Source organism: Rutidosis leptorrhynchoides, chromosome 5 (assembly GCF_046630445.1).
Source record: "Rutidosis leptorrhynchoides isolate AG116_Rl617_1_P2 chromosome 5, CSIRO_AGI_Rlap_v1, whole genome shotgun sequence".
Classification (NCBI taxonomy): Eukaryota; Viridiplantae; Streptophyta; class Magnoliopsida; order Asterales; family Asteraceae; genus Rutidosis; species Rutidosis leptorrhynchoides.
In genome coordinates, this window is record NC_092337.1 from 133,912,909 (window position 1) to 133,984,997 (window position 72,089).

The window sequence follows — 72,089 nt, forward strand, 5'->3', positions numbered from 1 at the left end:
AAAAACAAACACAAGATTCGTATCAGTTTAAGGTTTGCGTATTGCCAACATAACATCCGGATTATCTCACAAGATAATGATTTTTGGTTTGCATAACGGAATTAGAAACCAGTTTCTTATTCTCCGCCTGAATCAATTTGTCATTCGAATAAATGGCGGATGCAAGTCTGTAGTACTATGATTTGACTAAGGGTTTGTGGATATCAACCACCGTAACGAATCTGACAATTTTTTCAATATTCACATTATGGTTACTTCGCCGGTTATTCATGTTTGATTACTTAATGAATCTGACAATTTTTTCAATATTCACATTATGGTTACTTCGCCGGTTATTCATGTTTGATTACTTTATTATAATAGATTTCTAACAAAATTGTTTCCCTTTGAATATATGGCGTAGATCAAAGCTTTTTGTTGGTTGAGCATTTGTATGGTGCCTTACTCAAAGCTTTTTGTTACTCGACTTAAGCACACTTAACGGGTACTCCTTGCACTTTAACGAGTTGTAGATTTTCATTAAAAATACAATTTCCCTTAAAACTACATAATTAAGTACCGTGTTCATTTGTTTGATCTGTTATCAGGGTGTCATTCGTACTTTGTGGGTTGATGAGTTGGATTGTTGCTTTTTGGTTTCCGTTCGGCTGGTTGCTGGAAATGGTTGGTTGGTTACCGTAATTTTGTGATCTTATTTTTCCGGCTAAGTTGGTTTAAGTCTTGAATCTCATTAGAGATATGTGGTTTGCGTAGTAGGATATTGGCGTGGGGTGGTTCTAAACTTTGGTGTTTAGTAAGATTTGTTGTTTGTGTGCAAGTATATGTAAAGACAGTCATAAAGTAATATTTGAAACACTTGTCTCTCTTCGCATCTTTGTGCAGGTGTGAACTGCTTGATTATATTGATGGCACACTAAAGAGGTGGGAGTTAACCGAGGAGGATGCTACCTGCTCAGACACCTTCGACTCTCATGTTGATTTGGTATGGTTTTTCTTTTCCATTTTTAACCATATTGAGAGTGTAATATAGATATTTTATGTCGAAATATTGGATATTTGTGAAAGCGTTCACAGTGGTGTTTAGTTATTATACACTTAAAAGTTAATCATCTATTTTGTATTTGCAAATCACTGATAGTTGTGTCTTCAATACTTCAACTTCTGGTGAACTGCTTCTAAACTATATACTTTATGTTGGAATGTTTTGGAGTGTACAGGTGAATGATGCAGGAGGGAATACTCTTGTATCATGCTCTTCAAGATACCACCATCAAGATCTGTTCTTAGTCTAAGATTGAGCATTTTAATAAATTCATTACTATTTTAAAAAAATTTGAACTGAATGTAATATCGCATTGTACTATCAGGTTTTATGCATATGCTATCGAAAATTTTCTTTGTGTTAGTCTATGATTGTAGCGCAATATTATTGCTTCTGGTGGGCTTGGTGCTTGGATGTTAAACTGGATCTTGAAGCTGCACTTTCTCCTCTCACCAAGTCTAGCGAGGCAACTGAAGACAATCATCTAAATGGATCAAATGGGTCAGGGTTAGGGTCAGTAGATAATAAAGTCTTTTTTTTTTTTTTTTTTTTTTTTTTTTTTGTGTGACAATGTTGGGACTAAAAGTATAGTCTAAATAATAAGAGGTTGTTTTGATGACTATCTGGGCATTTGGCCCATTTGGGTTTATTAGTGTCAAAATGGGTGATTGTTAGCGTCAACATGCATTCTATCGAGTTATGTAAGTTTGCAAGTTTTGTGTTTTATAAATGAATGTTTATTGTTTTGGTTAAGAATGAGACTTATTTGACCCGTTTGGGTTATAAAGGGTATGTTTAGTGAGTGGGTTTTTTTCTTACCGGAATTTAATTAATTAATTTGCTATTATTTTTTAATCAGTTATTTGTATGTAAATGTACAAAAAAAAGTTTGAACGGATAGATTTTTTTTTTTTTTGTTTTGTATTATTATAGGTGTGACTAAATTTTATTGGGATTTCGGACATTGTGATCGTGTTTGTAAGTATTGTTCTACAACGTTTGGGTTTGATGAGCGGGTTATATATTCCCATATTAACACCAAAATTGTTATTCTTGGGATGATGCATATGCAACGTTTGTACTTTGTAGTTATAATTGTTTTGATATTATGGTGTGGATGCATGACTAAATTTGGAATATGGAAATAAAGAAAAAAGATTCAATCTTTACAAGAAATTTAGGCCAATGGGGCGACTGTTTTTTTTCATGATTATGTTTCACTGTGTTTGATATTTTAATATGAATGCATTACAAATTTAGATCAAATAATGCAAGATCATGTGATATATGTAAACGGAAAGAGTTCTATATGTAAATGATGTCAACGGAATGCTACACTAAAGTGGCCTTTGTATGATGCCCCAAGTGTGGTGGACATATTTAAATTTAATAATGTTAATGATGTTGGAAATTTAGTGTAATTGAAGAATTTAATCTACACTTGTAAATGGGTTAGGAGGTGCGGAGTGTACACCCATTAAGTGATAGATTACTCGGACCCAAAAGTGATTTTCCATTATCACAAATTTGAGTGATTACGGAAGTATTATTCATGCATCCACTTTTGTTGTTAAAAAGTTAGTGAAACATCTCCATCGTGGAGTTAGTGAAACATCTCCATCGTGGAGTAGGTGAAACATCTCCATCGTGAAATGATACTTGTTTTTGAGTGCCTATAAATATGGACTATTATTCATGAGAATAAACACACACAAACACCTTAATACTCTTATGCAGAAGAGTTCTTGTTTACTGCCAATAACAAGAACTAATCTCTGTCTTATCCCAAAGTGATATTCGTGTAACCCAGGCAACAAGGGTCGAATAATTACTTTCGAAAAGTGATACCACGATTCAGTGATTTATCCGGCTATCGATTATTTTTACCCTACACGAAAATTTTAATAAAACCTCCAACAATCGAAAGTAATTATCTGTTATAATCGATGGCGGCTACGATGAAACACATGACGACGAATTTCTCCAAACTTGATAAGTTTGAGGGAACTGATTTTAGGAGATGGCAAAAGAAGATGCACTTCTTTCTGAGCAGCATGAGTGTGGTGTACGTACTCAGCACACCAATTCCTGAAGATCATGGTGATGATGCCACTGTTGAACAAATTCGGAAAAGGTGCAAGTGGGAGAAAGATGACTACATCGCTAGAGGTTTAATCCTCAATGGTATGGCTGATTCCCTTTTTGATATTTACCAAAATGTTGAATCTGCTAAAGAACTATGGGACTGTTTAGAAACCAAGTATATGTCTGAGGATGCTTCTAGTAAAAAGTTCCTTGTGAGGAATTTTAATAATTACAAGATTGTCGATTCTAGACCGGTCTTAGAACAATACAATGAGCTCATTCGTATACTTGGTCAATTCACACAACATAAAATGAATATGGATGAGTCTATTAAAGTTTCAAGCATAATTGATAAACTACCTCCATCTTGGAAAGAATTTAAACATTCTTTGAAACATAAGAAGGAGGAGAACTCTTGTTGAGTTAGGTAGTCATCTGCGTATTGAGGAATCCCTCAGGTTGCAGGATAATGACAAACCAAAGAGCAACGAAGTTGCTGGAACGTCTGTTGTCAATATGGTGGAACATAAAAAGTTCACTGGTAATAATGACAAAAAGGGCAAACGTAAACATCAAGGTTATAACGAGGCTAATCCGAATAAGAAGTCTAAATTGACTTGTTGGAAGTGTGGTAAAACTGGACACATGAAAAGGGATTGCAAGGTTATTTTTGGTAATAATAATGCCAAAGGATCTAGCACAAGCGGTTCGGGAAATGGTTTAAACAACCACAACTCAAAAGGTCATAATATATTTAATAATTCAAATAAGAATTATTATGTTTTATATATATCTGAGGCTTATTTTGTGCAGGATGATGATGTCGCGTGGTGGGTTGACTCGGGAGCTACCATCCACGTATGCAAGGATAGATTTTGGTTCAAGACTTACGAGTCCGTGACTGATGGATCAATTCTTCATATGGGAAATGAGTCAACAGCCTCTGCTCATGGACGTGGAAGTGTGGATTTGTGTTTTAGTTCTGGAAAAACTGTTTGTTTGTTTGATGTTTTGCATGTACCACAAATAAGGAAAAATTTGGTTTCAAGTAGTGTGTTAAATTGTTGTGGTTATAAACAAGTGATTGAATCTGATAAGTTTGTTTTGTCAAAACATGGTATGTTTGTTGGTTTTGGTTATTTATGCAATAGAATGTTTAGACTTAACATTAATCACTTGAATGTTAATTTTGCTTTTATATCTACTTTTAGCATAAATAATTCTACACTTTGGCATGCTAGACTAGGACATGTACACTTTAAAAGAATGAAAGATATGTCTAAAGATGGATTAATACCGGCCTTTGACATGAACAATGAAAAGTGTAAAACGTGTATGTTAACAAAGATCACTAAGAAACCATTTCAAAATGTACATCGTGATACTGAAATTTTGGAATTAATACATAGTGATTTATGTGATTTGCATGCAACTCCTACTTTAGGGAACAAGAAATATTTTGTGACTTCTATTGATGATGCTTCTAGGTTATGCTATGTTTATTTGTTACATACTAAGGATGAAACATTAGATAAATTTAAAATATTTAAAACTGAAGTAGAATTACAACAAAAGGCATTGATTAAAAGACTTAGAACGGATAGGGGAGGTGAATACATTAACCAATTGTATTTCCAATCCGTTGGTATTATCCATGAGACCACAGCTCCTTATACTCCACAACAAAATGGTATATCTGAGAGGAATAATAGGGTCCTCAAAGAGATGGTTAATTCCATGTTATCCTATTCGGGTTTAAGTGAGGGATTTTGGGGAGAAGCTATATTAACAGCTTGTTATTTGCTTAATAGAGTTCCTAACAAAAGGAACAAGATTACACCTTATGAACTTTGGAATAAAAGAAAACCTAACTTGAACTATCTTCGGGTATGGGGTTGTAGGGCTGTTGTAAGACTGCCTGATCCCAAGAAGAAAAGTTTGGGTGAAAGAGGTATAGATTGCATATTTATTGGATATGTTGAACATTCCAAGGCGTATAGGTTCTATGTTATAGAGCCTAATGAGTTTGTCTCAATTAATTCTGTGATTGAATCAAGGGATGCAATCTTTGATGAAAATCGATTTTCATCTATACCTAGATCAAAGGATATGATTCCAAGTAACAATGGAATCAATAAGGATTGTAATGATGAAGTCTCTGAAAAGGCTGTTGATCAGTCACTTGAGATTCGAAAAAGCAAAAGAAAAGGAAAACCTAAATCATTTGGACCTGATTTTCAGTTATACTTAATTGAAGGTTCTATGGATGATGTTTCTACCCAATATTCGTATTGTTTCAATGTTGATGATGATCCTAAAACATATGATGAAGCAATGAGGTCTCAGGATGTTGCATTCTGGAAAGAGGCAATTAATGATGAGATGGATTCCATCATGGGCAATAACACTTGGGTGTTAGCTGATCTACCTCAAAGTTGCAAACCTTTGGGTTGCAAATGGATCTTCAAAAAGATGATGAAGGTGGATGAAACTATTGAAAAGTTCAAGGCAAGGTTAGTCATTCAAGGCTTAGATAAAAGTCTGGAATTGACTATTTTGATACTTATGCTCCTGTGGTACGTATCACTACCATTAGACTGCTGATTGCTTTGGCTACAATTCACAATCTGGTTATTCACCAGATGGATATGAAGACAGCATTCTTGAATGGTGATTTGGATGAGGAGGTTTATATGAACCAACCTCAGGGCTTTGTTATGCCAGGAAATGAAGGCAAGGTGTGTAAACTTGTGAAGTCCTTATATGGTTTGAAACAAGCACCTAAGCAATGGCATCAGAAGTTTGATGAAGTGGTTTTATCTAGTGGTTTTAAATTAAACCAAGCAGATAAATGTGTATGTAACGACCCGTCAAAATCGCTATTGACGCGGCACGTTAATCATTGATTCCACAGTGAGGTTTTGACCTCTATATGATACGTTTTGATAAAATATTGCATTCATTAAAATAAGTGACTTTCTAAACATAGAAAGTTATAAACATGTGGGCGAGTGCTTAGGTATAAGCAAAACCCCGAAATACATAAGTCTTTAATTTACAGGTTGACATCACAGTCCAGTTATTTATTACACAACGCAGTTTTATTTTGAATGCAATAAACTTTGTACAAAGCATGAGAGACTCCATGCAGGCAACAAGCACATCACAGCGGAAGCATTCTAAGGACCTGAGAATAAAACATGCTAAAAAGTCAACACGAATGTTGGTGAGTTATAGGTTTAATTGCTCGAGTCATAAACATATATAAAGATAGACCACAAGATTTCATCAAAAGTTTATCAATAGATTCTACGTAACAGAGCACCCTGGTAACTAAACTTAACGCTATAGTGATAATTACCCCATTCGTTTTAATACACGCAAACCAACGTGTCTTAAACTCAAATAACATACGTCCGTTAAAAGGCTAGCGCTCTAGCTCGGACGGGGATGTCAAGCCCTATGGATCCATATACAATTATTCGCGCCCACCAGTCCATATCCTATGTACTGGCAGCTACTAGTTACCAAAGCTAAGGGATTTTCGGTTTAACTCAGTGTAGAATTTAGTATGTACTTGTGTCTTATCGCGTTTAAAATAAATTGCATATATTCTCAGCCCAAAAATATTTAAAGTATTTAAAAAGGGAGACTATAAACTCACAGTTCAATATTGAGACTCAATATTGTAGGCAAATTGCGTAGACGTAATGATGGTAGATGACTGTATGGTTGGCCTTGGATTCAAGAACAATACCCCGGACAATACCCAATATTTCCTTAGCTTAAAGCGGTTTGAAACCCGAATTAAAACACACTCGAATATACTTTATTATTATTAAACTTAAAATTAAAATTATAATTATAATTATAAATTTAAATTTAAATTGAAGAAGAATAAGAAAGAGTTGAAAAAAAATCGTCGAGCAAACTGGTGTATTTATAATACTTTTCCATTTACTGTAGCTCATGCGATCGCATGAGTTTTCAGTGTTTTTTGCCATGCGATCGCATGGCCGCCTTTTCTGTTTTTGTTCGCTAGTTCGTCGACATCAAATAGTGTTTTACTGTAGCAAATCACTGTAGCAAACTCGTTTTCACTGTAGCACTGTAGCAAAATACGGTTTCACTGTAGCAAATAGTGTTTTACTGTAGCAAAGTAATTTTTACTGTAGAAAAGTCGTTTTTACTTGTACATATATATACATACATATAATTGTTCATGAATCGTCGAGAGTAGTCAAAGGTAATTGTATATATGTAACAGTTCTAAAATTTTGAGACTCAATCTAACAGACTTTGTTTAACGTGTTAAAATAATAAATCGTATAGAGAATTGGTTTAAATAAGTCAAAAATTTTCGGATCATCACAGTACCTCCCCGTTAAAGAAAATTTCGTCCCGAAATTTTGAGTAGTACCTGTTTCATGAGCGATATCAGTGAACAAATGTGGATACTTTTGCTTCATTTGATCTTCACGTTCCCAAGTAAACTCGGGTCCTCGTCTTGCGTTCCAACGAACTCTAACTATCGGTATTTTGCTTTGTTTTAATTGTTTGACCTCACGGTCCATGATTTCGACAGGTTCTTCGACAAAATGGAGTTTATCATTAATTCGTAATTCGTCAAGAGGAATTACGACATCCTCTTCAGCTAAACATTTCTTCAAATTTGACACGTGAAATGTGTCGTGAACACTACTAAGTTCTTGCGGTAGCTTTAATCGATAAGCAACTGCTCCAATTCTTTCGGTGATTTCAAAGGGTCCTACGTACCTAGGACTTAGCTTTCCTCGTTTACCGAATCGTACAACGCCTTTCCAGGGTGACACTTTCAACATGACTTTGTCGCCCACTTGAAATTCTAGTGGTTTTCTTCTTACATCAGCATAACTCTTTTGGCGACTCATGGCCGTTTTCAATCGCTGTTGTATTTGAATGATCTTTTCGGTGGTTTCATGAATAATTTCTGGTCCAGTAAGTTGTCTTTCTCCTACTTCACTCCAACAGATAGGAGATCTGCACTTTCTACCGTAAAGTGCTTCAAATGGCGCTGCGTTGATGCTCGTATGATAGCTGTTATTGAATGAAAATTCTGCCAACGGTAAGTGTCGATCCCAACTGGTTCCAAAGTCAATCACGCATGCCCGTAACATGTCTTCCAATGTTTGTATTGTTCTTTCACTTTGACCATCTGTCTGTGGGTGATAAGCGGTGCTCATATCTAATCGAGTTCCCAATGCTTTTTGTAATGATTGCCAAAAACGTGATGTGAATCGGGTGTCGCGATCAGATATGATAGAGATGGGTACACCATGCCTGGAAACTACTTCCTTCAAATATAGGCGTGCTAATTTCTCCATACTGTCTGTCTCCTTTATTGGTAGAAAGTGAGCTGATTTAGTTAGACGATCAACTATCACCCAAATAGTATCATGACTACTTGCAGTCCTTGGCAATTTCGTAATGAAATCCATGGTTATTCTTTCCCATTTCCACTGCGGAATTTCCGGTTGTTGCAGTAATCCTGACGGCTTTTGGTGCTCAGCTTTGACCTTTGCACACGTCAAACATTTGCTTACATAAGTAGCAATTTCTGTCTTCATATTAGGCCACCAATAAAACTTCTTGAGATCGTGGTACATTTTCCCATTTCCTGGGTGAATTGAGTACCTCGTTTTGTGTGCTTCATCCAGTACTAGTTGTCTTAGGTTACCATGTTTTGGTACCCATATCCTACCAGTAAAATACAGGGTTCCATCGGCTTTTACTTCAAGTTGTTTTTCTAACCCTTTGCTCATTTCGCCTTTTTCGTTTTCTTCTTTTAAAGCTTCTAACTGTGCTGCTTGAATTTGCTTTGTGAGATCAGTACGAATTGTAATATTCAAAGCTCGAACCCTAAGAGGTTTTACTCTTTCTTTTCGACTTAAGGCATCAGCTACAACATTAGCCTTTCCGGGGTGGTAACGGATTTCACAATCGTAATCGTTTAACAACTCTACCCAGCGACGTTGCCTCATATTGAGTTGTTTTTGATCAAAAATATGCTGAAGACTCTTATGGTCAGTGTACAATGTACACTTGGTGCCATATAGATAGTGTCTCCATATTTTGAGTGCAAAAACTACTGCTCCAAGTTCTAAATCATGCGTCGTATAGTTCTTTTCATGAATTTTTAGTTGTCGTGAGGCATATGCGATGACTTTTGTGCGTTGCATTAATACACATCCTAAACCTTGGCGTGAAGCATCACAATACATCACGAAATCATCATTTCCTTCCGGTAATGACAAAATGGGTGCAGACGTTAACTTCTTCTTTAATAACTGGAATGAGGATTCCTGTTCTGTGGACCAATCATACTTCTTTCCCTTTTGAGTCAATGCAGTTAAGGGTTTGGCGATTCTAGAGAAATCTTGAATGAATCTTCGGTAGTAACCAGCAAGACCTAAGAATTGGCGAATTTGTGTTGGAGTCTTCGGGGTTTCCCATTTACTAATGGCTTCGATCTTGGCGGGGTCAACTTTAATTCCATGTTTACTGACAACATGGCCCAAAAATTGTACTTCTTGTAACCAGAAATCACACTTCGAAAATTTTGCGTACAATTCTTCTTTCTTGAGTATCTCCAGTACCAGTCTTAAGTGTTGCTCATGTTCTTCCTTGTTCTTCGAGTAAATCAATATGTCGTCGATAAAAACAATGACAAATTTGTCTAAATACGGTCTACAGATGCGATTCATTAGATCCATGAATACTGCTGGAGCATTAGTTAATCCAAAAGGCATGACTAGAAACTCATAGTGACCGTAACGGGTTCTGAACGCGGTTTTAGGAACATCTTCTTCCTTCACTCTCAGTTGATGATATCCGGAGCGTAGATCAATCTTAGAATAAACACTTGATCCTTGCAATTGATCAAACAAATCATCAATCCTCGGTAATGGGTACCGATTCTTGATCGTTAATTTGTTTAATTCTCTGTAATCTATGCACATTCTCATAGATCCATCCTTCTTCTTGACGAACAGAATAGGAGCACCCCAAGGTGAAAAACTAGGACGAATAAATCCACGGTCCGATAATTCTTGCAACTGGTCTTGTAATTCTTGCATTTCTGAAGGTGCAAGTCTATATGGAGATCGGGCTACAGGTGCAGCTCCTGGTATGAGATCAATCTGGAATTCTACACATCTATGTGGAGGTAGCCCCGGTAATTCTTCTGGAAATACTCTGGGATATTCTCTTACAACCGGCATGTCATTAATGCTTCTTTCTTCAGTATCGATCTTCTTTATGTGTGCCAGAATAGCATAACAACCTTTTCTTATAAGTTTCTGGGCCCTCATACAGCTGATAAAGTTCAGCTTTGAGTTGCTCTTCTCCCCATAAATCATTAATGACGTTTCATCCTTACGAGGGATGCGGATTGCTTTCTCAGCGCAAACAACTTCCGCTCTTGTTTTGGACATCCAGTCCATGCCAACGATTACGTCAAAACTTCCTAATTCTACGGGTATCAAATCGATTTTGAAGGTTTCACCAGCGAGATTCATTTCGCAACCATGGCAAATTTTATCGGCTTTTATCAGTTTACCATTAGCTAATTCAATAGTATATTTATCGTCTAGAGGTAATGATGCACATTTTAGTTTAAAACTAAAGTCTTTACACATATAACTTCTATCAGCACCCGTATCAAACATAATAGAAGCTAGTTGATTATTAACGGTAAACGTACCCGTGACAAGATTAGGATCCTCACGTGCTTTACTGGCACTAACATTAAATGCCCTCCCTCGTGCGGGTTCTTTGTTCTTCTCCTTATCAGGGCATTGATTTATAAAGTGACCAGACTTCCCGCATCCATAACATTTCTTGACATCGGTCAATTTTGTCTTTACTTCAGAAACGGTGGCATAACAATCTTTCGCCACGTGTCCTTTCTTGTTGCACTTATCACAGACCACTTGGCAATAGCCTGCATGATGTGTGTAACACCTTTTGCAGAACGGATGAGGTCCCTTATAGTTAGGACTTGCAGTTGCCCCATCTTGTTTACCTTTAAAAGTTTCTTGTTTCTTCAGGTGAGTACTTTTGCCCTTATAGTCTTCCCATTTCTTCTTTCCTTCAGTTGTCTTGACTTCGGTAATTGGTGCCTTAATCGAACTCTCTGTGATCTGGTCCATGAGTTGGTGTGCCATTGTCATGGCTTCCTGCATCGTATTCGGTTTGGACGATGTAACATTTCCTTTGATATTGATCGATAAACCGTCAATATACATTTCTATCTTTCGTTTCTCGTTTGGCCCCAATTCGGGACACAACAAGGCTAGTTCCATGAAACGCTTTTCATAGTTATTGAGATTCGCGCCGATAACCTTCAGATTACGTAACTCAGATTCCATTTTTCTGATCTCGTTTCGAGGACAGTACTCCTCGATTAGCATCTTTTTCAGTTCTTCCCAAGAGATATCATATGCCGTATCTATTCCTTCTGCTTTAGCATAATTGTTCCACCAAGTAAGTGAACCGTCTTGCAACGTACACGAAGCATACTTTGACTTGTCTCCGTTCGCACAATTACTGATTTTGAAAACGGACTCCATCTTTTCAAACCATCGGGTTAGACCGACTGGTCCCTCGGTTCCACTAAACGTCTGTGGTTTGCATCCTTGAAAAGTTTTGTATGAGCATCCGTTTCGTGAATTTGTGTTTACGGCTGCTGCTTTAGCTGCTGCTTCGGCTGCTGCTTTTGCTGCTTCGGTTGCTGCAATTCTTTCATTCACACGTTTCTCGACTAGTTGCTCAAACTCAGCATCCGACATTTGAGACATGTTTCTTCAATAAACACAACAGATATAATTTAATCATATAGAATATTATAGGTAAAATGAGTTGTCAATAGTTAATCGTAGCATATTAATAATATGAACCGATTATTATAAAAGCCTTTTCTTCTTATTAGCATTTTATAATTATTTCTAGGGTATTACCTACCCGTTAAGTTCATACATAATAGCTAGTACAAGGAATTAACTACTAAAATCCTAATAATATTCCACTATGAAAATTATAGCGAGTTACTACATTATTATGTAATAATAATAATAAGAAGTAGTAATAATACAAATAATCATTCCATGCATTTATTATTAATAAACCAAAATAATACAATACCATACAATACTGATATTTTACATATGCTTATTTTACATAACAAGATAGAGTAGCACACATAAGCAATAAAATAGCGCATGGAAGATTTATGGTTGCGAGGTCGTTCATTCAGAACTATCAGAAACTTCTTCCCATTTGGTTCTCTCTGCCAATTGTTTGTGTGCACATGGTCCGACAGACATTCTAGCAGTGTATTTTATTTTTAGTTGGGGTTTTGAGGTACCCGTTGCCTCAGTGGGTTTAATACAATAAGGGTGGTTACGGATCGAATGGTCCTGTTCTTTTTTAATAATTAAGGACATTTTATTATTGTGGTTGTTTTTATTATCTATAGCAAGTTGGAATTTCTCCTTAGTGATCTCTTTTATTTCATTAGCGAAATCCTCCTCCTTACTGATCTCGTCTGATGACGAACTGTCTGAGTCATGTGTAGGAGAATATGATGACGAACTGCAAGAATATGTACCGGTGGTCATGAACCGAAATCTGCCAGGCGTAATCGGCACAACCCGCCCGTCGGCGGTATATCTGGACCAATGTCCATATTTGTTTAGAAATGGACGATCCTCGTTTACTCCAGGGATCATGGATCCATGCCAACGATACTGTGGCTCCGAAAAACTAAAGCTGGGTGGAGCTGGAACCTCCTCTGGGTTTACCGGGAGTTGAGATTCCCCGGCTAACACAATTTCTTCTTTAATAGGTATTGGAACGCCCTTTTCAGTTGTGGATAGAATAGATTCAGTGTCCGATTCCGAGTCGTACAAAATGATAGGATTAGAAGAAGTCATCTATCACATAATTGAAACAGCAATTACGTTAGCATATAAATATATTACATATAATGTTTTTGACCAAATGATAAGCAAAAATCAGTAAAAACAAATATGGTCATAGTCCAGACTCAGTAATGCATCCTAACAATTACCAGTTAAACACACTAATGTAATTTCTGGTTCCCTATGACCTCAAGCTCGGATACCAACTGTAACGACCCGTCAAAATCGCTATTGACGCGGCACGTTAATCATTGATTCCACAGTGAGGTTTTGACCTCTATATGATACGTTTTGATAAAATATTGCATTCATTAAAATAAGTGACTTTCTAAACATAGAAAGTTATAAACATGTGGGCGAGTGCTTAGGTATAAGCAAAACCCCGAAATACATAAGTCTTTAATTTACAGGTTGACATCACAGTCCAGTTATTTATTACACAACGCAGTTTTATTTTGAATGCAATAAACTTTGTACAAAGCATGAGAGACTCCATGCAGGCAACAAGCACATCACAGCGGAAGCATTCTAAGGACCTGAGAATAAAACATGCTAAAAAGTCAACACGAATGTTGGTGAGTTATAGGTTTAATTGCTCGAGTCATAAACATATATAAAGATAGACCACAAGATTTCATCAAAAGTTTATCAATAGATTCTACGTAACAGAGCACCCTGGTAACTAAACTTAACGCTATAGTGATAATTACCCCATTCGTTTTAATACACGCAAACCAACGTGTCTTAAACTCAAATAACATACGTCCGTTAAAAGGCTAGCGCTCTAGCTCGGACGGGGATGTCAAGCCCTATGGATCCATATACAATTATTCGCGCCCACCAGTCCATATCCTATGTACTGGCAGCTACTAGTTACCAAAGCTAAGGGATTTTCGGTTTAACTCAGTGTAGAATTTAGTATGTACTTGTGTCTTATCGCGTTTAAAATAAATTGCATATATTCTCAGCCCAAAAATATTTAAAGTATTTAAAAAGGGAGACTATAAACTCACAGTTCAATATTGAGACTCAATATTGTAGGCAAATTGCGTAGACGTAATGATGGTAGATGACTGTATGGTTGGCCTTGGATTCAAGAACAATACCCCGGACAATACCCAATATTTCCTTAGCTTAAAGCGGTTTGAAACCCGAATTAAAACACACTCGAATATACTTTATTATTATTAAACTTAAAATTAAAATTATAATTATAATTATAAATTTAAATTTAAATTGAAGAAGAATAAGAAAGAGTTGAAAAAAAATCGTCGAGCAAACTGGTGTATTTATAATACTTTTCCATTTACTGTAGCTCATGCGATCGCATGAGTTTTCAGTGTTTTTTGCCATGCGATCGCATGGCCGCCTTTTCTGTTTTTGTTCGCTAGTTCGTCGGCATCAAATAGTGTTTTACTGTAGCAAATAGTGTTTACTGTAGCAAATAGTGTTTTACTGTAGCAAATCACTGTAGCAAACTCGTTTTCACTGTAGCAATGTAGCAAAATACGGTTTCACTGTAGCAAATAGTGTTTTACTGTAGCAAAGTAATTTTTACTGTAGAAAAGTCGTTTTTACTTGTACATATATATACATACATATAATTGTTCATGAATCGTCGAGAGTAGTCAAAGGTAATTGTATATATGTAACAGTTCTAAAATTTTGAGACTCAATCTAACAGACTTTGTTTAACGTGTTAAAATAATAAATCGTATAGAGAATTGGTTTAAATAAGTCAAAAAATTTCGGGTCATCACAGTACCTCCCCGTTAAAGAAAATTTCGTCCCGAAATTTTGAGTAGTACCTGTTTCATGAGCGATATCAGTGAACAAATGTGGATACTTTTGCTTCATTTGATCTTCACGTTCCCAAGTAAACTCGGGTCCTCGTCTTGCGTTCCAACGAACTCTAACTATCAGTATTTTGCTTTGTTTTAATTGTTTGACCTCACGGTCCATGATTTCGACAGGTTCTTCGACAAAATGGAGTTTATCATTAATTCGTAATTCGTCAAGAGGAATTACGACATCCTCTTCAGCTAAACATTTCTTCAAATTTGACACGTGAAATGTGTCGTGAACACTACTAAGTTCTTGCGGCAGCTTTAATCGATAAGCAACTGCTCCAATTCTTTCGGTGATTTCAAAGGGTCCTACGTACCTAGGACTTAGCTTTCCTCGTTTACCGAATCGTACAACGCCTTTCCAGGGTGACACTTTCAACATGACTTTGTCGCCCACTTGAAATTCTAGTGGTTTTCTTCTTACATCAGCATAACTCTTTTGGCGACTCATGGCCGTTTTCAATCGCTGTTGTATTTGAATGATCTTTTCGGTGGTTTCATGAATAATTTCTGGTCCAGTAAGTTGTCTTTCTCCTACTTCACTCCAACAGATAGGAGATCTGCACTTTCTACCGTAAAGTGCTTCAAATGGCGCTGCGTTGATGCTCGTATGATAGCTGTTATTGAATGAAAATTCTGCCAACGGTAAGTGTCGATCCCAACTGGTTCCAAAGTCAATCACGCATGCCCGTAACATGTCTTCCAATGTTTGTATTGTTCTTTCACTTTGACCATCTGTCTGTGGGTGATAAGCGGTGCTCATATCTAATCGAGTTCCCAATGCTTTTTGTAATGATTGCCAAAAACGTGATGTGAATCGGGTGTCGCGATCAGATATGATAGAGATGGGTACACCATGCCTGGAAACTACTTCCTTCAAATATAGGCGTGCTAATTTCTCCATACTGTCTGTCTCCTTTATTGGTAGAAAGTGAGCTGATTTAGTTAGACGATCAACTATCACCCAAATAGTATCATGACTACTTGCAGTCCTTGGCAATTTCGTAATGAAATCCATGGTTATTCTTTCCCATTTCCACTGCGGAATTTCCGGTTGTTGCAGTAATCCTGACGGCTTTTGGTGCTCAGCTTTGACCTTTGCACACGTCAAACATTTGCTTACATAAGTAGCAATTTCTGTCTTCATATTAGGCCACCAATAAAACTTCTTGAGATCGTGGTACATTTTCCCATTTCCTGGGTGAATTGAGTACCTCGTTTTGTGTGCTTCATCCAGTACTAGTTGTCTTAGGTTACCATGTTTTGGTACCCATATCCTACCAGTAAAATACAGGGTTCCATCGGCTTTTACTTCAAGTTGTTTTTCTAACCCTTTGCTCATTTCGCCTTTTTCGTTTTCTTCTTTTAAAGCTTCTAACTGTGCTGCTTGAATTTGCTTTGTGAGATCAGTACGAATTGTAATATTCAAAGCTCGAACCCTAAGAGGTTTTACTCTTTCTTTTCGACTTAAGGCATCAGCTACAACATTAGCCTTTCCGGGGTGGTAACGGATTTCACAATCGTAATCGTTTAACAACTCTACCCAGCGACGTTGCCTCATATTGAGTTGTTTTTGATCAAAAATATGCTGAAGACTCTTATGGTCAGTGTACAATGTACACTTGGTGCCATATAGATAGTGTCTCCATATTTTGAGTGCAAAAACTACTGCTCCAAGTTCTAAATCATGCGTCGTATAGTTCTTTTCATGAATTTTTAGTTGTCGTGAGGCATATGCGATGACTTTTGTGCGTTGCATTAATACACATCCTAAACCTTGGCGTGAAGCATCACAATACATCACGAAATCATCATTTCCTTCCGGTAATGACAAAATGGGTGCAGACGTTAACTTCTTCTTTAATAACTGGAATGAGGATTCCTGTTCTGTGGACCAATCATACTTCTTTCCCTTTTGAGTCAATGCAGTTAAGGGTTTGGCGATTCTAGAGAAATCTTGAATGAATCTTCGGTAGTAACCAGCAAGACCTAAGAATTGGCGAATTTGTGTTGGAGTCTTCGGGGTTTCCCATTTACTAATGGCTTCGATCTTGGCGGGGTCAACTTTAATTCCATGTTTACTGACAACATGGCCCAAAAATTGTACTTCTTGTAACCAGAAATCACACTTCGAAAATTTTGCGTACAATTCTTCTTTCTTGAGTATCTCCAGTACCAGTCTTAAGTGTTGCTCATGTTCTTCCTTGTTCTTCGAGTAAATCAATATGTCGTCGATAAAAACAATGACAAATTTGTCTAAATACGGTCTACAGATGCGATTCATTAGATCCATGAATACTGCTGGAGCATTAGTTAATCCAAAAGGCATGACTAGAAACTCATAGTGACCGTAACGGGTTCTGAACGCGGTTTTAGGAACATCTTCTTCCTTCACTCTCAGTTGATGATATCCGGAGCGTAGATCAATCTTAGAATAAACACTTGATCCTTGCAATTGATCAAACAAATCATCAATCCTCGGTAATGGGTACCGATTCTTGATCGTTAATTTGTTTAATTCTCTGTAATCTATGCACATTCTCATAGATCCATCCTTCTTCTTGACGAACAGAATAGGAGCACCCCAAGGTGAAAAACTAGGACGAATAAATCCACGGTCCGATAATTCTTGCAACTGGTCTTGTAATTCTTGCATTTCTGAAGGTGCAAGTCTATATGGAGATCGGGCTACAGGTGCAGCTCCTGGTATGAGATCAATCTGGAATTCTACACATCTATGTGGAGGTAGCCCCGGTAATTCTTCTGGAAATACTCTGGGATATTCTCTTACAACCGGCATGTCATTAATGCTTCTTTCTTCAGTATCGATCTTCTTTATGTGTGCCAGAATAGCATAACAACCTTTTCTTATAAGTTTCTGGGCCCTCATACAGCTGATAAAGTTCAGCTTTGAGTTGCTCTTCTCCCCATAAATCATTAATGACGTTTCATCCTTACGAGGGATGCGGATTGCTTTCTCAGCGCAAACAACTTCCGCTCTTGTTTTGGACATCCAGTCCATGCCAACGATTACGTCAAAACTTCCTAATTCTACGGGTATCAAATCGATTTTGAAGGTTTCACCAGCGAGATTCATTTCGCAACCATGGCAAATTTTATCGGCTTTTATCAGTTTACCATTAGCTAATTCAATAGTATATTTATCGTCTAGAGGTAATGATGCACATTTTAGTTTAAAACTAAAGTCTTTACACATATAACTTCTATCAGCACCCGTATCAAACATAATAGAAGCTAGTTGATTATTAACGGTAAACGTACCCGTGACAAGATTAGGATCCTCACGTGCTTTACTGGCACTAACATTAAATGCCCTCCCTCGTGCGGGTTCTTTGTTCTTCTCCTTATCAGGGCATTGATTTATAAAGTGACCAGACTTCCCGCATCCATAACATTTCTTGACATCGGTCAATTTTGTCTTTACTTCAGAAACGGTGGCATAACAATCTTTCGCCACGTGTCCTTTCTTGTTGCACTTATCACAGACCACTTGGCAATAGCCTGCATGATGTGTGTAACACCTTTTGCAGAACGGATGAGGTCCCTTATAGTTAGGACTTGCAGTTGCCCCATCTTGTTTACCTTTAAAAGTTTCTTGTTTCTTCAGGTGAGTACTTTTGCCCTTATAGTCTTCCCATTTCTTCTTTCCTTCAGTTGTCTTGACTTCGGTAATTGGTGCCTTAATCGAACTCTCTGTGATCTGGTCCATGAGTTGGTGTGCCATTGTCATGGCTTCCTGCATCGTATTCGGTTTGGACGATGTAACATTTCCTTTGATATTGATCGATAAACCGTCAATATACATTTCTATCTTTCGTTTCTCGTTTGGCCCCAATTCGGGACACAACAAGGCTAGTTCCATGAAACGCTTTTCATAGTTATTGAGATTCGCGCCGATAACCTTCAGATTACGTAACTCAGATTCCATTTTTCTGATCTCGTTTCGAGGACAGTACTCCTCGATTAGCATCTTTTTCAGTTCTTCCCAAGAGATATCATATGCCGTATCTATTCCTTCTGCTTTAGCATAATTGTTCCACCAAGTAAGTGAACCGTCTTGCAACGTACACGAAGCATACTTTGACTTGTCTCCGTTCGCACAATTACTGATTTTGAAAACGGACTCCATCTTTTCAAACCATCGGGTTAGACCGACTGGTCCCTCGGTTCCACTAAACGTCTGTGGTTTGCATCCTTGAAAAGTTTTGTATGAGCATCCGTTTCGTGAATTTGTGTTTACGGCTGCTGCTTTAGCTGCTGCTTCGGCTGCTGCTTTTGCTGCTTCGGTTGCTGCAATTCTTTCATTCACACGTTTCTCGACTAGTTGCTCAAACTCAGCATCCGACATTTGAGACATGTTTCTTCAATAAACACAACAGATATAATTTAATCATATAGAATATTATAGGTAAAATGAGTTGTCAATAGTTAATCGTAGCATATTAATAATATGAACCGATTATTATAAAAGCCTTTTCTTCTTATTAGCATTTTATAATTATTTCTAGGGTATTACCTACCCGTTAAGTTCATACATAATAGCTAGTACAAGGAATTAACTACTAAAATCCTAATAATATTCCACTATGAAAATTATAGCGAGTTACTACATTATTATGTAATAATAATAATAAGAAGTAGTAATAATACAAATAATCATTCCATGCATTTATTATTAATAAACCAAAATAATACAATACCATACAATACTGATATTTTACATATGCTTATTTTACATAACAAGATAGAGTAGCACACATAAGCAATAAAATAGCGCATGGAAGATTTATGGTTGCGAGGTCGTTCATTCAGAACTATCAGAAACTTCTTCCCATTTGGTTCTCTCTGCCAATTGTTTGTGTGCACATGGTCCGACAGACATTCTAGCAGTGTATTTTATTTTTAGTTGGGGTTTTGAGGTACCCGTTGCCTCAGTGGGTTTAATACAATAAGGGTGGTTACGGATCGAATGGTCCTGTTCTTTTTTAATAATTAAGGACATTTTATTATTGTGGTTGTTTTTATTATCTATAGCAAGTTGGAATTTCTCCTTAGTGATCTCTTTTATTTCATTAGCGAAATCCTCCTCCTTACTGATCTCGTCTGATGACGAACTGTCTGAGTCATGTGTAGGAGAATATGATGACGAACTGCAAGAATATGTACCGGTGGTCATGAACCGAAATCTGCCAGGCGTAATCGGCACAACCCGCCCGTCGGCGGTATATCTGGACCAATGTCCATATTTGTTTAGAAATGGACGATCCTCGTTTACTCCAGGGATCATGGATCCATGCCAACGATACTGTGGCTCCGAAAAACTAAAGCTGGGTGGAGCTGGAACCTCCTCTGGGTTTACCGGGAGTTGAGATTCCCCGGCTAACACAATTTCTTCTTTAATAGGTATTGGAACGCCCTTTTCAGTTGTGGATAGAATAGATTCAGTGTCCGATTCCGAGTCGTACAAAATGATAGGATTAGAAGAAGTCATCTATCACATAATTGAAACAGCAATTACGTTAGCATATAAATATATTACATATAATGTTTTTGACCAAATGATAAGCAAAAATCAGTAAAAACAAATATGGTCATAGTCCAGACTCAGTAATGCATCCTAACAATTACCAGTTAAACACACTAATGTAATTTCTGGTTCCCTATGACCTCAAGCTCGGATACCAACTGTAACGACCCGTCAAAATCGCTATTGACGCGGCACGTTAATCATTGATTCCACAGTGAGGTTTTGACCTCTATATGATACGTTTTGATAAAATATTGCATTCATTAAAATAAGTGACTTTCTAAACATAGAAAGTTATAAACATGTGGGCGAGTGCTTAGGTATAAGCAAAACCCCGAAATACATAAGTCTTTAATTTACAGGTTGACATCACAGTCCAGTTATTTATTACACAACGCAGTTTTATTTTGAATGCAATAAACTTTGTACAAAGCATGAGAGACTCCATGCAGGCAACAAGCACATCACAGCGGAAGCATTCTAAGGACCTGAGAATAAAACATGCTAAAAAGTCAACACGAATGTTGGTGAGTTATAGGTTTAATTGCTCGAGTCATAAACATATATAAAGATAGACCACAAGATTTCATCAAAAGTTTATCAATAGATTCTACGTAACAGAGCACCCTGGTAACTAAACTTAACGCTATAGTGATAATTACCCCATTCGTTTTAATACACGCAAACCAACGTGTCTTAAACTCAAATAACATACGTCCGTTAAAAGGCTAGCGCTCTAGCTCGGACGGGGATGTCAAGCCCTATGGATCCATATACAATTATTCGCGCCCACCAGTCCATATCCTATGTACTGGCAGCTACTAGTTACCAAAGCTAAGGGATTTTCGGTTTAACTCAGTGTAGAATTTAGTATGTACTTGTGTCTTATCGCGTTTAAAATAAATTGCATATATTCTCAGCCCAAAAATATTTAAAGTATTTAAAAAGGGAGACTATAAACTCACAGTTCAATATTGAGACTCAATATTGTAGGCAAATTGCGTAGACGTAATGATGGTAGATGACTGTATGGTTGGCCTTGGATTCAAGAACAATACCCCGGACAATACCCAATATTTCCTTAGCTTAAAGCGGTTTGAAACCCGAATTAAAACACACTCGAATATACTTTATTATTATTAAACTTAAAATTAAAATTATAATTATAATTATAAATTTAAATTTAAATTGAAGAAGAATAAGAAAGAGTTGAAAAAAAATCGTCGAGCAAACTGGTGTATTTATAATACTTTTCCATTTACTGTAGCTCATGCGATCGCATGAGTTTTCAGTGTTTTTTGCCATGCGATCGCATGGCCGCCTTTTCTGTTTTTGTTCGCTAGTTCGTCGGCATCAAATAGTGTTTTACTGTAGCAAATAGTGTTTACTGTAGCAAATAGTGTTTTACTGTAGCAAATCACTGTAGCAAACTCGTTTTCACTGTAGCAATGTAGCAAAATACGGTTTCACTGTAGCAAATAGTGTTTTACTGTAGCAAAGTAATTTTTACTGTAGAAAAGTCGTTTTTACTTGTACATATATATACATACATATAATTGTTCATGAATCGTCGAGAGTAGTCAAAGGTAATTGTATATATGTAACAGTTCTAAAATTTTGAGACTCAATCTAACAGACTTTGTTTAACGTGTTAAAATAATAAATCGTATAGAGAATTGGTTTAAATAAGTCAAAAAATTTCGGGTCATCACAGTACCTCCCCGTTAAAGAAAATTTCGTCCCGAAATTTTGAGTAGTACCTGTTTCATGAGCGATATCAGTGAACAAATGTGGATACTTTTGCTTCATTTGATCTTCACGTTCCCAAGTAAACTCGGGTCCTCGTCTTGCGTTCCAACGAACTCTAACTATCAGTATTTTGCTTTGTTTTAATTGTTTGACCTCACGGTCCATGATTTCGACAGGTTCTTCGACAAAATGGAGTTTATCATTAATTCGTAATTCGTCAAGAGGAATTACGACATCCTCTTCAGCTAAACATTTCTTCAAATTTGACACGTGAAATGTGTCGTGAACACTACTAAGTTCTTGCGGCAGCTTTAATCGATAAGCAACTGCTCCAATTCTTTCGGTGATTTCAAAGGGTCCTACGTACCTAGGACTTAGCTTTCCTCGTTTACCGAATCGTACAACGCCTTTCCAGGGTGACACTTTCAACATGACTTTGTCGCCCACTTGAAATTCTAGTGGTTTTCTTCTTACATCAGCATAACTCTTTTGGCGACTCATGGCCGTTTTCAATCGCTGTTGTATTTGAATGATCTTTTCGGTGGTTTCATGAATAATTTCTGGTCCAGTAAGTTGTCTTTCTCCTACTTCACTCCAACAGATAGGAGATCTGCACTTTCTACCGTAAAGTGCTTCAAATGGCGCTGCGTTGATGCTCGTATGATAGCTGTTATTGAATGAAAATTCTGCCAACGGTAAGTGTCGATCCCAACTGGTTCCAAAGTCAATCACGCATGCCCGTAACATGTCTTCCAATGTTTGTATTGTTCTTTCACTTTGACCATCTGTCTGTGGGTGATAAGCGGTGCTCATATCTAATCGAGTTCCCAATGCTTTTTGTAATGATTGCCAAAAACGTGATGTGAATCGGGTGTCGCGATCAGATATGATAGAGATGGGTACACCATGCCTGGAAACTACTTCCTTCAAATATAGGCGTGCTAATTTCTCCATACTGTCTGTCTCCTTTATTGGTAGAAAGTGAGCTGATTTAGTTAGACGATCAACTATCACCCAAATAGTATCATGACTACTTGCAGTCCTTGGCAATTTCGTAATGAAATCCATGGTTATTCTTTCCCATTTCCACTGCGGAATTTCCGGTTGTTGCAGTAATCCTGACGGCTTTTGGTGCTCAGCTTTGACCTTTGCACACGTCAAACATTTGCTTACATAAGTAGCAATTTCTGTCTTCATATTAGGCCACCAATAAAACTTCTTGAGATCGTGGTACATTTTCCCATTTCCTGGGTGAATTGAGTACCTCGTTTTGTGTGCTTCATCCAGTACTAGTTGTCTTAGGTTACCATGTTTTGGTACCCATATCCTACCAGCAAAATACAGGGTTCCATCGGCTTTTACTTCAAGTTGTTTTTCTAACCCTTTGCTCATTTCGCCTTTTTCGTTTTCTTCTTTTAAAGCTTCTAACTGTGCTGCTTGAATTTGCTTTGTGAGATCAGTACGAATTGTAATATTCAAAGCTCGAACCCTAAGAGGTTTTACTCTTTCTTTTCGACTTAAGGCATCAGCTACAACATTAGCCTTTCCGGGGTGGTAACGGATTTCACAATCGTAATCGTTTAACAACTCTACCCAGCGACGTTGCCTCATATTGAGTTGTTTTTGATCAAAAATATGCTGAAGACTCTTATGGTCAGTGTACACTGTACACTTGGTGCCATATAGATAGTGTCTCCATATTTTGAGTGCAAAAACTACTGCTCCAAGTTCTAAATCATGCGTCGTATAGTTCTTTTCATGAATTTTTAGTTGTCGTGAGGCATATGCGATGACTTTTGTGCGTTGCATTAATACACATCCTAAACCTTGGCGTGAAGCATCACAATAGATCACGAAATCATCATTTCCTTCCGGTAATGACAAAATGGGTGCAGACGTTAACTTCTTCTTTAATAACTGGAATGAGGATTCCTGTTCTGTGGACCAATCATACTTCTTTCCCTTTTGAGTCAATGCAGTTAAGGGTTTGGCGATTCTAGAGAAATCTTGAATGAATCTTCGGTAGTAACCAGCAAGACCTAAGAATTGGCGAATTTGTGTTGGAGTCTTCGGGGTTTCCCATTTACTAATGGCTTCGATCTTGGCGGGGTCAACTTTAATTCCATGTTTACTGACAACATGGCCCAAAAATTGTACTTCTTGTAACCAGAAATCACACTTCGAAAATTTTGCGTACAATTCTTCTTTCTTGAGTATCTCCAGTACCAGTCTTAAGTGTTGCTCATGTTCTTCCTTGTTCTTCGAGTAAATCAATATGTCGTCGATAAAAACAATGACAAATTTGTCTAAATACGGTCTACAGATGCGATTCATTAGATCCATGAATACTGCTGGAGCATTAGTTAATCCAAAAGGCATGACTAGAAACTCATAGTGACCGTAACGGGTTCTGAACGCGGTTTTAGGAACATCTTCTTCCTTCACTCTCAGTTGATGATATCCGGAGTGTAGATCAATCTTAGAATAAACACTTGATCCTTGCAATTGATCAAACAAATCATCAATCCTCGGTAATGGGTACCGATTCTTGATCGTTAATTTGTTTAATTCTCTGTAATCTATGCACATTCTCATAGATCCATCCTTCTTCTTGACGAACAGAATAGGAGCACCCCAAGGTGAAAAACTAGGACGAATAAATCCACGGTCCGATAATTCTTGCAACTGGTCTTGTAATTCTTGCATTTCTGAAGGTGCAAGTCAATATGGAGATCGGGCTACAGGTGCAGCTCCTGGTATGAGATCAATCTGGAATTCTACACATCTATGTGGAGGTAGCCCCGGTAATTCTTCTGGAAATACTCTGGGATATTCTCTTACAACCGGCATGTCATTAATGCTTCTTTCTTCAGTATCGATCTTCTTTATGTGTGCCAGAATAGCATAACAACCTTTTCTTATAAGTTTCTGGGCCCTCATACAGCTGATAAAGTTCAGCTTTGAGTTGCTCTTCTCCCCATAAATCATTAATGACGTTTCATCCTTACGAGGGATGCGGATTGCTTTCTCAGCGCAAACAACTTCCGCTCTTGTTTTGGACATCCAGTCCATGCCAACGATTACGTCAAAACTTCCTAATTCTACGGGTATCAAATCGATTTTGAAGGTTTCACCAGCGAGATTCATTTCGCAACCATGGCAAATTTTATCGGCTTTTATCAGTTTACCATTAGCTAATTCAATAGTATATTTATCGTCTAGAGGTAATGATGCACATTTTAGTTTAAAACTAAAGTCTTTACACATATAACTTCTATCAGCACCCGTATCAAACATAATAGAAGCTAGTTGATTATTAACGGTAAACGTACCCGTGACAAGATTAGGATCTTCACGTGCTTTACTGGCACTAACATTAAATGCCCTCCCTCGTGCGGGTTCTTTGTTCTTCTCCTTATCAGGGCATTGATTTATAAAGTGACCAGACTTCCCGCATTGATTTATAAAGTGACCAGACTTCCCGCATCCATAACTTGAGTATTCTCAGGTGATTGGCCGTTTGATGTACGCCATGACTTGTACAAGGCCGGATATTGCTTTTGCAGTGGGAAAACTGAGTAGATATACTAGTAATCCTAGTACTCATCACTGACAAGCAATTAGGCGGGTACTGAAGTACTTGAAGAAAACTATGGACTATATTTTATCTTACAATGGGTTTCCTTCGGTAATAGAAGGATATTCTGATGCGAGTTGGATAACCAATATTGAAGATCATTCTTCAACGAGTGGTTGGGTGTTCTTGCTTGGGGGAGGTGCTATTTCATGGGCTTCTAAGAAGCAGACATGTATTACCAACTCAACGATGGAATCTGAGTTTGTTGCTTTAGCTGCTGCTGGTAAAGAAGCAGAATGGCTTAGAAACTTGATCCATGAGATACCAATATGGCCTAAACCTATAGCACCCATGTATATTCATTGTGATAGTTCTGCGACATTGGAAAAGGCTTATAGCCAGATGTACAATGGAAAGTCTAGACACTTAGGTGTCAGACATAGCATGATTCGTGAACTTATCATGAATGGGGTGATTTCTATAGTGTTCGTGAGGTCACAACAGAATTTAGCTGATCACTTGACGAAGGGATTGGCAAGAGACTTGGTTGACAAGTCTGCTATGGGGATGGGTTTAAAGTCCACATAAATTTCTAATTATAAGATACCCAATTCCCTTCTGATGAAAATCAGAAGCTGAATTCAATGTGGAAGGCTTATACTTAGAAATTTGGAGTACATAAATTTTATATCATCCCAAAGTAAGGTATGTACTCTGACCTGCTGAAGGTGAGGTTGAAGTCTAACTTCTTAATAGTTCATTTGAAAAAGTGCATGAGCAGATGCATGACTGAAATGAAGTACCTATGTGAATGTGAAGTTTTGCCGCTTTAACAAAGCTTGGACTTTTGCTTTAGATACATTCATGAAAGGATATGGACACATGGCCTGTAAAGTGTCAGGATAGCTTTAGAGTATTTGATAACTTATGTGTATATTATTTTCAGTTATTCAAATGGGTTGAAGGGTTCAATTCTTAGAACACCCCGATTCTCGAATATTTGGAATGTGTAATGTACTAAGGTGAAAATTCAATCTTCAAGATATTTTCATTTATGCATGAGTTTTTGTTTTAATTTGTTTAATTCTCATGAAACGAATTGCACTAAATTGGGGAGGATTGTTGGAAATTTAGTGTAATTGAGGGATTTAATCTACACTTGTAAATGAGTTAGGAGGTACGGAGTGTACACCCATTAAGTGATAGATTACCCGGACCCGAAAGTGGTTTTCCATTATCACAAATTTGAGTGATTACGGAAGTATTATTCATGCACCCACTTTTGTTGTTAAAAAGTTAGTGAAACATCTCCACGTGGAGTAGGTGAAACATCTCCATCGCGGAGTTAGTGAAACATCTCCATCGCGGAGTTAGTGAAACATCTCTATCGTGGAGTAGATGAAACATCTTCATCGTGGAATAATACTTGTTTTTGAGTGCCTATAAATATGGACTATTATTCTTGAGAATAAACACACACAAACACCTTAATACTCTTATGCAGAAGAGTTCTTGTTTACTGCCAATAACAAGAACTAATCTCTGTCTTATCCCAAAGTGATATTCGTGTAACCCAGGCAACAAGGGTCGAATAATTACTTTCGGAAAGTGATACCACGATTAAGTGATTTATCCAGCTATCGATTATTTTTACCCTACACGAAAATTTTAATAAAACCTCCAACAAATGAAATACTGAAATAGTGTCTATAGTTTCTTTTCCATTTGTTCTTTAGAAGTCAAATGGTTGATGATATGCAATTTTTGTTGTAGGATTCAAGGGTGATTAAATTGTTTTGAGAGTAGTTTTGTTCAACAAGCTATCTAATGGTACTTTTTAAAAGATACATATTTTTTTCCGTAGGTATGAACCTTCATTGCAGGCTGTGTTACAAATACAATGACTAGCTTTAAGATTAGGACATTGGAGCTTTCCAACAAAAAAAAGGATTAGAACATTGGAACATGTTAACTTTTTCTATTAAATTTATTATCAATACTTTAATATTGTTTCGGTAATAGACTATGAAAAAGAAATGTATATCTGCATATAAAGCAAGGTCTACTATAATGGATTGTATACGAATAGGTTAGGCATATCAGTTTTTGAAAGGAAGTTGTTCATAAGGGAAAGATGGCCAGCATTTGTTACGGATCTAAATCTGAAATTTGAAGATTGCCTCATTTTTTATGCAATTGATCATCAGAATATAGAACTAATGATATATAACCAAGACGGTTGTGAAAATAAGTGCAAATTAAATCGTGTGCTTGGTAAAATGGATCGCCCAAATGTATTGCAAAAAGAAGTGAATTTCTGGTTTTGCGAAATTTTGATACCCCGTGAAAATGTGTTGGTAAGATTAATTTTTTTAAACATTTGTTATCTACAAAAACAGCTTATTAATAACTAAAGTATTTATCGCATATACTACTATATAATAATGTTGCAATTTACTGATACATATCAATATTGTGCGTTGTTTAAATTTATATAACTATATATCTATTTTTTGTAGCGTCTGCCAAATGAAATGATGTTACTACCTGGACTACGCAGTGGTAAAACAGTGTCGTGCTTCAATTTGGCTAAACGAAAGTACAAATGGAGGTTGAAACTGTAACAACCCGACTTTTTTCGTTAATTCATTTTAACGCCCGTCTTGTTTTTTTTAAATAATATCTTTCGTTATCTAGATTCGTACCTTCCGTTAATTAGCGTTATCAATATTTCCGTTATTTGATTTTAACATCTCTCGTTTACTCTAGCGTTTTTAAAATAATTCGTTCGGTTAATTCACGCACCTGCTTTCAAACTCGAGGGACTAATGTTGTCAAGTGGGCAAACTAGTTGACTAGGTCAACTAGTCAAACCTCACCACCACCACTCATCCATTCACATCCCACTTCTCTTTTGTTCTTCATACTTCCACCTTTTTCTCTCAAACCCCAACATCAAAGAATCATCATCTAATTCGGATCTAGGAAGCTAGCATCAAATCTAATTGTACTTTTGGAATCCTCTCTTCATCATCTACATTTTGATACTAATTTCACTACTTGGGGTAAGGTTTTTTCTAAAACTCAAATTTCTCTAAATTCGTTTCATAGACTTGAAATGGTGTTAGTTAGTGTCTATGGCTCACTAGGTTATTGTGTATGTAATTTGTTTGCTCGATTTGTTGTTTTAAATGACTAACATGAACACTTGAAATGAGTTGTGGAATCTTTGATTTTGGTTGATTAAATGTTGATTAAATGTTAAAGTTCATGTATTAAATGTGTTACTAGCATCATTAGCTTCAATTTGATGTGTAGGTTGATTTGGAAAACTTCACTAACATGATTATTGATTTTGTGATTTTTGGTTAGGGTTTGATAGACTTAAATATGAACTTTTGATGCATTGAACGCTATGAAATGTTGTTGATAAGTGTTCAGTTGCAACGTATGTTTAATTACCTTCTAAACGGCGTATCGTATGTGTAAATTGGATTCCCGAATCATGAAATGCATTTTGTAAACTTGAAACTTTGATAATGAACTTTTAATGATCACTTGGCGAGAATTCGGTTATTGTAAATGTTGTTTTTGTTTGATGAAATGTGTTTAGTTGTATTCCTCGTTAAATTACCTTTCTAACGATATAAAATACGTGTTTTGAATGTTTACGGTTCATTAGTTGTGTTTGAAAGAAGCTTGGTTCGTGCACTTGAAAATTCAGCAACAGCACCTGAAACCAGGGGCCTCGCTATAGCGAGCCCTGGTGTGCACAAAATCTCGCTATAGCGAGAATATTTCTATCCAATTTTTTTTTTTGTGTTTTTCACAATTTTGTTCCCGCTTACTCGCAACTCCGTTTAACATGAAATTTTGCCAACATGCTTATATATGACTACGTTTTTATGTGTAATGGTCGGAAACCCGACCTGACCCCGTTGACTTTGACCAAGTTTGACTTTTAGTCAAACTTAACCAAACACTTATGCAATCGTTCTAATTTGCGTTTATACTTATATCTTGCATGAAACTTGACAATTTGACTAACATGCTATATTAATCGAGTCGTAACGAGCCATAGGACTAATTGAATACTTTGATCGACTTTATACTTTACCGATATTGATACAACCTATTGTTTAGGTCAAGACTAGCATTCGTTCTTACACACGTTAACTTTGTGAAGTATATTTATTCTCGTGCACTCAAGGTGAGATCATATTCCCACTTTTACTCTTTTATACTTATACTTGGGATGAGAAAAACATAAACGTTTCGTTTTACAAAATGAACACAAGTACGAAAACAAACATTCCACGTACGAATTAGAACAAAAATCCTCAAGTCCAATTATCATTAGTCACACTTGTAGGGTGTGAGCGAGAACTTATGTTGTGTGGCCATACGGGTTTGACGAACCCTCATTCGGATGAATGAAACGTATTTTCGGTATATAGTGTAGGTTCTAACACTATGATGCAGAGGTACTATTCAGTTAAGCCTTGATAATTGGGTGCTCGTGATACAAACAACTTTTGGAATGTAAACGATTTGGATAATCACCTTATACTAAATCTTGTGGTTCAATACAATATACTTACTAAACCTATGATTTCACCAACGTTTTCGTTGACAGATTTTCTATGTTTTTCTCAGGTCCTTGAATGCTAAGTGATACATGCTTCCGCATTCTACTTTTTGATACTTGCTTGGATGTCGAGTATACATGCATACATGGAGCGTCATTTGACATACTTTAAATTGTGTCGCATATGTTTCATTTGTACTTTAAACGTTGTAATGTAACTAGTCGTTGAACTACTTTTGCAAACCTTGGAACATCCTTATATTTGAAATGAATGCGACATATTTTGGTCAAACGTTGTTTTAAAGACTTATGACCACGTAACGAGACCTAAGTAGACGGCGCCGTCAATGACGATTTTGTCGGGTCGCTACAGAAACACGAGAAGTCGAAGAAGAAACCAAATCTCCGTGTGTCTTATGGATTTACACGTTTTCGAAAAGAAAATCGTCTAAAGTCTGACACAAAATATGTATTCAATTACCGATATAATGAGCGTTTTTTATCTTTTTCAAAATGTCAACAATAAATAAATTACACTTTTGATATGAATAAATTTATTAACACATATTATCAACTTTTTGATGATGTATATTTTTTTTTACTATACAACTTCAACACACAACAAAATTTAGAACAATGATCGTATAATATCGATATTAAATATACGTTGTCAATGTACTATAAAGTTTTCGTAAGAGTTCCCGTGCAACGCACGGGCTCGATAAATCTAGCATATATATAGAGAGGAGCAATTCATATTCATATGAGAATGTTCTCATCTTAAATTTGGGTGAGAACACTTATCAACCACTAGTTATTTAAATAGATTTAAAATTAAATTTAAATAAGAAATACGATTTAGGGGTATAATGTGGTCAAACCTTCGTTCAATTCACTCCTATTTCTTCGTTTAAGGTACAATAGAACAATCACTTAATTTGTTGTTTAATACGGAGTACCCATTATATATCTTAACTATTAGTAATAGTAATTAGTAATTACTAGTATTCTTCAATTCATAGTTACAATTAAATACAAAAACAACCACCATTAATTTTAGTTTCAGTGATGATGACGATGGAGGATACAAAACAGACAATATTGATGCTTATCTAGTCGTACCAATCGTGATACGGATTGACAATTTGTTTAATATTATCGATTGTTATGTATGTATGTATGTAAATATGTTGTGTAATAGTTGTGTTGTATAGATAAAAACCTTGTAAATATTGTGAGTTTCTTTAATAAAAGTTGCTTTAAAAAAAAAAAAAATTTGGAGGTTCACCGAGTGTTGTCCATATAACCAAATTCAAACCAAAGACATTGTAATTACTCATTTACATTTATTACCTTTTTAGATATACGTCAAGCTTAAAAAGTTGCAAAACCTATTTTTATTTTTATTTATATCTATACATCTAATATCTATATTTGTATTTGTTGGTGTGAAACTGATATGTTTATCTGATATAAACGTTTCATTATTTTTAACATCAATTTTATAGATTGATTCCCACAATATTGTTATATTTAAATTGTTGTTAGCTTACTAAGTGTTTAACTTGGATTTGTAAAAAGTAGTTTGCTTAATGCAACCTTGTAAATGCATGATAAGAAATCTAAAATTGTATAAACATTTCATATAAATTTGAAATTAATTAATATAGTTCACCTATGAAATAAAGAGTTACCTAGTTAGACTTTAATGGCTCTAGAAATTCATTTGTTTTGATTTTCATTTTATAAAGAAGGATTCATTTATTTTTTAACATTTTTTTGTCACGAAAGCAACAGTTGTCCAGAATTGTTAAAAAATGTCAAACGGTACAATCGAGGTATCTCGTCATCTTTTTTCTTCACACAAATATCTATCAGGCCACGTCTGTATTACGTCGAACACCTCATATGCATGCATAGTCATCATAAAGCCCAAAAAAATTTATATTCCTTTTTGATTAAGAAATTTAGACGGTTCCTAAATTTTATTTTCATTTCCGTTCCTCGAATTCATAATACAAATTCATCATTCAATCCGCCCAAATTATTGGTTTTCTACAAAATCCCCCCAAAATAAAGAAACACAATTACACTTTGATCTTGACTTTTTAGCTGAATTGAATATCAAATTCACAATCTCTTAATCATAATTTAAACAATCCCCACCTGGGTTTTCTACAATTTCAGGTAATTTAATTAATTTCATGATAGCGTATACGTACACGTAATTACCCCTGTTTCCATTTCAAGAGTTTATTAGTAATTTCCGTTAAAATATTAACACAAATTTGCAGAAATGGGGAAGAGGGTTGGTGTTGAATTGAATGACAATAATCAAAGTGGTGATGGATTATTATTAACAAAAGAAGATGGAAAAGGGAAGAAATTATGGAAGAAAGTGAAATATCAGTTGGTTGAATACCACTCATCATTACCTGCATATATGAAAGATAACGAGTTTATATTAGGTCATTATAGAGCTGAATGGCCTCTCAAACAAACAGATATTTTTAAGCATCTTTACTCTTCATAATGAGACTCTTTTAAAGTCTTTATTCCTATATCTTATATAAATTTCTCATCATTAACTATAATTTATTATTTTAATGATTAATGCAGACACTTAATTGGATTATTCCTCTTCTTAACACTAACAATTTATAGTGCAAACATGATCCAAGCGTAGAAAATTTGCCAGATGTATTAAAAGGACCGGATTTGCATAAACTTCGTGAAGATCTTTTGACTTGTATTCCTTCAATGCCTGATTTGCACAAGATTCATTCAGAAATTAAGACTTCATTTCATTCATCACCAGATTTTTTGCCATCGTTGTCAAATTGGCATATTGTCCAACTCCTTTGTAATTGTTTGCCCCAACGGTTTTCACATAGCAACCATACAGATGTTTGTGTCCTGGTAACGTCTATCTTTCTTTCTCGATAGTTACGTTACTGCAAAGTTTTAGGAATGGGTATATTACGCTTTTCCATGGATTATATACAACAATTCATTATTCATTATTGCATAAATTTGCGTCTTTAAGATTAGCCCAAAGTAATCCCACATCTAGGTAAATGAGTTGTAAAATGTTACATGTACCAGGTTACGAATATGCCAGTTCAAATTACGAAAAATGGTTATAATTGGTTTAGGGTGTGTTTGTTTGCCTCTTAATTATATGGTTTAACATTGATTGCTCAAGAGTTTAGGATTCAGTGCGTTTGTTTGTTTGTTTTTGACACCTAAATGACAAATGATGTTGATTTAGCAATCTGTGTTGAACTATTCACAGTTTAAATAATCTCTTAACCATTGAGTACCTCCATTTCCTTATTATCCTCCTTAAATTATGTTCAAAGCACTTATCAAACAATTGTATTCTTTTAGTTATTCATTTATAAGGCTAATACATTGATTTTACATCATTCATAAAGTCTATTCAGCATCAAACGGGTTCGTTGAGTTTAATTAACCTTTGTATAATTCAGATTTTATCAAACGCACTCTTTCTTAGACTGTTAGAATAATGGTCTTTGTCTTATATGTTTTCTATTTGACTGCATTAGATTTCAAGCTTACATTTATTCCACTTAGTTTATTTTGTACTTTCGACTCACCTTCTTCAATCTTTTCCCATTTTTTCAGCGAAGTACAAAGGAAGACGTTGCGAACCTAATCGCACCATTAATGACTCGACCAATCACACGATGGCCATTCTTCGCGTTCTTAGGTGGCGCCATGTTATTTTCTTTTAGCAAGTAGCGCGTGCCACTTGCTATGTTGTCACTCAAAACGACTATCTTACATCATGCTCCGTCTCGATTACGCGGGCATCGCCGCCTTAATATCCACCTCATTTTACCCACCCATTTACTACTCCTTCATGTGCCACCCATTTTTCCTAAACCTTTACTTAAGCTTCATAACCCTTCTCGGAATCGCAACAATAATGGTTTCACTCTTGCCCGTTTTTGATCGGCCCGAGTATCGAAACATAAGGACCGGGCTTTTTCTCGGGATGGGATTATCGGGTGCAGGCCCGATTGTTCACAAGCTTATTTTGTTTTGGAATCAACCGGAAGCTGTATATACAACCGGGTATGAGATTTTGATGGGTGTGTTATATGGGATGGGTAGTTTGATTTATGCAACGAGGATACCGGAAAGATGGATGCCCTGAAAATTTGATATCGCGGGCCATAGTCATAATTTTTTCATGTGCTAGTTGTGGCCGGAGCTTATACTCATTATCGGGCCTGGTTGGTGTATCTAAAATGGAGGGATATTGAAGGTTGTTGATAGGAATTTGATACAAAGACTTTGAATAAGTGTGTTTGCCTTAAGGTTGTACTCTTATGTGTGTGTAGTTTAGAAGGGCCTGCAGCAGGCATAAAATGCAAGTTTTATAAATGTTAAAAAGCCTGATATTCTATAGAAAAATGCAACATCCTTATTTCTTGTGTTATTACTCTCCTGGTATCATCATGTCTTTGGTAATTAGTGATTACTACTCACCTGATATAGTGATATAGTAATGTCTATGGTAATGGTAATTAGTGATTTATAATTGATTTGTTAATATGTTAGATAGACGACTGGATGGCCCTCTTAGGTAGGGGGAACTATACAGTTATAAAGAAGACTTACAAAAAAGGACACAAAAAAAGTGTGTTCATAAAAATTAAATTAAATTAATTGCACGCTTACTAAACGGGTGCTCTAACCAACTGAGCTACAAGAGCTTTTTACTATGGTTTTTGTAACGTTAGTAAATATTTAAATTACTACCTTACAGTTTCAAACTTCCAGACCGTTATTATAGATCAAAACGATTACATATTTCAATTTTAAAAGTTCTTTTGCAATGACCAATAATATTTAAAGTGCTCTCAAATTCTTGATTTATTTGTAGAACAAAACTAAGCGTGACGAAATTGTTTTTTTTTTTTTTCTAAAAAAAAGTGGTGTTGAAGGAAGGTGCTTGCAGCTTGTCACCCCTCAATTATTCCAACTAAAAAAATAAGTGTTACTACGAGTGGTTCAGGAAAAAAAGATGATATATATTTCATCCTTTTCCACAAAACATATTAATTCATATGCTCACGATTCAGTATGAAAAAAAGGAACTTTGATTGTTCATTTGTCAAGATTATATGAGATTATTCTCTAATGGTTCAATATAATGTTCTTTTTGTTACAATTATTAATTATACAATCAAGTACCAACCTCAACTAACTTCAAATTCTATCTTTCCCTGCCTAAAAAACTTATATATACAAGCTAGTATCATATTTCCCTCTAATATACAAGGTTCTTTCCAACTAGCTAGCTTGAATCTAATGGTGTAACTAATCTCAACAAATTCTAGCTATAATACAAACCTTCAGTTCTCAAGTATTTACAGAATGAGATTTGAATCATTAATGGTGTTACGAGTTTAGGCTCTGAAACTTGTTTGATATTCGTTCAAGTTGCGACCAGAACAACGTCCTTAGTGACGTTCTTGAATGATCTTCTTCTGTATTGTTATTACCATGAGATGAAGAATTATAAGACCCTTTTGATACTAAAACCGCACCACCAAACTTTTCGATTTCTTTCTTAACAGACTCAACATTACTGGGGTCCGCATCGTGTCCACCGACATCTTTCACATGAAATGAACCGACTGCCTTTTCTCCATGTATACCAATCTCGGCCCTAGCAACTGAGAGCCCGTTTTCACGAAACACCCTCGTAACGTCTGATAACAATCCTGACCTATTTCGACTCCTTACATCTAGCCTCAACCCCTGCTCATATATAACAAGTCTCGTGATATTAGCTATGCATAAGGGTATTCATTAGTTCAGTTTTCAGATTTTTCGGTTTGTTCGGTTTTGAAAATTTTAGAGGCAAAACGGAAAACTGAAATCGAAACCAAATCCAATTTTAAAACTGAAACCCAAACGAAAACCGAATCAAGTTTGGTTTCGGTAAAACTGAAAAAATCATAATTTGACCAAAATAATCGTAACAAATTGATTTTAAATTCGACTTTTAATTCTAAAATCGTTTTTTTTTTCATCTATGTATATATATTTATAATTTAATACGGGGTATATTATTAGTTGAATTCGGTTTTCCATTAACTCAGAATTCGAAAAAAAAAAGTGAAATTGAAAACTTTAACCGAAAATCGAGTTCAAATTTGAAAACCGAACCCGTAAATGAACAAAAAATCAATTTCAAATTCGTTTTTTTTTTTTTTTTTTTTTTTCATTCGGTTTAATTTTTGAGTTAATCGGTTAGAAACCACATATTGAACAACCCTAGTTATGAATTATCCATATATCTTCATGGTTTAAAAATAGAAAGAGCTAGTTTAGTGTATAATGTACATGTGATACTCTTCGCTCTACGGCTGCAATTATGCTTCTAATGATTGCTTCCCGCTGAATCGTTGTATTTAACATGTGCCCATCTTTGTTTCTTATGTAGTACTCCTGTAATTTTTGTCACAAAAGGGTACAACTATCAATGTATAAGACTCTGTTTAACACGTTTAAAAGTATTGTACATTTGAATAACAACCAATTTAAAAATAATAATAAACCACAATGTACAACACTTTCTTGAATGTTAACAACTCTAAAAACTATCGTTAAAAAGTGCATAATATAATAATACGGAGTAGAAATTAGTTACCATACCTGAAAAGCAACAGAGCCTTTAGAGCAAACAGTTGCATGAAAAACCACATATTGCAGATCAGTCAGCGCGCAAACTGTGTCAAACAGTAACTTCGGTCTGTCGGGGCTCGTTACATTAAGAACCGAATACCCCTTCTCCCTACAGTTTTCGACCGTTACTATTATCTCATACCTTTTATCATGTAAACTACTACTACATGTAACAGCCTCTTGATAATCTTTATCATCCATCATAAGTTGATGTAGCCGTCTCTCGGTGTGAGTTTGTTCACCCACCGGGCTCGTAAACCTAACACTTGGTCGCTCAGAGCTCGAGTGACGAGCATTGACTACAGTCAATAACTTGGCTTGTACTCGGTCCGCCCTGTGTGGGTCCATGATTGTTGTCCCGTGGTTCGAGTCATCGTGTACGTGGATTATGAATGCGGCACGAGTGTTGTGGGTCCATACTACTGCCGCTGATACATGACATTGTAGTTCAGCTAGTACTGCCGATATCTCGGACAAAAGGCCTGGTCTGTCGGTTGTTGTCATCTCAAGCGTCATATGTTCCATTGATGATGATGATGATGATGATAATGATGATGATGATGATGTGTGGTTTTGTTTGATTTCTTTAAACATACTATTTGTTTTTACTTGTGTCCTCCCTCTTCTACTTGCACATATCGACTACAAAAAAGTTAGGTTAATACATGTCACTTTCAAAATGTTTATTTTTTAGTGCAAGTAATGTTTAATTAAGTACATTATTGAGTGAAAGAGACCTGTTGTATGTAATGTATAACGTTTTTGTCTATAATCTTGTTGCCAAGTTGATCGGTCACGTGGAACACTGTGCAAACAGATCAAATTAGTTTTACACCACTCTCTAGCATCATTTAACTAAACTTGTCTCTTCCACATCACTATCAACACCTTTCACTAACATTTTATTAAACCCTCCATATATTTCACTAACAGTACTTAGAAATATCCTCATAAATATAATCTATACAACTTATAAAATACAAAGTACAAGTGAAAAAACAGTGGGGTAGGGTTAAAGCCACGTCAAGGATTTGACTGGCGCTTGATTTAAAGTTGCCATACCAATCTTGGTGAAAGATTTGGGTGGCGCTAAACGGCTAAACAATTTAACCTATCCCTATCTCGGAGAAGCCTTAACTAATGAAAGTTATGTAAGGGTGCGTTGATAAATCATTATGATTAAGTACTGAATGATTCTTAATTTAAATGATTCAAGGTTCGCCTTTCAAAAAAAAAATAAAAAATGATTCAAGGTTCTGAATGAATTTAGTTCTGAATGACAATAAACTGTTTAATAATAATTTTGAATAAACAATATGAATGATTTAAATCAATGTGTTATCGTTTAACATTAACAAAACTTCAATATACTTATTTGATAAATGTTCTGATACGATTTATGAAAAACATTACATAATATTTAGCCTCTTAATGGTTAAGAGAGTGTTTTAAGTCTGAATGGTTCATCACTGAATACTGAACCATTCAGCACTATATTGGTTCATCATTCAGTGCTGAACCATTACATTAAAAGGTAAACAAACGCACCCTAAAGGTGCAATCAATTAAAGAACAACGTCGATAATAATGAACTAACCATCCATGAACCAACGACCATCGGAACAAATGTATGATTTAGAGATGACTAAATCAAGATCTGTTAGCGCTTGAACCGTGGCTAACAATATTCCATGCTTATTCGCACTGTCGACCTACAACGTTCATAGAAAACTAATATCAAAGTTTGTAATCCAAAATTTTATTAGTGATTTCCAGCTTATTTAACTCTAAGAAAATGCTAACATGGTTTTTACAAAAATTAAAACATATACTCCTTATTAAATATTATTCAGGCCGTAACAAATTTATCGTCTTTAAATAGAAACCACTTTCTATCATGATGATTGATAATTGAACTCACAACTTAGCGTTATGTTAGCACTTCTTAGAAAACTCAAACACTAACATCAATTTCCCGAATAACTGAAAATATATGGGACTCATACACACTTATTTGTTGATCGGGACCCCATCACTATAACTAGATGGTGTCATCACTGAAAAAGACGGGAAGAATAACGGGCGTTAAAAGTGGTCTTAAAGTATTAACGATGATAATAACATTAACGGTCGTTTTATATAATCTTCAACTCAAACGAAATATGGAAATTGTCTAAATATAAAAAAAAAAATACGGAGTATAGACGTTTATCATCGACTTTTCTAACTTTAGTGGCTTCTTAACTTCCCACTTGGGTTGGTGCTTTGTTTTATTTTTGACTAGTGTTTATATGTATTTATTGACATATATTAATTTTATATTTTACAATCCAATCCAAAGTTACCCCCATTATCCAAAATATAATTACTTTATAGTCAATAATGCAGTTGATATATTTTTTTTTTTGAAAAGCAAAAGTATTATTATTATTAACCAGATTATAACAATACAATACATGTCCCTATACTCTTCTATACAATGATGTTAACAGTCGAAACAATCGGAAAAAGATTGGATTTAAAACATAAAAAGTTAATCGGAAGTGCCGTAGGCTAAATAACCTGATGAGGGATGAACTTGTGAAACACAAGCGGGGCAGGAAGAGACAGCCGTGCCGATCAAGCGGCGACAAAGATGACGAACAACCTGCCCATTTAATCTAACCCACATAGGCCAAATAAGACAAACGATCACTATCTGATTATTAAAATGCCGTATTAACCGACACCCGATCGATTTGGAGGAGGTGCCACGTAGAAAGATGGGTTGAGGAGCCATTGATGCCATGCGATTGATGTTTTTTTTCTCGAACGGTTTGAGATCCAACTAAAACTTTGAGTTTGGATCTCGGAAATTATCATTGCAGGATTCCAGATTTTTCCTGAAAAAACTTTTAAATTTCTATGTTTCCATAAGATGTAGCACGTAATCCATTTAGTAGCTTGCCATAAGGATTGCCCAGTGGAGTTATGCGAGAAGCCCTGGTCGGAGATGATGGCCTCATTGATATTAGAAATTGTATAGCTATTTTGATTCCACCAGCCGAGTAATTGCATCCAAATTGAAGCCACTTTTTGACAATTTATCAACGCATGGTCAACGGTTTCGATATGTTGGTCGCATAGTGGACATAAGATGGTGTGAAGGTCAGTCCCTTTCTTATCTAGTTCATACCTGACCGGGATTTTTAATTGGATGACCCTCCATGAGAATATGAAGACCTTTTGTGGGACGTATTTGTTGCGGGGTAATGAAAGATTTCTTGAATTGATGCCATATTTTAGTGTATTGATTAGGTTTGACATCGTTGATGTAGTGAAAATGCCGGATGCGTCAAGGGAAAATTTCCATGAATCAGGGCGATCTGAGGTGCTTACTGTAGATAATAGATTATTGAGTTCCGTAAGTTCGTTCGTTGCACGACCACTAGGAGCCCGAGACCAATCCCAATTTCCAATCGAATTGGAATGAACGTTTAGAATTCTATCGGCAACAGTTGCTTCTTTATGAGATTCTAACATGTAGAGTCTATGGAATACTGATTTTAAATTCTCTGATCCGATCCATATGTCATGCCAAAAGCTAATCGATGTACCATTGCCAATGCGTTTTGAGATTGAGGAAGTGAAAGATGTTCCTAAGTTGTCTGCGACTTTTCCTGCTTTAATAATCTCTTTCCAAATGGTACGACCTGAAATGTTCCTGCATAAAATGTTAGAATCTAACCCCCCCCCCGGCCCATATATACTTTTGATTATTTTTACCCATAGTGCATTATCTTCATTTTTAAAGCGCCACCACCATTTACACAAAAGTGCTATGTTTTTAGCAAACAAAGAACCCACGTTTAAACCTCCACTTTCATATGGTAAAATTATTTGATCCCATTTAATCCAGTTAATTTTATTATCATTTGAAGAACCACCCCAAAAGAATTTCCGTCTTTTAGATTCGAGGACCTTAAGGGTAGCGGAAGGTGCATGAAATAGGGAGAAGTAATATAATGGGATACTACTTAGAATGGATTTGATGATCGTAAGGCGGCCCCCGAAAGAAATTGATTTGGCAGCCCAATCCGTTAGTCTTCTGTCAAATTTTTCGATGATTGGTTGCCAAGAGGAGGCGTGGGAAGTGGGGACCCCAATAGGTAGGCCAAGATAAGTAAATGGAGTAGAACCCGCTGAGCAGTTAATGTAACTAGCCATTTGCTCTGTTTCGGCCGTAGATGTGCCGATACCATAGAGCTTGCTTTTGCGGAAATTAACTTTGAGTCCCGATATATTTTCAAAACATTTTAGGATTTTGGAGATAAATTTGGCGCTTCTTTTATTCCATTCGCCGAAGAAGATTGTGTCGTCCGCATATTGGAGATGTGTAATGATGAGGTTATCATGCCCAATTTTTACTCCTTGTAGAAGATCATTAGCTAATGCTCTTTTTACAAGTATGTTAAGACCTTCAGCGACAATAATGAATAGAAACGGTGATATGGGGTCACCTTGTCGAATTCCCCTTCCGGGCGTGAATTCTTTAGTGGGCGAACCATTGATTAGTACGGAGATAGATGAAGAAGAAAGACATGCACGAATGAAGCTAATCCATTTTAAACCGAAGCCCATGGATTGCATGGTTTTAAATAGAAAGTCCCATTCAATGCAATCGAATGCCTTTTCAAAGTCTACTTTAAAGATTAGTCCCTTACGTTTTTTACGCTTTAATTCGTCGATTAATTCATTTGCAATTAAGACACTATCAAGAATATTTCTTCCTTTGAGGAATGCGGTTTGTTCAGTACCAATAACTTTTTGGATGACCTTGGCAAGGCGGTTGGAAAGTATTTTGGTGAGGATTTTATAGTAGCTACCTATTAGGCAGATTGGGCGATATTCGTTTAAACCGATTGGATTAGGTTTTTTCGGGATTAAAGTGAAGAAAGATGCATTGCAGCCATTGGAGATTTCTGAGTTGACCCAGAACCAATCAAGGGCATTCATGAGGTCTTGTTTTATCAATTTCCAGTGTTTTTTAAAGAATTTCATATTAAAACCATCCGGGCCAGGGGCTTTGGAGCTGTCGCAGTTGCATATGGCTTCCCATACTTCATTTTCGTTAAATTTGGCTTCTAAGAGTTGGTTATCCATCGTGGTGATGTGGTCGAGATGTGAAACATTGTCAAAAGGGCATTCGTGACAGAGGTGTTTGGATTGGAAAACGTTATTGAAGTATGAGTATGCTTCTTGTTTTATTTGATTAGGATCTTCGGACCATCTACCGTTAATTGACAAACCATGGATATTATTTTTGCTCGTTCTTCTTTTAATATAATTGTGAAAATACTTTGAATTTTCATCACCCTCTAATGCCCATTTAATTCTGGATTTTTGTTTAAGCATATTAATTTTCTTCTTTTCTTTTACGATATGTTGCATTTTTTCATCAAGCCATTTTTGCTTTTCTGTTTCGGATAATGGTCTGGTTTCGGCGGTATGTTCCCAGTTATTACATTCGGTTAAGTGATCTCGGATTTGTGTATCTATGTTATCGAGTTGGTTACTATGTTTTTTAAGTTCCATTTTGACGTTCTTAAGTTTATTACGGAAAATGCAATCAGGTCTATTTCCGTTAGTTGGGATCGACCAAGCTCTTTCTATAACAGTGTCTGCATCTTTTAGGTCGAGCCATGTGTCAAACACACGTATGGGCTTCGGACCAGAATCGATGTGATTATTTCTTAGGATGATAGGGCAATGGTCAGAGAGGTCACGATCAAGGGTTTTGGATGATGTGTTGGGCCAGATAGTAAAGATACCGTCAGAGACAAGAAATCGGTCTAGCTTACTAAATTTCATTGTTTTTTCGCATATTCGTGTGAATCTTTTACCGCCTAAGGGGAGATCAATTAGTCCTGAGTTGTTAATGAAATTATTAAAGTTATCCGCCCAAAGTTGATTATATTCAGTATTCATACGTTCCGTTTTGTTTCTTACTTCGTTGAAGTCACCGAAGACAATGTATGGTATCGTAAGAGAGTTTGTGAGGGATGAGAGTTCTTTCCAGAGTCTTTGTTTTTTCGAGTTGATATGAGGGCCATAAACATTAATGAAAGCAATTTCAGAGTCATATCCCGCCCATGACCCTCTTATTGCTAAAAAGAATTCGCCTTCGATAGCATAGTTAACAGAGAGGATATTGGTATCCCAAATAGTTAAGATACCTCCGGAAGCACCAACCGAGTCCTTTTGGACGAATTTAAAATCGGAATTACCCCAGAATGATTCAATGGTGTTATCATGCGTTTGTCCACATTTAGTTTCTTGTAAACCTAATATTGTTGGTTTTTCTTTATTACAAATACGTTTAAGCCAGCTTATTTTACCCGTTTGCCCAATACCCCGAATATTTAGAGAAATCGTACACATGATAAAAACTTACAAATAACGATGCGGCGGAAATTGGATTTATTGCTTATTACGACGGATCCCGATACGCTTCCCTACTTCGTTTGTGTCCATACTGTTGCTAGTGGTGGAGCATGTCTTGTTATTCTTTTTGTTACGTACCATGTCCATGTGAGACCCCTTCGAATAACCGGATGTGTTACCACCACCATTAGATGAGGGTTTGCATCGTTTAGCTAATTGTGTAATTCTGAGTTTTTGGCCACTTCTTGCAAGGTGTTTGAAATAGAGCATATTAGATCTAGGCCTTTTTATATCGGGAATGTGCGGTGTGTTTTTTGGGATAGGGATAGGGTAGGCGGTGGTATTGTTGATTTTCCTCTTTTTATTGATTGTATTTTCTTTAACAATTAAAGGTTCAAGGTTGAAAGGATCGGAGTTTGATTGACGCGTGTCGTTTGGGGCGGGCATAAAGTGTAATGGTGATTTAGATTGGAAGTTTTGAGGTGAGGTATCGATATTATTTTGCTGATCAGAGCCGAGGACTTTGTCATTTTCCAAGGTTTCACAAATTGGTGAATTAAGTTCAAGGTTTGTTGAATTACAGTAAGGGGTATTCGGTTCAATTGTGTCTGAGTTGGGCCTTGAATCCATTGGGCTAGGGTCATCGGTGGTGGGCTGGGAATTCTTATGGGATGTCGATACCACAGAATCATTACTTTGTGTTTTTGGTGTATTATTCTCAATGGGTTTTTGCGCTGAGTCATCGTTGGAGGGAGTTGGACTTTTGGTATTAATTTTAGGAGTGTTAAAATCGGGTATGGGGGGTGGTGAACTATTCTGTGGTGAGTCAGGTATTTTTTCTGAGTTACAATTTGTGGCTTCGATGTTGGAACTGGATAGGTTAGGTGTAGGAGTACAGGAGGTATCGTTGCAGTTGTTATAACCCGGAGTATTGGATGGTTGATGAGTTCGATTACAAGAGTTATTATCGAAAAGTAAAGTATCCAAACGTTTGGAGGAATTGGTTGCAGTTTGTTTTATGGGTGAATTAGTCACATTTGGTTGGACGGGTATGTGACAATTGCTATCAGTGATCTTTTCATCGTTACCTTCAACCCGATTTTCACAATCTAAGTGAGATTCTTCATCCGAGATATGACCATCCGAGAGACTTTCGTCATCCCAATTAGAAGTGTTATCGATATCACCAAAAGGGTTAAACATGGAAAAGTTTTGGACTTCGGAGATATAAACTCTAGCTTGATTGATGTCACCCGGATTAACAGATGCTTGGCCGTTTATAGGTGCAAAATTATTAGTTTTGATAATAACCGAGCCATGAGAGAGGTCTTGATTGTTTTCATTAGTTATAGAGCAATTAAATGTTTCAATCACCTCACCCCAATTTTTTGCAATGTCTATGAAAGTAGACTCAAGCCAACACGTAATAGGAACCCCAAGTATGTTAACATAAGCGAGTCTACCAGAGGTTTTATAGACTTCGGGGTCCCAGGGGTTAATGTCCTCAAGCCATTTCCATAGAGGGTGGTCCGAGTTGTTAATCAAATCAAGGGCCGGATCGGATTCCTCAAAAATAAGCATTAAATCATGTCCGCCTAAATATTTGATAGTGAACCCACTAAGATTTTCACTTTCGCAAATTTCACTAAAATATTCGAGGTATTCAAGGTCTTTGACCTTAGCAATTACCGCTTGACCGAGGATTTGAATAAGTTCATCGTTAGAATTTACCTTGATCGTAGGGGTAGAGTTGTTTGATGCCGGTTTGTTGAGGATCACGTCTTTGAATTTCCTTTCATCCACATGTGAAGAGAAGGCTGCATTAACCTTGTTTGTATGGCTAGAAGTCGAGTTGTTATTTTGTGCAGCTTGCTTCTTCTCTACTATATCATGTGCTTTGTAGACTTTAAGAAGGTTGTCTCCTGCTACGATGAGGCTAAGTCTCCTAGCAAGGGACTCCTTATGAAATTCCGGTACATCTAAGAACCTAACAAAACCGAATTTTCTTCCGCTTTTTAGTGTCTTCTTGGGTATGTAGACCTCGTGAATATTACCGTACTTTTTGAAAACATCCCAGAAGTCAATAGAACACCAATTTTCAGGAAAGTTATGGAAGAGATAGGATGTAATTCTAGATGAATCAATCGGTGTTGGCTTGTTCTTTGTTGCGGATTTGTGTGAATCTGAGTTAGAAGATCCGAAACGTTTGACGAGGTTAATTGCAGACTCTCTTTGTTTGAAATTATTATAGATCTGATTGTAGGAAGTGTTCAATTTAGTGGAATATGGGTTAGCCTGTGGTATAGATCGAGCCTGGTGGGATGGTTTTTGCAGGTTGATGTTTTTAGGGTTAGGGTTTTTGGGTGGTGATTGATTCTTATTACTGTCCACTTTGACCCAAACACCCTCGTTGATTGGGCGGTACTTGATGTGTTGGTTGCCAGTAACAAAATAAGCTTTCGGGTGGTTTAGGTTTTTTGAGGAATTAGGGGTGAAAGGGGAACAGGGGATGTGAGACATGGTGAGTGCAGGAGGAAGATAATAAAAACAAAAGAGGAATACACGAAACAGAAAAGATTAAAACAAAAGATTGCAGTAGTTCAAATTAGGGTTACCTGACCTCAGTGTTAAATTTAACACTGAGATTTAATACCGAACGACTCCTTGTGCTCTTAGGGAGTACTATTTATTACATAATATATCAGGACAGCGCAATGTAATGAAGTAATCGCAGTTGATATATTACTTTGAATCTTCCTATGTCGTTTTCAGATCATTGCTGGAATCATATATACACCTCTCTTTAAACCATAAAGAAAATAAACTTTATAGATAACCAACTTTTGCCGTCACTTGTTATCGTATCTAGATGTCATGTCATGACGCAATTAAACACAATAGTTAGAGGATATGATAACAATTTTACTTTTTTTTTTAAAATGAATAGCCGTTGACGAATTTTTGTTCGTAAATATATACGAACTAATCTAGATTAATTATGTACGTACATAAAGTAACTATTAAGAACATGTTTAGGAATGTGCTTGAGTTAATTACCTTTACAAGAGTACAATCTTGATATGAATCATTGTCGATGCAAACCCTGTGCAACGTACGCCCCAAAATTCAATGAGTCACAATACATAAAAAAAAAAAAAGAAAAAAAAAAAAAAAAAGATGAAAGCAATATGACAGGTCCAACATAGAGATTTAACAAAAGTAAACGGTGAATATATATGTAGAAATATATCAACAAAATAAAAACAAGATATAATAAAAGTTGATAATATTAATTAGAACCTTGGAGGGTGAATCCTATCGACGAGTGATTCGAGCTCAGGATTAACGTATGAGCTGTACCCCATGTCCATATCTTCGTCACCACCTTATCTATTCAGGGTTTTGCTTACAAGATATATATAGATATAATGGATTTAATTACCTACAAATTAAACACACACAACTAACTAATTAAATTATGATACAAATTTGATTTGAAAAGGTTAATTTCTTGACCTCCAAGTAATACCATAGTTTAAATAAAGGTTCAACTTTTTTAACAATCATATCGAGCTAGATAAGTTACAAACAAAAAATGGGATCACGTAATATGGGAATTGAAATTGCACCTGTAAGTTGTTTCTTCTTCTTCTTCTTCAACCTTTTTGATAGGCGCGTTAACTGTTGACATGTTGAAATTAGCTAGGTAGGTAATGAGTTGAGGATGAATAAGTGGAATGAAAAGGAATTGAGAGTTTAACTAATTTGCTTAAATTGTGTGCAGGCCTAGAGGTGGATGTGGGGGATATATGTAAATTAATAAATGCCACCGAGTGGAGTATATAAAAAGTGTTTTCTTTTGTTTGTATAAACTTTGGCACCCAACCGATTGATAATACAAGAGTTGCGACTAGCTACGGAACAAAATCGTATCGCAATCTAAGAAGCTACTAGATAAAGGTAAGGTCTTCGTGTCTATTTCAAAGAGCACTTGGTGTCCGGTAACTTTTTTCACGTCTGACAAAGTCAACCCCCAGATCGAAAGTCGGTCGATACCGGCTCACCGTCGGTTTCAACATCGGTTGAACAAAGTCGGGGTACCGACAGTAGAAAACTAGCCGTTGGAACGTTTGGTTTTTGAAAAAATAGCCGTTTATCCGCTACTTTTCGTATTTTCTATTTAATTTTTTTTTTTTTTCCTTTTTAATCCTAAAAATACTACCACATTACATACTTTCAATCATTTTCTCTCACCCAAATACTACTATCCTTATCAATTTAATCATCAATCCAAATTCATCTTATCCAAACGATCAAAACTACATGTACAATTCAAACAACACATTCACTATAAATTGGGATTGGTCTCAATTTAACGAAACTCATCCATTACCACCCGAAAAAGTTCAAGCTTTCATGGCTTGAAGGAAGTCTCACCCAAACTTACAAATCCACTCTCAAGCAAACTTGCAAACTCACTCTCAATCACAATCTCAATCATACACTAGTCGGAACAAGACAAAAGTCGCTACACCAACTTCCGCCATAGCTAGGGAAAAAGCGAGAGGCCGGAAAAAGAAGATGGTTGAAGGCGTCAAGTCAAAGCGAAACAAGCCGACACATATCGTTCAACACAGTTGGAATGAATGGGACGAGTTACGCTTGACCGAAAGTTGGGATATAGTTTCGGAAGACTTTGTTAAAGGAAACGCGATGACGGGTATACATATATACGTATATTATTAAAATTATTATTATTATTATTATTATTATTATTATTATTATTATTATTATTATTATTATTATTATTATTATTATTTACATAATATATAATATAATAGTATTATTATTACTATTATTAACATTTTATAATTGTTATAGGGCAATCATTTTGGCAAATGGTGCACGAGGATTACCACAAACGGAGACCACCGGTTGAGCTATCAAATGATGCTTTGACATCCAGGTGGACAAAGTTGAGTGAAAAATGCAATAAGTATAACGGCGTTGTGAATAAAGTGAGAAGCGATAGAAAGATTGGAGAAAGTGATCTTGATTTTCGAGATAGATGCGATGCAGCGTTTAGGATTGAGCACAGTAAAACTTTCCCGAGTCATAAGGCGTAGCCTTTTGAAAAACAAGCCAAAGTGATTACATCCCGATCTAATTGTTGTTGATACGCAAAATAGGAGCGACAATCGGTTGAAGAAGTTGTCGAAAATGTAACCGAAATGGTTGATTTGAATGAAGATGAGGATTGATATTGCATATTTCAACTACGTTTATCTTAGCAATATCGGTCGCATTTTGGTCCGTTTGGATGCGGTTTGGTTAACTTTGGTAGCATTTATGAAGATTTGTGTTTTCACATCAAGAAGTGATTCGGTACGAATTTTAGTGGTTTTCGGAGTGTTTTCGACACAACATTATCATCATGGTTAATCTCTATAAGAGTGGGTTCGTTACGTGTGTTTTTAGAGTTTATTTGGTGCGCATTCTTGAAGGCTTATTGTTAGTATGGTTAAAGAATGATGAAAGTGTGTGAGAAGTTTGTGGTTTAGCAAAATATGCGCGCCTGCACGAACGGTCATAACTTACTCGTACAATCTCCGATTGAAGTGATTTAAATTTTCAAACGTCTGTATCGCAAAGACCTTCAACTTTCATGTTTATAGTTTTAGGAAATATTGCACGAGCTGATGTATAAAAGATTAAATACAGCTGGTTAGCAAAGAAAAAAAAACGTGAACAGCTTTCCTAATGTGGCCTGACTAAATGTTGGAGTGCAACATGGGCTGGACTAAAATAATTAGACTTGATATTTAATGACTATTCAATTGTTGAGCTTACATGATTCAATGATGGGTAAAGGCTGAATTGTTTTGGCATCTAGAAAATAATAAAAAAATAATTGAATATTATAAAAAAAAAAGGAACTATGTTTTTTTTGGAGGGTTTTATTTTGGGGTGTGTGTTAGACAGATAGGCCCAAGTCCGATTAAGGACTTGGTCCATTAGGGTTTGTTAGAATTTAAGGTTACCTATGTACTTTATAAATATCATAGCAATAATAATAATAACTCATGGGGGTTTTAGTGTTTCACATGGTATCAAGAGCTTAGGTCTGATCCCGAGATCTAATCGGACCACTACGTACCAATGCTTCTATACCGCCCTATCTAAACTTCATCTCATCTTCTTCACTTCCTTCGTAACCTAGTTCTCTAGGTTTTCTATGTTGTAAAGAAAGAAAATACAAACTGCCGTCTCATCCACAAATCACCGTCATATTTCAAAAAATAAAAAAAAATAAAAAAAAATAAAAAAAAAAAAATTTGCCGTGGCAAAACAATTTATTCTTATTTCTTCTTCTTCAATGGTGTTTTTTCCTTTTTATGCGTACGTGTGTTCCTTCATGTGTATACAACGCATCCACCTTGCCTTTTAATTTAATATTCTTTTTCTTCTCCAGCCACCAATTTTATCATATTTAGCCTTTGCGCATGTCTTCTTTTTTGTTTGCTAGCAACTATTATTTTAATTGGAAGCTATGTAAGTTTAATTCCAATGATCGATAAATTTCCACTCCTTTGTAGTCGATAAAATTAATTATCGTCGTATTTCCGTCGCAACCTTGGTACCGCCGTGATCTATTTGTTTTTATTAATTTTATTTTGGTTTATTTATTATAATAATCGGCGTGAGGATGAGCCGCCTAGTTTGACTAGGTTCCAAACCCCGAAAAAAAAAAGAGTATACAGTCAAAATTCTTGTTTGCGGCATTGAAGAGTATTGTTATCGTCGGCAGAAATTGCATACCAAAATGGTACTTGATCCTTAGGCACACTAAGCCACGGCGTAAAAGAAAAAAAAAAACAACGGTAAAGGAGAAGCCATCAACAAATATGCGACTCTACAAGCGAATATCAGCCAATTTGATGTAACAAATAAGAGAAAAAAAAGTTGTTCTATTATTTTTAATTTATTATATTTATTGTTTTGTTTCAGTCCGAACTTTCGCGATTTCGCCGTTCGGACTGCGGGGGAGTGTTTGACAGATAGGCCCAAGTCCGATTAAGGACTTGGTCCATTAGGGTTTGTTAGAGTTTAGGGTTACCTATGTACTCTATAAATATCATAGCAATAATAATAATAACTCATGGGGGTTTTAGTGTTTAACAGTGTGCAGTCGCAGGTGGGACCCACTCTGGGTTCTTGTTCGACGCAATAGAAAGGAACAAAGGGGAGTTTGTGTAGAATTTGACAAGAAGATGAATACTTCTTTTATTTTTCTTATTCAATAAATCTTGAGATTACATAAGTATTTATAACCAAACATTAAACTTAACCTTCAAGGTAAACTTGATTAACAAGCTAACAAATCATAATTGGAAACAATCTAAATAAATCATAATTAATAATATTAAAGACTTGGTGCTTAAGTCGTGATATGCATCTCAACACTCCCCCGCAAGTTAGAATGTGGAGATCTCGAACATCCAACTTGGCACATAAGAATTCCATCGGTAGTCTCCTCCACCTTTTATCCATCGTTGCCTTAACAGAACTTCTAGACTGCGACTATCCAACCGGTAAATGTTCCTCCTTTGGATTTTTATCAGAGACGAATACTCTGTTTTTGATTCTTGATCAGAGACGAATACTCTGTATTTGGTTCTTGATCAGAGACGAATACTCTGTTTTGATTTTTGATCAGAGACGAATACTCTTGTTTTTGGTTGTTGATCGGAGATGAATACTCCGTTTTTGATTTTTGATCATCAAGCTCCGGACATGAACCCAGTTCATTCTTAAACCTTGTTTGGTTCGCCCGGAGTTTTCATCTTCCGGACTTGAACCTAGTCTTCTTGGACCATCATGGTTCGCCGACGATATTCAGACATGAACCCAGTCCAACTTGGACCTTGTTTGGTTCGTCTAGGATATTTAGATTCCAAACATGAACCCAGTTCTTTCTTGAACCTTGTTTGGTTCGCTTAGAATATTCAGTCTCCAGACATGATGTCATACCCCGTCCTAATCCATCTGGACGAAGTCACTAACATCTGATTCCATTGCGATGATCGACTCCAAATAATGTCTTTACAATAAGCAAATGCACAGCGGAAGATTTCTTTCATACCTGAGAATAAACATGCTTTAAAGTGTCAACCAAAAGGTTGGTGAGTTCATTAGTTTATCATAAGCATTCATTTTCATCATTTTAATAGACCACAAGATTTTATATTTTCATAAACATCATTCTCATATCAGACATTTCGCAAACTGCATAGAGATAAAAATCGTTCATATGGATTGAACACCTGGTAACCGACGTTAAGTTAATGCATAGAATATCCCCAAAACAGAACCTCTCGTCTGTATAATAATCTCGAAGTACTAAAGCATTCGTACCCCATGTAACATCCCGCCTTTTTCCGTTTGAATTTCCGTTTATTTATTTTAAGTCCGTTATATGATTATAACATCTTCCGTTAATACGCGTTTTAAAACATCTTGTTTAGGTAACTCACGCACCCGCAACCGAACTTGAGGGACTAATTTTGCCAAGGTGCCAAAGAGGTGACTACCTTTGACTAGTCAACCCCACCTCCTCATTTCCTTTTTCATTTCATTTCCATTTTCATTTAATACTTTCTAAATTTCTCTCAATCTTCATTTCAAAGATTCATCATCTAAATCACATCTAGCAAGCTTCAATCAAAACAAGTTACATATTTAGAATCCTTGCAACTTCCTCTTCGATTACATACCGATTTCATCAAGTTTGGGTAACTTTCTAAAATCACTAGATTTTGTGTTCTTGATATTTTTAACTTATAAAGTTGTTAATTAGTGTCTATGACTCAAGTCTAACGTGATTATATGATTTATATGCTCGATCTCGTTGTTTGAAGTAACTAGCTTGAATATGAACTTTGGTGTGTTTGATTTGATGATTTGGTTGCTTGAATGTTGTTAAATGTTATAAATGCATGTATTTAATGTGTTCCTAACATCACTAGCTTCAATTTGATGTGTAGGTTGCTTGAGAAAACTCCATAAACTTGATTAGTGATTTTGGTGAATTTGGGTTAGGGTTTGATAAGCTTGAAATGAATATTTGATGCATTGAATGCCATGAATTATTGTTAGTAAGTAGTTAGTTGTATTGTATGCTTGATTATCTACAAAACGGCGTGTTTTATGTATGCATTAAATGCCCGAATCATAAATGTGCACTTGTAAAATTGAAGCATTAAATGTGTGCATTGATTGATCATTTGATTTGAAAAGTCGGTTATTGCAAATGATGTTTTTGGTTGTTGAAATGTGCTTAGTCGTGTTCCTTGTCAAATTACCTTTCCAACGATATAAGATACGAGTTCTGAGTGTTTACGGTTTGTGTTTTATATTTGTTTGAATTTTGGTTTGGGACTTAGACAATTGAGACTGACCAGGTACCAGCACCCGTTATTCGCCGCGGCGCGGCCAGCCTTTGTCGCGGCGCGACAATAGGCGTAGTTTGATTCTGACCTACATTGTCAAAATATGAAAAATATTTGGCACGCTATGGACCTCCGATTCACATGTAACTTGTTCTAACATGCTTATATATGAATAAAAACCTCAGAAAAATAGTTCGGGACCCGACCCGAACGTGTTGACTTTTTCGTTGACTTTGACCGACCAAAGTTGACTTTTAATCAAACTTAACCAAATGTTTGTGCAATCATTCTAACATGCTTTTATACTTGTACCTTACATGAAACATGACAATTTGATTCACATGCTATTATGATCGAGGCTTAACGAGCCATAGGACTACTTGAACACTTTGACCTATCGTGTTTACCGTTATTGATACAAACCTATTCGTTTAGGTCAAGACTAGCATTCGTTCTTGCACACGTATACTTGTTGAAGTACTTTTACATACGTGCACTCAAGGTGAGATCATAGTCCCACTTTTACTCTTTTGAACTTATATTTGGGATGAGAAAGCATAAACGTTTCTTTTTACTAAGTGAACACAAGTACAGGAAAACAAACATTCTACATACGAATTTGAACAAAAATCCTCAATTCGATTATCATTAGTTACACTTGCCGGGTGTAAGCGAGAACTTATGTTATATAGCCATATGGGTTTGACAAACCCTCATTCAAACGGTTCGCTACCGTTTACGAATGAAATATATTTTCGAGAAACAGTGTATGTTCTAACACTATTGTGACGGGGTTCTATGGAAGGAATGGTAAGCATTGATAATTGGGTGCTCGTGAAACAAACTTTTGGAATGTTTTACTATTATATCAATGTTACAAATCTTGTGGTTCACTTGTACTTACTTACTTACTTAAACCTATGATTTCACCAACGTTTTCGTTGACAGATTTCTATGTTTTTCTCAGGTCCTTGAACGTTTTGTGATACATGCTTTCGCTCATTACTTTTGATACTTGCTTGGATGTCGAGTATATACATGCATACATGGAGCATCTTTTAGCTACTTTTAAATCGTGTCGCATAGATTTCAATTGTACTTATAACTTTGTAACGTACCTTTTGAATGAACGATTCTTGTAAACTTGGGAACAAATCTTAACTTTTGAAATGAATGCGACATATTTTCGGTCAAACGTTATTTTAAAGACTTATGACCACGTAATGGGACCTAAGTAGTCGGCGCCGTCAATGACGATTTTGTCGGGTCGCTACACCCCGAATGGGACTTATCAAGGTCCATAGATCTATCTTTAGGATTCGCGTCAATCAGGGGCCATTTCCCTAAATTCTTAGGTTACCAGACTTGAAGGGCGATATTCGGTTAATAATCCAACCATAGAATGTAAATTTAAGTACTTGTGTCTATTTCGTAAAACATTTATAAAAGCAGCGCATGTATTCTCAGTCCCAAAAATATATATTGCAAAAGCATTTAAAAAGGGAGCAAATGAAACTCACAATACTGTATTTTGTAGTAAAAATACATATGACGACATTGAACAATGCAGGTTTGGCCTTCGATTAACGAACCTATATCATTTGTATATATATTAAAACGTATAATCGTATTCGAACAAATTTATATATTATAACTTGAATTATATATTATACTTATTTAGTTTGTGTATATATTTAAAATGTTTAATATCTATATATATTTGGTTATATTAATATATATCTCTATATATATGGTTTGTATTATATGAATAAATTCTTAATTTGTTATATATAAGTATTTATATAAATAATGATATTATATTTGATATGTGATATATAAACTATTAATATGATTATAATATATGTATTAAGTATATGTTAGGTACAAAATATTTATTTGTAACGAAAATGATAGTTTTGATAATAATGAATTACTAATAATAATAACTTTCTTAATATTGATAATACTAATATTAATAACGATATTGTTAAAATTGATACTTATGTTAATAATATTAATAATAGTAAAACTAATGATTACAAAAATGCTATTTATACTAATATTAATGAGAGTAATAATAACTTGTATTGTTTTATAATAACAATAATAATAATCCTAAACAAATTCATAATAATAATAATAGTACTAAAAATGGTACAATTACTAATATTTACAAAAATAATAATAAGTTGCATTATTTTGTCACTAATTATAATGTTTATAATGATAATTTTATTAGGTTCCTAAAAATGATAATAATAATAATAATAATAATAATAATAATAATCTTACTACTTAACAATAATAATAATACTAAGTAATTATAACTACTTTAGTAATAATAACAATTATAACAATAATAATTAGTACTAACAATAACAATAACAATAATAATAATAACAATAACAAATTAACCACAATAATAATAATAATAATAATAATAATAATAATAATAATAATAATAATAATAATAATAATAATAAAAATAATAATAATAATAATAATAATAATAATAATAATAATAATAATAATAATAATAATAATAACAATAATAATAGTATTAATAAAAATGAAAAAAATATACCTCAAAAGAAATAGGTTTTTAAATAAAAACATGGCACCAGGCGGGCTTGAACCCGCGACGTCTCGCTAACCCGATAACATCCTTAACCAATGAACCATTAGTTCGTGTCTGTTAATTTTCAACAAAATTTAGTACAACCGAACAATTTAACATTTTCATCCAAAAATTCATCACCATTACCTTTTTGGCATCATTCTTTATAACCAATCTCTTTTATTCATTTCATTACTAGCTCATCACGCGTATATCATAAACTTAATGTAACATCATCATAATTAACATCCATACGTTTATCATTATCACTACACACCGTCTCATCATCCTCGTCCATTATTGATATTATGTATCAAGTTCATCATCGTGGTACCTTTTTCATAACCTCATCATCATCATAATATACATATCATCATCGTTATCTTAATCAATACTATCCCGTAATTATAATATCATAAACATTTCCTTCGAAATCATCATTCTTATCTATCATTACTATCATGATCACATCATTTAATTTTAATGTATATCATCTCTATTCCTGCTTACCCCTATCCTTCCTCATCATCATTATAAGAAAAAAAAATTAAATAAATAAATGGATGAACGAACTAGATCAAAAGTTGATACACTGTTTCGAGGCCCATCAATTTATATATATATATATATATATATATGTATATATATATATATATATATATATATATATATATATATATATATATATATATATATATATATATATATATATATGGCCCAATTTGCCACCTTAGGTCCAATTAAAGGAGTCCAATAAAATAAACTTGCCTTCGGCCCAACTAATCAAACTATCATCGGCCCAACAATAAAACAAATGGGACACGGCCCAAAAATAGTAAAATGGAACACATCTAATTCTCCTATACGTAACTATCAATTTTACATAGTATCCTTAGGATTCCATTTTCATCTTTTGTTCTTTTGTGTTTCATCATTTTCATCACCAACTTTTACTTCACTCATAATTGACACGTCCCAATCATTCTATCATTGTCAATTTCATTAATCCTTATCGTAAATAGAATAAAAACAGAAAGGTGGTAGCAGTACACAGCAGAAAGCTGCAGACTGATCGTTGGTGTTGGTGTTATGCCGTGAAGATAAGCAGAGAGAAAAATGAATGCAGTTTTAAAAGAAAAAATACCGTAAAGGTGGTGATGGTTTGTGATAAATTGATGATGTTGAGTTGATTATTGAAACAAACTAGAAACATAAGGTATCAAACAATGGTATTCGATGGTGGTTTGGACAGAATCATAGAAGCAATAACATCTGCAGCATCAGTAGTTGTTTAACGATAGAATTCATGGTGGGTTTGAGCTTGTACCAGAACAGAAAGAAAGGGAAAAAAATAAACGTATGAGGGTGGTGGCTAATGGTGATGGATTGTTACGGTTTAGGGTGATGATGATTATATGGTGTACGCAGGTGGTAAGGGTGACAATATTAGAAGGTGGTTGTAGGTGCAAAACAGCGGAAGTGGTGATGGTGATCTAGAGTGGTTTATAGGGTGACGTTTGAACAGAAACAAAATAAAGTAAGAAAACATAAGCGTAATAGCCTTAGTTTGATCCGATTCAAGATTGATGTAACGTGATAGTGAGGGTGGTTCTTATAATGGATTAATGATGATGTTGAAAGTGGTGTTTAAATGGGTAACTCGAATGGAGAGGGTGGTTCGAAAAGGGAAATAGAAAAACAGTTGTAGCAGGTGCCGATTGTAATAGTTGCTCGTGGTGGCAAGTGTGGTTGTTCTTGGATGTTTGGCTCGATTGAGAAAGAAACCCAGAAGTGGGTTTAGTTGCAGTGGTTTAGTTGCATACGTATATGTTTTTGCTTGTGCATATTATATATCTATTATATATAGGCTAGTTAGTTGGATTAGGATGAAACAAGGAAAAGCAAAAGTAATATCCCATAATTAAATCACGGGAATATATAACTATTCTACTACCGACACTATATCTCGGATGGTGATATCGTGGTTCATTGCTAAACAGTTAACGTATAAAAGTGTCCCTTAAAATCCCAAATTTTTAGATTAAATATATTTAATTATTTCACTCATTAGCTGTTTGAAACCTGATCAAAAAGGTTCAATAATTATTTATTTTCTGTTCCAATTTATATGTACGGAGTACTAATATTTAAACTTAAAAAGGTAAAAAATATTTTTAACAAATCTAACATCTTCGTAATCGATTTACAGTTCAACTTTTATTTTAGTCCTTCATGAACATGTAGTATATCTATATTAAAACTAACGAAACGTCAACCGAGTGTTACTGACGTTTACTAATTAGGCTCGAAATCATTCATTTTCAATATACACATTCTATATATATATATATATATATATATATATATATATATATATATATATATATATATATATATATATATATATATATCAAATCTTAATTAACAAGTTTAAGTAAATAAATATATTAATTATATTCTTTTAAACAACTAAATATAATATTATATATTTACAAGTAATATTTATATATATATTTATATATATATCTTTATATATATATTTAAATATATATGTAACTACTTACAAATAGTTGTTCGTGAATCGTCGAGAATGGTCGAAGGTCAATTGAATATATGAAACAGTTCAAAATTTTTGAGATCCAACTTAACAGACTTTGCTTATCGTGTTGAAAATACAATATCGTATCGAGAGTTTGATTTAAAATTAGTCGAAATTTTCCAGGTCACTACAGTACCTACCCGTTAAAGAAATTTCGTCCCGAAATTTGAGTGAGGTCGTCATGGCTAACAATAAAAATGTTTTCATGATGAATATGAGTTAGAGTTTTATCATTATTGATTAATATAGACAAAATAATTCGATCATGTGAAGCGTACGAGTAAAGTTATCACAAAAGAGTGAAAAGTTTCGTCTGAACTTTTGATGTAGTCATGGCTGATTTCCGGAATTCAAGGAATTTAAAGAAATCTTCTAATCAGAAAGAAAATGTAATATCATGATTAATTAGCAAACTGCTGGAATCACGATAAGGATAGAACTATCAAGAAAATAATCTCTTGATATGTTTAGAGGTTAAGTAGAATGAAAGAATTATGTATCATGGCACATGATGACGTTATGATCTGTGAATCATCACGTTTCATTAGAAACTCAGCATGACTTACTGTAATATAATCACGTTGGCCAAGCTTCATTATATTATACTAACTCATGCTTCAATTCCCAACACTTCTCCACAATTCATTCATAATTTATACTTAGATTTTACAGAAGTTTCCAATATAATGGAATACAGAAAACACGAAGAGGTAGATAATTTCGGACAAGAATATTTATGAAAATATCCTCAGAAATATCGAAGATATTTATGATGATATTTTGGAATTTCTAAGTTCGAAAGTTGATGAAGAAAAAAAAAATTTCGCAAGATTTTAACATGACTTCGAATCAGAATATTCTCAAAAGATTTCTTCGGATCCAGAATTACCTGAATTCTTTGAACATAGGGTTTGGTCCTTGTATTTGTCCTTGGTCTCCTTCATAGTTAGCTCAATCCATTTTTCAGTACCAAATTTTCTATCGAGTGTTTCTAACATTCCTTTCTTTATCATCGAACTTTTGGCCGTTTAGACCATCTACCATTTTTTTCTGTTTCCTCTGCATTTAATGCTACATTATCTGAATCATCGGTTATCAATCCGAGGTGGTTTCAGGAGAATTGTGTTTTTAGATGATTAAACGCTGATGGTAATATGATGGAATATGAAGGTTCCCCGATAACAATAAAAGAGCACGCATATATATCAAAGTTATAATAAGGTTGTTTCGAATGAAAGTCGAAGTTGACTTGCTGGAGCTATGACAAAACTGACTATTGTGAAAAAGAGTTGCAAAGTTATTTTTGGTAATAACAACGCTAAAGAAGTTAGCAAAGATACGTGTTAAACGTTTACTCAAGTTTCGAATGTTTTCAGGTGCATAACTATATGCATTGATCTTTTCTTCCGTAGATGAAGTGCGGTTGGTTCATCCTCTCGATTGAGGTGTTTTCAAGTATCATGAAAGGTTTGAACGCAGATCGTAATCGTCAAGATATAAATGAAGTTTAGGATGAAATCAAGTGGCAAACTTGAAGAATTATTTTGTTTCATATGTTATAATCAATATTTTAATTCATTTTAATTGTCCAATGTTGGTAGTCCTCAGTTGATAGTCAACAGTTAGCAATATATAATATTCGAATTAATTAATACGTGTCATGACCCGTGTACATGTCTCAGACTCGATCACAACTCAAAGTATATATATTATTGTAGAATCAACCTCAACCCTGTATAGCTAACTCCAGCATTATTGTATATAGAGTGTCTATGATTATTTCAAATAATATATATAAATGCGTCGATATGATATGTCAAAACCTTGTATACGTGTCCCGATATTTAAAGTGCGTAAAAATAAATAACAGAAATTAAATGACGATAATTAAAGTGCGTAAAGTAAATAACAAAAATTAAATGACGATAAATAAAATTGCGAGAATGTAAATTGCGATAATTAAATTGCGATAAATAAAATGTAATCAATTAGCTAGGAACAATTAGCTAGGAACAGTTAGCGTGGATTCTTAACAAAATTTCTCATAGTTAATTTGTTTGTTTGTTTCTAACAAATTTTATTCTGTCAAATGTTTTCTTCATTATGCCACTTGTTGGATTTTGATAAGTCAAAATCCAAATATGAAATTGAATGAAAATGGTTATTTTGCAGTGAACGGATACGTATATCGGTGATTGTAAATAGGATAGTAAATGACTGTTGAATCAGATTCGAAGAACGTACAATGTAACTTATTAATGTGAAATCTAAATATTCCTCGGGTATTACCTACCTGTTAAAATATTCTCATCATTAACAGTTTGTACAAAAGAATTTTTAATTACAATCTTTATGAAAATATACATACATATATATTTTCTTCAGATGTAATCATGGATTCAATGAGTCAATAAGATATTAAACTCATTTGATTTATCGTTAGAACTAGAATATATAATCTCTAAAACATTAGAGATTACATAATCGCCATGTCGAACGAAGATATTCGACGTAGGACATCATGTAGTATGATGATTATGCTAGAGGTAAAGAATGTGAGTTTGAGGCGTGTAGTGTTGAGGCTTGTGTTGCGAATATTGTTGTTGGTGGTACCGGTGTTGTCGGTGTTGTTGTTGAAGCTGGTAAATTTTGCACCATATTCTCCAAATTGATTACTCAAGCGCGAAGTTCGTTGACTTATTCTATTATTCCGGGATGATTGTCGGTCGAAACGAGCGGATGAATAAGGTTAGGGATTTTGGATATCATATAATCATTGCGAGATATCCTGGAAATGAGGGTAAATATGGTGTTTCGGACTGGTTCGCTTATAGGTGTTTCAGGTTCATCATCAAAAGGTAAATTCGGTTGGTGAGAAGGATAGCCTTCTTCGCGTCTCCATTGATTAAGTCGACTACGAACTCATCAGATGAATTGAGGATGGTTGATAGGTTGATTCATTCTAGTGACGCTGCTTCCAGAGTTTAGGTGAACATCCATGTCGGAATAGCTGTCGGAATAACTATCGGAATAGCTATCGAAATCTGAGGGACTCGAACTAGTTGAGGGATTCATCTCGTACGATTAGATGGAGGATTTTCGATAAGAAATAGATTATAGGATGTAGATTAGTACCCTGCAATACATAATTTACATATGCATATATAATACTAAAATTCCATAAATTACGGAGGAATCTACGGAGCTATCAAGAAAAGGTAACAATAACAAGTACGCTAAGATATGAATTAGCAGATACGCTAAGATATGAATTTTGTCTATACACTATTCATGCAATCAATACAATAAGATGTGTCTAGACTAAGAATGATAAGCAAGTGATTCTCTAAGAATGAGTAGCAGGTAATTTTTGACACAAAATGATAAGCAAAACTTTTGACATGCAGACACGGTCGAAGTCCAGACCCACTAATGCATCTAAACAACTATCAGTTAGACACACTAATGCAAGACCTGGTTCGCTAAGACCACCGCTCTGATACCACATGTCATACCCCGTCCTAATCCATCTGGACGAAGTCACCAACATCTGGTTCCATTGCGATGATCGACTCCAAATAATGTCTTTACAATGAGCAAATGCACAGCGGAAGATTTCTTTTATACCTGAGAATAAACATGCTTTAAAGTGTCAACCAAAAGGTTGGTGAGTTCATTAGTTTATCATAAGCATTCATTTTCATCATTTTAATAGACCACAAGATTTTATATTTTCATAAACATCATTCTCATATCAGACATTTCGCAAACTGCATAGAGATAAAAATCATTCATATGGATTGAACACCTGGTAACCGACGTTAAGTTAATGCATAGAATATCCCCAAAATAGAACCTCTCGTCTGTATAATAATCTCGAAGTACTAAAGCATTCGTACCCCGAATGGGACTTGTCAAGGTCCATAGATCTATCTTTAGGATTCGCGTCAATCAGGGGCCATTTTCCTAAATTCTTAGGTTACCAAACTTGAAGGGCGATATTCGGTTAATAATCCAACCATAGAATGTAAATTTAAGTACTTGTGTCTATTTCGTAAAACATTTATAAAAGCAGCGCATGTATTCTCAGTCTCAAAAATATATATTGCAAAAGCATTTAGAAAGGGAGTAAATAAAACTCACAATACTGTATTTTGTAGTAAAAATACATATGACGACATTGAACAATGCAGGGTTGGCCTTCGATTCACGAACCTATATCATTTGTATATATATATTAAAACGTATAATCGTATTCGAACAAATTTATATATTATAACTTGAATTATATATTATACTTATTTAGTTTGTGTATATATTTAAATTGTTTAATATCTATATATATTTGGTTATATTAATATATCTCTCTATATATATGGGTTGTATTATATGAAAATATTCTTAATTCGTTATATATAAGTATTTATATAAATAATGTTATTATATTTGATATGTGATATATAAACTATTAATATGATTATAATATATGTATTAAGTATATGTTAGGTACAAAATATTTATTTGTAACGAAAATGATAGTTTTGATAATAATGAATTACTAATAATAATAACTTTCTTAATATTGATAATACTAATATTAACAACGATATTGTTAAAATTGATACTTATGTTAATAATATTAATAATAGTAAAACTAATGATTACGAAAATGCTATTTATACTAATATTAATGAGAGTAATAATAACTTGTATTGTTTTATAATAACAATAATAATAATCCTAAACATATTCATAATAATAATAATAGTACTAAAAAAATGATAATGTTTATAATGATAATTTTATTAGGTTCCTAAAAATGATGATAATAATAATAATAATAATAATAATAATAATAATAATAATAATAATAATAATAATAATAATAATAATAATAATAATAATAATCCTACTACTTAACAATAATAATAATACTAAGTAATTATAACTACTTTAGTAATAATAACAATTATAACAATAATAATTAGTACTAACAATAACAATAACAATAACAATAATAATAATAACAATAACAAATTAACAATAATAATAATAATAATAATAATAATAATAATAATAATAATAATAATAATAATAATAATAATAGTATTAATAAAAATGAAAAAAAATATACCTAAAAAGAAATAGGTTTTTAAATAAAAACATGGCACCAGGCGGGCTTGAACCCGCGACGTCTCGCTAACCCGATAACATCCTTAACCAATGAACCATTAGTTCGTTTCTGTTAATTTTCGCACGAAACAAAATTTAGTACAACCGAACAATATAACATTTTCATCCAAAAATTCATCACCATCACCTTTTTGGCATCATTCTTTATAACCAATCTCTTTTATTCATTTCATTACTAACTCATCACGCGTATATCATAAACTTAATCTAACATCATCATAATTAACATCCATACATTTATCATTATCACCACACACCGTCTCATCATCCTCGTCCATCATTGATATTATGTATCAAGTTCATCATCGTGGTACCTTTTTCATAACCTCATCTTCATCATAATATACATATCATCATCGTTATCTTAATCAATACTATCCCGTAATTATAATATCATAAACATTTCCTTAGAAATCATCATTCTTATCTATCATTACTATCATGATCACATCATTTAATTTTAATGTATATAATCTCTATTCCCGCTTACCCCTATCCTTCCTCATCATCATTATAAGAAAAAAAATTAAATAAATAAATGGATGAACGAACTAGATCAAAAGTTGATACACTGTTTCGAGGCCCATCAATTTATATATATATATATATATATATATATATATATATATATATATATATATATATATATATATATATATATATATATATATATATATGGCCCAATTTGCCACCTTAGGTCCAATTAAAGGAGTCCAACAAAACAAACTTGCCTTCGGCCCAACTAATCAAACTATCATCGGTCCAACAATAAAACAAATGGGACACGGCCCAAAAATAGTAAAATGGAACACATCCAATTCTCCTATACGTAACTATCAATTTTACATAGTATCCTTAGGATTCCATTTTCATCTTTTGTTCTTTTGTGTTTCATCATTTTCATCACCAACTTTTACTTCACTCATAATTGACACGTCCCAATCATTCTATCATTGTCAATTTCATTAATCCTTATCGTAAATAGAATAAAAACAGAAAGGTGGTAGCAGTACACAGCAGAAAGCTGCAGACTGATCGTTGGTGTTGGTGTTATGCCGCGAAGATAAGCAGAGAGAAAAATGAATGCAGTTTTAAAAGAAAAAATACCGTAAAGGTGGTGATGGTTTGTGATAAATTGATGATGTTGAGTTGATTATTGAAACAAACTAGAAACATAAGGTATCAAACAATGGTATTCGATGGTGGTTTGGACAGAATCATAGAAGTAATAATATCTGCAGCATCAGTAGTTGTTTAACGATGGAATTCATGGTGGGTTTGAGCTTGTACCGGAACAGAAAGAAAGGGAAAAAAATAAACGTATGAGGGTGGTGGCTAATGGTGATGGATTGTTACGGTTTAGGGTGATGATGATTATATGGTGTACGCAGGTGGTAAGGGTGGCAATATTAGAAGGTGGTTGTAGGTGCAAAACAGCGGAAGTGGTGATGGTGATCTAGAGTGGTTTATAGGGTGACGTTTGAACAGAAACAAAATAAAGTAAGAAAACATACGCGTAATAGCCTTAGTTTGATCCGATTCAAGATTGCTGTAACGTGATAGTGAGGGTGGTTCTTATAATGGATTAATGATGATGTTGAAAGTGGTGTTTAAATGGGTAACTCGAATGGAGAGGGTGGTTCGAAAAGAGAAATAGAAAAACAGTTGTAGCAGGTGTCGATTGTAATAGTTGCTCGTGGTGGCGAGTGTGGTTGTTCTTGGATGTTTGGCTCGATTGAGAAAGAAACCCAGAAGTGGGTTTAGTTGCAGTGGTTTAGTTGCATACATATATGTTTTTGCTTGTGCATATTATATATCTATTATATATAGGCTAGTTAGTTGGATTAGGATGAAACAAGGAAAAGCAAAAGTAATATCCCATAATTAAATCACGGAATATATAACTATTCTACTGCCGACACTATATCTCGGATGGTGATATCGTGGTTCATTGCTAAACAGTTAACGTATAAAAGTGTCCCTAAAAATCTCAAATTTTTAGATTAAATATATTTAATTATTTCACTCATTAGCTGTTTGAAACCTGATCAAAAAGGTTCGATAATTATTTATTTTCTGTTCCAATTTATATGTACGGAGTACTAATATTTAAACTTAAAAAGGTAAAAAATATTTTTAACAAATCTAACATCTTCGTAATCGATTTACAGTTCAACTTTTATTTTAGTCCTTCATGAACATGTAGTATATCTATATTAAAACTAACGAAACGTCAACCGAGTGTTACTGACGTTTACTAATTAGGCTCGAAATCATTCATTTTCAATATACACATTCTATATATATATATATATATATATATATACACATTCTATATATATATATATATATATATATATATATATATATATATATATATATATATATATATCAAATCTTAATTAACAAGTTTAAGTAAATAAATATATTAATTATATTCTTTTAAACAACTAAATATAATATTATATATTTAGAAGTAATATTTATATATATATATATATATATATATATATATATATATATATATATATATATATATATATATATATATATATATATATATATATATATATATATATATATATATAAACATATATGTAACTACTTACAAATAGTTGTTCGTGAATCGTCGAGAATGGTCGAAGGTCAATTGAATATATGAAACAGTTCAAAATTTTTGAGATCTAACTTAACAGACTTTGCTTATCGTGTTGAAAATACAATATCGTATCGAGAGTTTGATTTAAAATTAGTCGAAATTTTCCAGGTCACTACACATGAACCCAGTTCAACTTGAACCTTGTTTGGTTCGCCATGGAGAATTCATTTTTTTCTTGGAGTTTGGAACCTAGTCAAGCTAGGCGGCTCATCCCCACACCGATTTTGTAAAAATTGATTTGTAAACTTCACTGATGACTTAACAAAAGAAAAAAAAGTCGAACAATAGTTTTTTTTTTTTTTTTTATTAATCCTTCTGACCTCTTGCAATATAAAAGTACTCTTGCCTTTCTTCTTGTTTCTTTGCGTGAACAACAAACCCACCGAAGCAATTCTAGTCGTCCACACTCTTGTCACTTTACTTCCTTTTTTTTTAATACTAACACGCAAATAAAAGAAAACAAAGATCAATGATAGTCGGAGATGTTGAGTTGTTTTCGTACCGCAAATCGAAGAAAGAAACCCAAATTAATTTCCTTAAAAGTGTGAGTCCAACTTTGAATTAATTTGTTGAAACCACAACACTTTTGTTTCTTTTGTCTGACACGTTTAACCCAAAAGGAGTTCACGGATTTTTCCGATGAAGTCTTTTGACCACGAACCACGTAGACGAAATTTTTTTTTTTTTTTTTTGATTCCCAGGTTTTGCTCTGATACCATGTAGAATTTGATAAGAAGATGAATACTTATTTTATTTTTCTTATTCAATAAATCTTGAGATTACATAAGTATTTATAACCAAACATTAAACTTAACCTTCAAGGTAAACTTGATTAACAAGTTAACAAATCATAATTGGAAACAATCTAAATAAATCATAATTAATAATATGAAAGACTTGGTGCTTAAGTCGTGATATGCATCTCAACAGTTTGGTCTTGTAATTGCTTGGTCCCACTTTTTAGTCAAATGAATGTATGAAACAGTTCAAAAATTTTGAGACTCAACATAACGGACTTTGCTTATCGTGTCGAAATCATATAAAGATTAAGTTTAAATTTGGTCGAAAATTTCCAAGTCGTCACAATATATATACTATATATTTACTTAAATATATGCATATACATTTATATATCCTTATACATATACTGATTCATTATAACTAGTAAAATGTTATCGTATTATAGATTTTGAAGATACAACTCCGTGAATAGTATTAAATTACGTTATATTTATACTTGTTAAAGATACTTTAATGATATTAATTCATAGTGAGAATATCTTTAAGACAAACTTAATATCTAACAGATACCATTAATCCACTTAATTCAACGGATATGAATATGAATGAATGAATTACATTTGAATGAATATAGATACGAATATGAATTTGAAAAATTTAATTTAATGAATATGTATATGAATATGAATATAATTCACTCGATATATATCTGATCTATTGCAGTTCTTACATCAGAGTCCTTGAGTAATTTGATGTATATCACAAGGACAACTTACTCTTATATTACTTACAGTATTATATTAATTATATAATTATTATATTTATATTTATATTTATATTTATATATTTATTTTTTATATTTATTATATTATAAATTATATTATATTACTATTATTATTATTATTATTATTATTATTATTATTATTATTATTATTATTATTAGAGAAAAGGAAAAATTAAACAAATCTATATAGTCATATAAAGCTCCAAAATAATGATGTCATCATTAAGCTAATTACTTTTTAATTTTCATAATGATGATGTAATAATTATATATTAATTTAAGTAAAAAATAATACAAAAAGAAATACTAATCTCTCCTAAATTGTAATTTTAATTTTTTAAAAAAAATTTAAAGGCATTTTTATTACTAATAATTATTTATTATTATTTTTTACTTTTAATATAATAATAATAATTATTATATTATTAATATTCAAATATGGATTCTTTTTACGAAACTAATTACGTTACATATGTATGCTAAAATACATGTTTCTATATATTTGTAAAATAACGACAAATTTCTTAATTAAACGAGTCATTAAAATAAATGACTTTAACATTTACAGTCACTTAATACCTATTATATATAATTAAATTGTTTCGTTTAAACAACCCGTGATTTCACGGGTCATTTCAGTGATATAACGATACACTGATATATTTCTACATTCTAATTTCCAAATGGATTAGATACGTATGAACGCTGGTTCGCGGTAGGACTCGACCTCCAAAGATTCTGCAACTTCAAACTTTTCGTAGGTTCGTAAATTTACACGAATACTTGCACTTTTAGTTGCAGCTACATGATAATTTTACCATTTAATCCGTATCTGCGATTGAAAACCCTCATTTAACCTCCTATTTCAATTGTTCACTTCCTAAATCAGTCAACGAAATTTCAATCCAATTATTGAAATTAAGTGTTATATGGATTTAAATCATGTGCATACGAGCTTGAATTACACTCGAAAGAATAAGAAATGGATCCTTCTCATTGCAGCGTTAGGGTTTTCAACTTATGGTGCAATTAGGGTTTATAATTCACCTTCTGTGGTCAGAAAGAGGGAAAGATTCTTCAAAGTATTCAGCGCGTTCTCTTCGATTGCTGAGTTACTAGGTGATTCTGCTGAGACGATTGGTATCATTTCAAAGGATTTGAAAGTTTTTATACAATCTGATTCTGATGAAATTCCGAATAGTTTGAGACAATTGTCGAAGATTACGACATCCGATGAGGTTTCAGAGTCTATTGTTAGTGTTACGAGATCTTTAACTGTTGGAATTTTGCGAGGGTATACTAGGGTTGGGGCGAAAAAAGGCGATTCGGGTAACAGTTTTGCAGATAAAGCTTTGGATAGGCTGTTTTCTGCAGCTGGAACTGGTTTTGTTTCTGTCGTTGTAGGGAGTTTTGCTAAGAATATGGTTATGGCGTTTTATACGAGTGCAGAGGTTGAAATGAATGGTTCGACGAGCTCGGTTCAGGATTGGGTAGACGTAATAACCGAAGAGAAATGCAAGGGATTAATTGGAGATTGTATACAGCAGTTTGTGAGCACATTAGTTACTGTTTATCTTGACAAAACTATGGATGTTAACCCTTTTGATCAGATGTTTTCAGGTATGACTAACCCTAAACATGATCGAAAAGTAACTGAATTGTTAACTACTTTTTGCAACGGTGCTATTGAGACTCTTGTTAAAACATCCCACCAGGTTCTTACAAATCCTAATGGTAATAATGGTAAAGAATTGATTTTGAATGAATTGAAATCAAGAAAAAGTGAGAGTAATGGTATTGTGAGTAGGATTTCGTCTACGTTAGCTGTTCCTAGTAACAGAAGGCTTGTTCTTGATGTGACTGGGAAGGTAACGTTTGCGACTGTAAGATCTTTTTTGGACTTTTTTTTGGATCAGTTATCGACGGGAGTAAAAAGAAAGGTTGATGGGGTTCATGAAGATGCGATTGAAAAAGGGCGTGAAGTTTATAGGTATGTGAGTACAAAATCTTATACTGTTATGACTATATGTCTTACGGTGTGGTTGCACGTATTAAGCAGTCCATGGAGTTTTGCATCCGTACAAAATTCTCTAGCCTGAATTCATATCTGTATTATACAATACTATTGTGTGTATATATTGTTGATTGAACAGAATGAACTCTTTAGAGTCTTAATTGTCTCTACTTTAGTTATTCAATTTCGATATAGCTTCGAAAAGGATGAGTCTTGTTTGTTTGTATCAGTTTACAAGGACACAAGTATCATCAATGATATAGTATAAGAGAACTGTATGCATGTTCTACCCGAAAGTGTTTGTATCAGTTTGTTATAGTTCATAGCTTCTACCTTAAAAGAACACTTTTATGTATCTAAGCATGTTCATATGCTTGTGTGCAGCGCATGCATGTATATTTGTGTATACAAATTGTCAAATTGTATGCATGCAAGGAAGAGTTGGTCATATAATATGACAGACACGGATCAAAATGACACTTTTAAGTGATAGTAGTTGGTATAATTTTCTGCTTTGACAAAGTAAAGTATATATGAACTGAGTAATTTATAGCTGGTCCTGAATGTTTATCGGGTCTTTGAACATTAAGGGTGCGTTTTATTACCTGTTAATAATGGTTTAGCACTAGATACTGAATCACTCAAAATTTAACGCGTTTGTTTCTCACCTCTGAATGACATATGGTGCTGAATAGTTCTGAACCATTCAGAGCTGAAATACTCTTTTAACCATTAAACAACTAAATTTTATGTAATGTTCTCTTTCACTTATATCAAAAACACTTATTAAATAAGTATATTGTTTTTTTATTCATGCAAAAGGTTTTTAAGGTAATTTCATATCATTCATATTATATATTTAAAATGATTATCAAACATGTTATGTTATTCGGAACAAACTTCAGTTAGAACCTTTAAATCATTCATATTATGAATGATTCAGCGTTAAATCATTCAGTTTTATCAAGTACAACTTAAGTTACAAAAACATAAATTTAGTTAGACTGAACCCATCTCTACCCATAAACCACGCTATAGTAGCATCAAATGATGCGGTGCCTGCAAAAGCAAAGAATGTGCAACTGAATAGGTAATCAAATCTTTGGTTCTGTTAAAGACCTGTGACCAAAGATGTATGATATGCTGCTGACTTGTGCACAAATTGAGGGCACCATGAAAATCAATGAGATGATCCGAATCTTACTTAACGAGCTTTATATGCTAACTGGACAAAAGTATTGTACATCTGAAGTGCATGACTTGCAGGTTTTCGTCATCGAGATGAAGAAAATAAGTGAAACTTGATTCTCAAAGGCTTGATTATTCTAGAAATATTAAGCTCATACTAAAATGGTGTCAATATGAAAGGGTTAGTAAAAGGTTAATACAACGTACAATTTTATGGGCTAAAACTGGTTGGGCTTGTCCTGGTTGATCACAGAGGAGTAGTTGCCAATAATATGTGATGGTAAACAAGGAGATTACCAAAAGTAGTGATTCTTCTAGTGTTGTGTCACCACTCGAATACTTTGGATCTGACTACAGAAATAGTAAGTAACTAATGAAATGATCCGTAAAATTACGGGTTTGTGACATCAGCAGACCCTCTTAATTAAATAACATGTGTCCAAGATTAAGTATTAGTATAGGATTAATTAGGAAAGATGACATCATTAGGATAGTATTTTAATAGATACTATAGATAGATTTCCAAAGCCCAATTAATAGCATACATACGGTCAACGTCAATCTTAAAGAAGGTAATTCTTTAGGCTGTAGTCGTCTTTGTTTTATTTATTCACTTGTTTGATGTATTTTTTATATTCATTGTGTATGTTTGGTTAGTTTTTAGTGGCGGATCTTGGAATCTTAGTTACTGATGTCACAAAAAAAAAAAAAAAAAAAATTACAATAGGTTATCATTAGTTAAAAGTTCAAGAAAAAATTTCAATGCATCGAGTATTTCAGTGGTAACCCGTGTTACCACTGAGCGTAAACTAGATCCGCCCTTGTTAGTTTCGGTCCAAGTGGTTGTCTAAATTGTTATATATATATATATATATATATATATATATATATATATATATATATATATATATATATATATATATATATTTCTAGTTTCGGTTGTTTGTGTGTGATTTTGGTTTGGCGAGCGATGCTCGGTTATAAATAGTTCATTAGTTACTTTTCTTTATATCTTTCTAGGTTCGAGCCTTGTCCCGACCCCCTATTGTGTTCTTCCTGATTGTAGATGCTTTCCTTTTAAAAACGTTTACGTTTCTATATGAGTAGTTATATTTTTAGAACAAAAAAAAAAAAAAAAATAGCATACATTGCAACCTTTTTAACCTTCACCAGTTTATAAAATTTCTTAAAAATTTGGTTTCAAATTGTTTAACTCAAAAACTGAATCGAATGATAATTGAAAAGAAAACCAAACCTCTTTGAATTCAGTTTTTAGTTCGGGTTACAAATCTGAATTCGTT

General features: G+C 34.4%; 3 protein-coding genes across 3 annotated transcripts; 2 read left to right on the plus strand and 1 right to left on the minus strand.

Annotated features, from left to right (window-relative positions):
• The first annotated feature begins 32,750 nt into the window (after window positions 1-32,750).
• LOC139847003 (heptahelical transmembrane protein 4-like) lies at window positions 32,751-34,851 on the plus strand. The gene is given in 3 exon segments (XM_071836600.1): window positions 32,751-33,314; window positions 34,044-34,603; window positions 34,606-34,851. Coding segments are annotated over 2 exon segments (489 nt in total). The 5' UTR covers window positions 32,751-33,314; window positions 34,044-34,206; the 3' UTR covers window positions 34,698-34,851.
• A 977-nt stretch (window positions 34,852-35,828) lies between these two features.
• LOC139847977 (ACT domain-containing protein ACR1-like) lies at window positions 35,829-47,297 on the minus strand. Its single transcript, XM_071837718.1, has 8 exons — window positions 47,174-47,297; window positions 46,845-46,986; window positions 46,602-46,647; window positions 38,719-38,833; window positions 37,859-37,926; window positions 37,092-37,763; window positions 36,780-36,884; window positions 35,829-36,191 (listed from the first exon to the last, which is right to left on the minus strand). Exons 2-8 carry the CDS (start codon window positions 46,913-46,915, stop codon window positions 35,829-35,831), a joined length of 1,440 nt encoding a protein of 479 aa, XP_071693819.1. The 5' UTR covers window positions 46,916-46,986; window positions 47,174-47,297.
• A 21,202-nt stretch (window positions 47,298-68,499) lies between these two features.
• On the plus strand, window positions 68,500-69,887 carry LOC139847934 (protein PHLOEM PROTEIN 2-LIKE A10-like). The gene has a single exon (XM_071837667.1). It carries the CDS (start codon window positions 68,516-68,518, stop codon window positions 69,683-69,685), a length of 1,170 nt encoding a protein of 389 aa, XP_071693768.1. The 5' UTR covers window positions 68,500-68,515; the 3' UTR covers window positions 69,686-69,887.
• Window positions 69,888-72,089: the final 2,202 nt, after the last annotated feature.

Bases quoted from the DNA above. Each gene is read 5' to 3' on its own strand.
- LOC139847977 (XM_071837718.1), bottom strand. From the start codon at position 46,915: ATGGACATGGGGTACAGCTCATACGTTAATCCTGAGCTCGAATCACTC. The intron at 37,764-37,858 runs GTCTCTTTCACT...ACTTTTTTGTAG, and splicing joins TTATACATTACATACAACAG to TCGATATGTGCAAGTAGAAG. The intron at 36,192-36,779 runs GTACATTATACA...ATATATGAGCAG, and splicing joins TAGAGCGAAGAGTATCACAT to GGGTTGAGGCTAGATGTAAG.
- LOC139847934 (XM_071837667.1), top strand. From the start codon at position 68,516: ATGGATTTAAATCATGTGCATACGAGCTTGAATTACACTCGAAAGAAT.